The sequence below is a fragment of the Camellia sinensis genome, chromosome 10 (genome assembly GCF_055761805.1).
Source record: "Camellia sinensis isolate YWXY chromosome 10, ASM5576180v1, whole genome shotgun sequence".
Lineage (NCBI taxonomy): Eukaryota > Viridiplantae > Streptophyta > Magnoliopsida > Ericales > Theaceae > Camellia > Camellia sinensis.
In genome coordinates this window covers 160,639,630-160,711,718 of record NC_138970.1, presented here as the reverse complement: position 1 = coordinate 160,711,718, position 72,089 = coordinate 160,639,630, and the positions used below count along the sequence as shown (strand labels likewise).

Sequence of the window (72,089 nt, the reverse complement as noted above, 5' to 3'; positions counted from 1 at the left end):
AAAACCATTCGTATTTTAACCAAACCCTCAGAAGGTATATTTGTAATTTATCGTTATTAAAATTAGAATTAATTAGCTAGTTGCGAATCAGCCCTAAACACCGGGGTTGGGTGGTGACAGCTTCAGTCATCATAGATTCCTCCTGAATCACATTATCGCTAGGATATCTCCCAGAAGCGGTATGATCTTAACATCAATGAGTCCAAGCGAAATACGAAATAAATTTTTAAAGTGTTTTTCATAAAAGAAAGCAATGTGCTGCAGTGGCACACAGTCATGCTGAACAATAGGAAAGGCTTTCTCATGTTGTGTTTCTTATTGCTTGGATCCTAACAGATGAGTGAATTATTTATGCCTTCAGGTTGGGTTTCCTTTTCTGAGGGTGAATTGTTACCCACAAAGTCAAGTAAAAATTACAATTTTATGGGATTAGGTGTTTGTGCACTCCATTCCAGTTATTTTCTTAGATTGTATGAATGCAATAGTTTTACATATATACATATATATTTTGAGTCTTCTATTCTATTTCTTTTTCTCTTGCTATTTTTCCTTGACTGGTACTTGCCGATGTCAATCAAAATGCTAATGGCTGGCCTTGAGAACTGCACCAATCAGTGAGAAAATTTCCTCTTCAAAGTCTATATATTTTGGCACATCTATTTGGGGGCTACCAGTACATTGGCTATTTTAGCAGCACAGGTAAAACATAAAAAAACACCTGACTGAGCGATTAAAATTGTTAGATAGAGTGAAAGAATGTAGCACAACTGTGCATAACTGACAAAATAGGCAGTTGGATGGGTGAGGTGAAGGAGATATAGGAAGACACTGCTCTAGATCGAGTGGATTGGCAAAGTATAATTCATGCAGCTAGTCCCCATATAGTTGATAATGGGCTCTGCCAGTAAACAAATTTCAATTAAGACAGATTTCATCTGTCAAGATTGCAGACTCTAAATTGAGTCATTTGATCACCTTTTGAACATCGGTTTTGAGTATTTAAAGAGTAGATTATGTCTCTATTATTTTATTTTTTTCATTAAATTATTTTGTTGTAGTATATTTATCAGTATCCTCTGTTGTGATCTGTGATTCTGTGAATGAAAAAGGTTTTTAATTGTTCCCCAAGGTCTCTTTCTTTTTGGTAGAACTGAGATCATCATAAAAACCACAACTAAAATCAGAATCACTATACTGCCCTTTACCTCTATACTCTATTCTCTATCTTTTAAGTTATAATAATACCAATAAGAAGCAAGTTATGTGATAAATGTTGCCACACTGTACACATACATTTACAGGCGTCTACACAATAGAATACGTAAACTATGCATGTGTTACATAAAAATACATGAAAACACAGTTGTACATCCCACATATGCATGTGCTATCTAACTGTCAATCACATTTCTTGATTCAACCTTCCAACTAAACTTTTAGGCATGGATTGTGCTCTTCTTTCTGAAACCTGCCAAAGATCATGCGATGAAGAACACTATGAAACCAATCTAGGAGCATATCTTTAACAAAATTTGAAATTTTTTATTTTTTCTCCGTCTTGTTGGTTCTTCTTACCTTTGCATTATTGCCGGGAACTTCCTTCTCTGCTTTTGTCGTCCTCTTTTCAAATATTTTCTTCCCCTTTTTGTAAGGTTTCTTGCCTGTGGAACCCCTACTCTGATCTTCAAGCTTAAAATGACCCAATACACGACTTCCCTTTGTACTTCCATATGGAAGTTCTGGATGGCTTGGTCCAGAAGAGGCGTCTGAAGCCATAGAATCATCACTTTCATCATCATCACCATCATCATCATCATCATCATCACCATCATTGTTGTCATCTCCTTTTTTATCAGTGCCAAGATCATCATAATCATCATACTCATAATTGCTATCTCCATGAATTGGGGAGGCAATATACATAGTCCAACCAGACTCACTGCTGCCACATTCTTCTGAACCTCCAAGGGCTGACTCCATTACTGGTACTAGAGAAACAAACTAAAAGAACAGTAAATAAACCCAAACAAAAGGTAGAAACCTCGAGTAGGAGCAGAACCTCAGTTTCTGTTTGTAGACAACTGACAATCCTCTTCTCTTCACCCTGAAAACCCAATGATATCTCTTGCTCTATATGATCCTTCCATGAAAAGAACAAAGAAACCCATCTCTTAATTGCGCATAGAATCAAAACCCACTTGGCAATCCTTGCACCTTCAAGTCTCTGGCCTTCAATATATCATGAGACAAAGTGTTTGTGCAAAGCACAGGTTAATCTGTCTCACCAACTATACAAACCAAGTTCTTAAATAATGAATCAACCAGAGCTGCTCAGCTGTTCATCAGACCTCACATCTGATAATATCTTCTCATTTATTTTGTCTGTTTCCCTCATAAATATAAAGCAGCTTTTGAATTGGAATACATATGAGGCCCACCATGCAAACAGGGAAGAATATAAGACCCTCGATCTCAAATGGTTAGAGGAAAGGCCACTGCACTTCTCCATTATTATGAGAGCACCTTTAATTCTCTGTCTTGTCATCAACAAAGGGCAGCCTTTCCCTGTGAAATTTACAGTAAAACCCAACTGTGTTTTGGCCTTTTATATTATAAGGTCAGTGAGATGGGATGTGAGGGTGGCAAGAGGCCATCTGCTCATGTCCTACTTTTTGTTTGCGGTTGTTTGTCTCTCTCCATAAAGGATGCTCATGTCTTTTGTGTTACTGAGGGTAAGAGCAGATAAGATTCACAGTGAATATTTCACGATCAGAAAAATACCTACAAAAAGTTCCGAGAAAATTAAATGTCTTTTGGACACTTTTCTGGGTGCAAAGTATTACTGTTTTGCAATATTGCTATAGCTACATAATTATAAAACAAACTAGTACAAATAGTAATACTCATAGTTCTTGTAATTTCAGTGACTATATGTGTTCTGGACTTATGAGTTAATTACTCCAAGTGTTGGATATCATCCCATGTGAGGGTGATTCCTTTCTCCATGTGAAGGCAGCTAAATGGAGTCAAGGAAGATGGCACCGAATTCGGCGGAGTATGGCGCATGCGGGTGGCTGTCAGAGGCGCTGGATTTGGTACAGAATGTGTCTGCCAACCTCCTTCCCTCCTTGGTGTATAAATAGAGAGGGCGAGGAGTGAGCTAAGTGTGAGCAACCAAGGGAAGGAAGATGTGAGAGTGAGATAGAGAGTCCTTCTATTTGAGAGAGGAGAGCTCCCTCTGTGAGAGAGGGGGAGCTCAGTGGGAGTTGAATGAGAGAGATCTTCTCCTCCATTTAAATCTCTTTGTAATCTCTATTATATAGTGAATACAGTTACTCTCTCGTGAATGTAAGCATTGAAGCCGAACCACATTAAATATTGTCTCATTCATGTGTGTGGTTGTTTTTCTGTTTTGCATGATTTCTGGAAGGTCTTGGGCGAGATCCCATATCCTAACACCAAGACCCCTAAACTATTACCGAATATTATCTTATGCCCCTCATCTATGAACTCGTACAGTTTGGCCTCTCAACTTTAAAAATGTATCACTTTCTCCCTCCAGAAGGAGGGTCTTGATGTAATTAACTCTACAATTATTTCATCTTTCTGTTTATCTTTCATTCAAATTAGTTTAGTCCCTCTTTGCTCTTATGATGATGTAGTGCTTGTTTGGGGAGTGAATTTTCTCCTTTGAAAAGGGCTTGAGCATGCCTTGTCTATCATTTTGTAGGGACTTTGGTTGTTCCCATTTTTATTCCATCCCTTGGCTTATTATCTGTTTATACTAGACAAGGGAGGCCCTTTTGCATCATTCTTGCTCTCTTGGTGCTTTTCCTTTTGATGATTGCATCTAGACTTGCTCATATGGTTTTTGGGCTCCATGTGAAACATAATACTTTGCAAGTTTGTTGATAATGAGACAAGATTCCCTAAGCTGGAGTCTTGATTATTTGCAATTATGTGTATCCACAACGCAATTTAAGACAAGCCATTATGAGGTAATGCGGATTGAGTTCGATTATTCACATGTATTTTAATGTACATCTTGTTTTCTCACATCCATGTTTTGTGGTGCTGTATTGTCCACCAATGTCTCTAGCAAGAGAGCCCTCTTCTTTACCCATCATCTATCTTTTCTTCTCACAACCATTATGACACAGCATATGGAGTGGGACAGGTTGATTGGGGAAGTGAAAAAAAGATCACCCTTTGTCCTTAAATGTGAAAACAAAGTTGTGGACAGTAAATTTCTGGTTTTAGTATTGTCTTTATTGTTGTGTGTGGATTGAATCTAGAGGAACATTTGGGTTCAATTGGCTTTATGGCAAATGAAAAGTAATTTGAAGGGTATGGGCTATAAAGGTGGTTCACAGGAAGATGTAAAATAAACTTTGGGCAAATTGCATATTATTAGAACAATCTAAAAATGTTACTACACATGAAAACCTTTTTAGTGCGAGTCTGATCCAGAATAAAGACTAAAACTAAACGCAGGAAAAGACTTGCACAAAATACAAGAGAGACTTGCACCCCATAAAAATAAAAATAAAAATTTTCTAATTGTGCGACTACTTTGAGATTTTCCCATAAAATTCCTTTAGATTGTGTTTGGTTGGAGGATTTGATGAGAGAACCGGAAAGGGAAAGGGAAATAGAAAGAAAAGAAGAAAGAATTGGTAGGATTCAAATTCCAAACTATGTTTGGTTGAGTTGGGAGATGGAGAAAGAAAAGAGCCTAAGTGAACCCAAAAGATAAAAAGTGAGATTGCATTTTCCTCTCACTTTCTTTTCACTGTGTGATTTCTATTTTAACCAAACAAAAAGTGGGATTGCATTTCTTTTTTCATTTTCCATTTCTCTTCTCAATCCTCCAACCAAACACAGCCTTAGTCAAGGCCAAAAATTAGCCTAATGGATGAGATGCTCTCTTACAAAGTGATGTTGTCTTGCTTGATTGCTACTAAAATCAATTCATATCTGAAGTAGTTTTCTCCTAACCCCTTCAGACATATATGGAAAACAAAGAATACCAAAGTTAAGAAATTTGAACATTTTGAGTCCAAAGTCGTGGTGGAGCATGTGTTATGATACGATCATTTTTTAAAAGAAGAAGAAAAGTAAATAAGATATAGAGAGAAGACCCACTTTGAGAGGAAGACCTCTTGGTTAACTTTGATGAGAATAATACCTCTATTAACATCATAAGAAGTCAATATACAATATTCAAACATGTTTTATTTATTAATAAACATTGTTTATATTCAAAAGACTTATAACTAACTCTATCCACATCTCTGAAAAGTAAGAAAACTACGCAACTCACACTACTCAGGTCTCTTTCACTAAATTCTAGTAATCAATTAAATAAATATAATAATTTAAGAAAAATTATAATTAAAAAAAAATTAAAAGTTTGACCTTTATGACAAAATAAATTATGAGTTTTTAATTTTGTCAATTTAAATCTTAAATTTTTTATTTGTTTTCAGTCTAAACTATCAGTTTATTTTCATTAATTAAAAATGATGGGAAAATGGTATTTTAGTTTTCCTATTAATTTTACTTAACGAAAATAGACAAATAATTTAGATTGAAAATAAATTAAAATATTATAGTTTAAATTGATAAAAATTAAAAATTCAGAAATTTTTTGTTAGTTATGACTAATTTTATTATTTAATTATAACATTATTTTGAGATTTTGGTTGTAACTTTTTTGTGTTTGATTATAACTTTTTAATTTCTATTTTTTTTAGTTATGACTCAAAAAATATGAAATTATATTATGTTCTTCTGTAATTATAAGGTAAGGATGTATACCATAGTCTTGTTCATATAATTATGGTAGGTATCAAAGGAAAAAAAAAAAAAAATGGGATTGATAAGGGTCCAAAAAAAAAAGAAAAATTATAAATAGATAGGACAGTCGTAAAATAATTATAGTATAAATGATTTTTTTTTTTTTTTTTTGGGGTATAACTATAACACACGTGAAGAGTTGAACCCAAGAACATAAATAAATTTGCATCATACGCAATTATAAAAATGTAAACTTTTTGCCACTATTCTACTGAAATACAATTTCCCACTCCCCTTCACACCACAAAAGACTGTCCTAGCTTCTAATTTTGGATTAAAAAAAAAGAACAATGCTACATACTCCCAGTTGGGTCCGACCCCAGTGACGTAGCACGACCTCATTGGCTGGAAAAAAAAAAAAAAAACAATTTTTTTTTTTACCCAATCAGGAACCTACACGCACGACCCCCCAGCACCCCACTGGGGTCGGAGGCATTTTCCAAAAAAAAAATATCATACCAGAGATGTAACACACCCACAGTACTGCAACCCTCCCTCTAACAAACATATGTGTAGGTTCCACATGTTACACATGTTTGTGAAAAGGAAAAGGGATCCAGAATGGAACACCTGTTACATGGAATATCTTCTTCCAATTTTGCATCTCTCATATAATTGCACAAATGAAGTTTCCTTGCTTAGAAAAGGAAACACTATTTGTTAGGTAGTTTCTGGTTATTAGTTTTTTTTTTGGAACAATTCTGGTTATTAGTTTGGTACAATAATAATGCATAATTTACTAATAGTAGAACTTGCCCTTTATACCCCTCCAAAAAGAAGGGAATACTTTTCTCTCATTTAACACTACTAGTGGCCGTGATATGCACGGACCTTGTAAATTAAAAAATTGACACTTATGATCGCATTATTATAGGTCAGATTATGAAAAGTTTTTTGAAATGTCAAACATTTTCTATTTATAAATATCATACCTACTAAAAAAAAATGAAAAAAAGAAATATGTAGTTTTTTAATATGTGTTTATTAGTTTTGTTCTATAAACATACAACTAATGTTTCAATTTAAAAAATTAAAAAGTAAAAACAAATAGATTGGATTTTTTAGGGATAAAAGAAGTCATGTAACTCCTCTATATACTATTTAAGATGGACTATTTTAATTACATAAAAAAAATAAAAATTATATTTAGAGATTATCTCTATATATTATGCTATCATATACAACTATAAAATTATACTAAGTTTTCATTTTCAACTAATTGAATTACAATTAACAAACTAACGAATAGCAGTAATGGTACAATGGGATAGAAAGAGAATAAAAATAAAGAACACAATGATATTTAAAAGTTTCAAATTTACCTAATTATACAAAAATCAACAGCAGAAACAGAGAATTACACAGGGAAAAAAAATAAAATTAAAAAACAAATAAATTTATGGAGTGATAAGATATTACCTCCAACAACTTAAACTTCGCTCAGCTCAATCCATCAGCTCCTCCGCTAGTGCCCGCAAAGTCTAGGAGTTGGGATGACTAATCAAATTATTTTTTAAATAAGACTTAAAAATTGATTAATTTGTCCCATTAAGTAATTTAAAATTTTGATAGATATATGTCAAAAAAATAAATAGTTATATTACTAAATCACAATTCAAATTTAGATATTGTCATATATCTTTTGAGATTCATATCTAAATTCGTATCTTCTTTATTTTTGTGTGGTTTCTATTTTATTTTTATTTTTCAATTTATTTAAGATGGAGTTGTGGGTTTCTATTTTTTTTAATTTAATTTATCCATAGTTTCTATTTATTTTTAAATATTATTATTTAAGTAAGTTATGATGTGAGTTAGGTCTGTCATCCCATCCTCATTTTTTCACTTCCCCCTTTGATCCTTGTCACCCTCTAAATTTTAAAACCCTTAATTTATTACCTCTCATCATTATCGTTATTTCCTTCGCCACTGAGTTATTCGCCATCTTTGCAGATGCGATGAAAGAAAGAAAAGAGATCCCTATGGTAATAAAAGAAAACAAGAAAATAGTAAGTATATATAAAGAGAAAACAATAAGCTAAATATGATAGCATGTTTGAAATTATGATATGCCAGAATGGAATCCAATTGAATCAACCACACAACGAATGCCTATGAATCATTCCCTAGACAATGATGATCGGTGTTTAAAGAAGAATTCACCGGTACTTGTTTTGAGTTTGATTCCAATGAATGATACTTGTTTTGGGCTTGATCCAAATGGTTGCCATTTTGGTAGATCATAAGATTAACATATCATCAATGTTCACAAAAGGATTCACAAGTACTTGTTTTGGGTGTGATTTCAAAGAATTCCATTCTGACAGATCATCAGTGTCCAGAGAAGGATTCACAAATCAACAGTGTCCAGAGAAAGATTCACAAGTACTTGTTTTGGGCATGATTTCAATATAATCCATTTTGGCAGATCATTAGTGTTTGAAGAAAGATCCACATATACTTGTTTTGCATTTTTGAAATTATGAAAGTGTAAAAGATATGAAAATATAAAATTTAAATTTATTAAATAAGTATGATGAAAATAAGAAATTGGTGTGAAAAAACATGAAAGTGAATGTCAATGAAACCTTTTAAATCACCGCCTTCCTATAAAACCCCCATATCTTCAACTCATTTCAATCTCTCTCTCTCTCTCTCTCCTAACCCTCCAAAACCTTTCTCCGTTTTTCACTTTCCTCTGTTCAAACTCGAAAATTTTAACAAAGAAAATATTTAAAAGGAGATGGTACATTTGTGATAACAATTTGCATATGGTACACATCTCATAATATGAATTTCATGAAAAATTATGTTCATGATATCACTTTAGATTGTCTTCAAAAAATATTAAAATTAATTAACACATTGTATGGGCCTATAATTTAGGGATAATTATTCAATAATCTTAAGTCATTATTTGACAATATTTCCTTCGTATTTCAAATTATTCACTTAGTAAATAAATTTATGAATAAGATATTGCAGGGACATATTTTGTGAATGACAGCACGTGGCCAAGGTGATGCCGAAGTATTAGCTGAGGTGCCACGTGGCCTGGTCTTGATGCCGAGGTGATCTCGGCTAGGCCGAGGTTATCTGCAATGATACCGGAGTCCGAGATAAGCGGATAAGGGACAAGAGTCCTAGAACTGGGGAAGATCTCAGTCTGGATAAAAGATAAAACTCTTAAGGAGTTTATCTTTATCTAGCTGAGAGTCCAGGATGAGTATTGAGCTTGAATCCATTGAAGTGAGACTTCTACAAGGATCAGGTTAGTTCTGGCTGTAAAAGCAGGACACCCCCGTGGGTCTCCGGTATGGGTGATAGACTATGGGCAGTAAGTTCTTTCTTGTGAGTTTAAGTACAATTTGCTATCTTTGAGAGATACTGATTACTAATTTGATCGTTGAAGTGCCCCCGGATGGACGAACTACCACCGGATTCTCATCTTCTTATTACAGGTTGTTAGGCTTAATCTATTCTGCCGGTGCTCTCTAGCTGAGTTCCCCGTTTGGTTGTGTGGTCAAAAATCAACACTCACAATTTGGCACCGTCTATGGGAATGTAAGGAGAATAGATGGCCAACGACGGGAAGAAAGAAAAGATTAGAGATGACATCCATACTGAGAGTGGTGAACATATAGACCCTAACGCAGGAGTGGAAAACCGTGATGAAGGAGTACAAAATCCGAATCTTGTGCAAAAGGACGTCGATAAGGAGGGTAACACCCCGAAGAAAGCAGTTCGAGATGAGTATTACAATGAGAGTGACCTTCAGGTATGGAAGGATAGATGCTTGAGGAGGGACGTCGGGATGAAAGGAATGGCCAACAAGTTGGCAGAACAACGTCATGCAACTACCGTTTCCATTGCAGGATACGTCGATGCAAGGGGCCAAGACTGATGAACAGAAAATGGGATAGAAAACAATCCCAACAGTCCCGCAACATGGCAAGGAAAAGGAGCCCTCACATCGGCCTTCACGGGATGTCGGGCAAGGAGAGTCGGTCAGAGGTGACTCTCATAGGACACCTCGTACTAGAGGAACATATGTTAAGAACCCCGGAATATCCAGGGGAAGGGCCTATGTTTTGACACGGTGAATGAAGAGAAATCTAAGAGGACACATAACGACACGGGGAGTAGTGCACCAAAAAGATTAAAATTTGTTGACAGCCGAGCTCCTGGTCGGACTAAGGAGGACTTAAGGGATTACCTCCAGATGAAGCGGCAAAATGCCGAGGTCATATCCCCAGTCAAACCAAGAACGCCGTTCTCAGGAGAGTTGGATAGGTTTAAGGCCTAAAAAAGGTTCCATATGCCGAGATTCTAGATTTATGACGATAAACCTGATCCGAATTTTCACGTCAGATTATACCTGAATTTAATGGCTTTGTATACGGGGAACAAACCGTTGTTGTGCATGGTGTTCCCCTCATCATTTGGGAAAATCATATCGGATTGGTTTCACAAGTTGCCGAAAGGAACTGTAAAGAGTTTGGAAGGCCTAACCGAGATGTTTGTGGCCAGGTTTGTTACAAACAAGTTGTAGCCAGTAAGCGTAGACTACTTGATGGCTCTAAAAATAAACAAGGGTGAAGGCCTTAGGGCTTATACCAAAAAGGTATTATGAGGTGTTCAACCGAATACCGAGACGCAACCAGGAATTGGCGGTCGTGTCTTTTAAGAACAGCCTGGAGGATGAATGCTCGTTTCGAAAGTCGCTGGCAAAAACTCTACCAAAGAGTATGGAGGAGCTCATGGCACGGATCGAGAAATATGTCAGAGCAGAAAAGGACACGTTGGGAACGAAAGCGCCAAAACAGGAGAAGAGAAACGGCTCACCGAAACGAGACCGAGGTAATACTGGTTTTAACAGGCAGGAAACAGGGCTGAAGGCTGCATAGGCAGTCACCACTGTGTTCCGAATCCCGGTTTACAAAGTTCTAGAAAATATCAAGAACTAGCCGTATTATAGAGCGCCGGAGAAGGTCCCTAGTGAGTTCATGGGAAGGAGCCTTGGGAAGTACTATGCCTACCACAATGAGAATGGACACCTGACTCAGGGGTGCAGAGCCCTGAAGACGCACTTGGAAGACCTGGTCAGATAGGGTCACTTGAGGGACCTAGTAGATGAGGCTAGGACGAGAGAAGAGCATGCAAGACTTCCCCCGGTACCAACGGCACCACCACCGCCATAACTACAGCAAACAGAACCTCAAGTGATCAATGTGATTCACTCAAAGGTTAATAAGAACGATGTGCAAGGAGAAACACAAAAGGTGAGACACTTACAACATGTATATCAGGTCCAGTAAAATAGGTCTAGGATAAACGAGTACCAGAGACCGATGGTGTCCTTTACTGAGGCAGACCTAGACATGGTGCAGCATCCACACAACGATGCTCTGGTAGTGACCCTCAAGGTTGGAGAATATCTGTTAAGGCAAATTCTGATCGACCAAGACAACTCTTGTAACATCATATATGTCAGATGTTACAAGGAGCTTGGCCTTCACCGAGATGATTTGAAGCAGTCCAACAGCCCAATGGTTGGGTTCGATGGAACGCCGACATAACCCTTGGAGGCAATAAATCTAAAGGTGTAGGCAGGCACCAGGAAGGTAAGCATAGAATTTATGGTAATTGATACTTCCTCCCCTTATAATGCTATATTGGGAAAACCGTGGCTGCACGCAATGAGGGTTGTTCCCTTAATGCTACAACAGTTGTTACGATTTCCAACTGAACATAGGATTGAGGAAGTTAGAAGGGATCAAATACATACAAAGAATTGCTCCATAGCAGCAATGAAATCCAACTACAATGTGCGAGAGGCAGAAAAAGTGGAAATTGAGGACGATGACATGGAAGTTCTAGATGATGTCGGCAAAGAACCAGCCGAGAAGAGGGAGGAAGCATTAAAGAAAATTCTGGTCCAAGAAGGGGATGAAGAGCGCTTCCTCCTTCTTGGCCCAGGCTTGGCCGAGGATGCGGAAAAGAAGTTAGAGGCTTTCTTACGGGCCAACATGGAAGTATTTGCCTGAACACCATCTGAGATGCCAAGCATTGATCCCGAGGTCACATGTCATATACTCAATATAGACAGGTCGGCTAAACCTGTCATTGAGTAGGCAAGGAGGCCGATGTTGATTCATGTGGAGGTAGTAGAAGAGGAAGTGGACAAGTTGTTGGAAGCTAAAGCTACTCGGGAGGTGAACTACCCAACCTGGCTGTCTAACAAAGTAGTTATGAAAAAGAAGAATGGGAAGTGGAGGGTCTGCGTGGAACTCTCCAGCCTGAATAAGGCTTGTCCTAAAGATAGCTTCCATCTGCCTAAAATTAATTAGCTGGTGGATGCTACTTCAGGGCATGGGAAGATGAGCTTCCTGGATGCTTACAGGGGATACCACTAGATAACAATGTATCCCATTGATGAGGAGAAAACTGCATTTATCACCCAAAAGGGCTGTACTATTACAGAGTGACGCCTTTTGGGTTAAAAAATGCAGGAACAACCTACCAGAGATTGGTGACCAAGATGTTTAGACATCTGATTGGCAAAACAGTAGAAGTGTATATTGATGACATGGTCATGTAGACCAAAGAACCTGGGAGTCATCTGGCCGACTTGAAGGCAGTTTTTGATATTCTGAGAACATATCAGCTCCGACTCAATGCTTCGAAGTGCGCATTTGGAGTTAGGTCTGGTAAGTTTTTGGGATACTTAGTCACCAGAAGAGGTATTGAGGCAAGTCCAGATCAAATCAAGGCCATTCTTAACTTAAAGAGCTCGATATCAGCCAAGCAAGTCCAAATTTTGATCGGTAAGGCGGCAGTCCTGAACAGGTTTATCAGCCGAAGTTCTGATAAGTGTAAATCATTTTTTAGTCTATCAAAGAAGGCCACAGATTTTGTGGATAGAAGAGTGCGAAGTCGCCTTGGCTAACTTGAAAAAGTACCTGACAACAACTCCAGTTCTATCAAATCCAGTACCTAGAGAAGAATTGTTCCTATACTTGGCAGTTTCAGGACACGTAATGAGCGTAGTAGTAATCCGAGAAGATGATAGAGAACAAAAGACCGTATACTACGTAAGTAAAACCCTAGCCGGAGTAGAAACCAGGTACCTATCCTTGGAAAAATTGACACTAGCCTTAGTGATGGCTTCCAAAAAGTTGAATCATTATTTCCAAGCCCATAAGATTGTGGTGTTGACTGAGTATCCCTTGAAGTCCCTGTTGCAGCATGGAGATCTGATAGGGAGAATAGCTAGATAGGCAGTAGTGTTGGGCCAATACAACTTAGAGTTCAGGCCTAGAACAATAATTAAGGGCCAGGTTCTGGCCAACTTTGTGGCCGAGTTCACTTCTGGTGCCATCCCGCGTCGGACTCCGATTAGTCACGGCTTGGGATACCCAGAGGAACAGAAAGAAACCCAACTAGGGCCCAAGAACCCAACTGTAACAAAATAGAAGAAAGAAGAAAAACCAAAGCCCTACAATATCTACATCGGCGACTCATTTCGCCTGTTTATTGATAAAAGTTCAAACTGTCAAGGAGCAAGGGCAGGAGTAGTGTTAGTGTCGCCAGATGGGCGAATGTTAGAACAGTCTATTCGTTTAGGATTTAAGGCCTCAAACAATGAAGTAGAGTATGAAGCACTGATTGCAGAGTTGAAGTTGGCAGCAACAATAGAGGCCGATGAGGTGGTAATCTTCTGTGACTCCCAACTTATTGTGAATTAGGCAACATGCGAGTATGCAGCTCGAGATGAACGAATGATAACCTATGTTAAAGAGGTTGTCAGATTGCTTTCCTTGTTCCAAGATTGCCGGCTACAGCAAGTTAGCCGAGATGACAACAGTCATGTTGAAGCCTTGGAAAACCTGGCTAGTGCAATGAAATCAGGTGAGGCAAGGACCATAATGGTTGATTATTTGTCAGACCCAAGTATGGAGCCCTAGATCACAGAGTGCAAAACAATGTGTATGGAGATGGAACCAAGCTGATTGGATGCAATAGTGATGTTCCTCAAGAATGGCAAGCTGCCAGATGACCAAAAAAAGACGCACAAGACAAGATTGAGGTCGGCCAGGTTTAGCTTAACAGCAGAAGGACATCTTTACAGAAGGTCCTTTACCGGTCCCCTTTTGAGATGTGTGTATCCCTCCCAAGTTGAGGACTTCTTGTATGAAATTCATGAAGGTGTATGTGGAAGCCATGCTAGGGGCAGGTCACTTGCTCATAGGGCCATCACTCAAGAGTACTGGTGGCCCTACATGCAGAAGGATATTGAAGCGTACGTCAGAAAGTGTAAGAAGTATCAAAAGTTTGCACCTTTGATACATCAACCAGCAGCAGATTTAAACCTAGTATCTAGCCCTTGGCCATTTGCCTAATGGGGCATGAATCTTGTTGGACAATCGCCCCGAGCAACTGGGTAAAGGAAATTTATGCTGGTAACAACTGATTAATTCACGAAGTGGGTAGAAGCTGAACCTCTTGCAAATATTCGAGATATTGATGTGAAGAACTTCATATGAAAGAACATCATCACCAGGTTTGGGATCCCAAGGGCAATAATAGCAGATAATGGTATACAGTTTGATAGTAAGCTAATCAAAAGCTTCTATGCAAAGTATAAAATTAAGAACTACTACTTCACTCCAAGTTTCCCTTGGAGCAATGATCAGGCAGAAGCATTCAATAAGACTATCTTGGATGGGATCAAGAAGAGGCTGGAAGCAGCAAAAGGGAACTGGGTGGAAGAGTTGCCTAATGTGCTCTAGGCATATTGGACTACGCTGAGAAAATCAACTAGGGAATCTCCTTTTGCCATAGCTTATGGCACTGAAGCAGTTATCTCACTAGAAGTCAGCATCCCTGGAATTAGAATCCAGGGAGTGGAAAATAGGACCGATGAGGCATTCTTAGCCTGAGATCTGGATCTGTTGGAAGAAAGAAGGAAGAAAACAACAATTCAGCTGGGAGCATACCAGCTTGTTAGGGCTTACAATAAGAAGGTCAACCCAAGAGAGTTCAAGGTTGGGGACCTCGTCCTGAGGAAAGTTGTCGGCAACAAGAAAAATCCCAGGGAGGGAAAACTTGGCCCAAACTGGGAGGAGCCTTATAAAATCATCTCGGTTGCGGGCAAAGGGGCATGTCGGCTTGAAGACACTAATGGCAAGGAGTTGCCAAAACCCTGGAACACTTGCAAGTTGAAATTTTTTTTATCATTAATCTTTTGTTTTTTGAAGATTATGTCATGATTTTATTAGCCAAAGTAATAATAAAGTACTAGTTTGATTTTTATGAATTTGAAATTTGTGCGATAGGGCTGACTAGTCCTATGACAATGTTTCCGAATGAAACATGACAAATAACTTAGACTTATTATATGGCAGAGTTGAATTATATTTGCATATAATAGAGTTGAATTAAGTTGGCGATGTTTCTTATTGAAACATGACGAGTAACTTAACTTATTATATTGTAGAGTTGAATTATATTTGCATATAATAAAGTAGAACTAAGTTGGCGATGTTTCTGATTGAAACATGACGAGTAACTTAACTTATTATATTGTAGAGGTGAATTATATTTGCATATAATAGAGTTGAACTAAGTTGGCGATGTTTCTGATTGAAACATGACAAGTAACTTAGACTTATTATATGGCAGAGTTGAATTATACTTGCATATAATAGAGTTGAACTAAGTTGGCGATGTTTCTGAATGAAACATGACGAATAACTTAGACTTATTATATGGCTGAGTTGAATTATACTTGTATATAATAGAGTTGAACTAAATTGAATTAACCGAGACTTGTCATGTCGGCAGAGTTAAACTCAGAATGGAACTAAGTCCGCTTTAGTTTGATTAATAGAGAAAATAAGGTCGAACACCTCGACTAGTCTTTGTTTGAATATGATTTCAGGGAAAGGCCATAAATGCATAATGTGAACTTAAGTGGAACTTAGGTTCACATTAGAAGGGCAGGGCCCATGGATGATAAATAGGCTTGAGAGCTTGGCATTTGTTGAAATTTTTTACTAGTTAGACTGGGCTTCACACTTGTTGGAAACTCAAAATAATTTACAAGTTGAAGTTAGCCGAGGTAATAAGGAAAGAAGTACCCGAGATGACCAACCAGGTTGTCAAGCTTGGAAAGGTTGGAAGGGTGAAGTCTTGATAGAAGACAACAAGTGAAAGTAAAGAAACAATACTTGACTGAATAAGTTTTAAGAAATAGCACTTGTAAAAATATTTACAATTGTTGGCAGAGACAAACAGTCAAGGTTTATATTTGAGGTGTTCTAAACCCGAAGTGATTATACAGTTAAGGTATACTTTGAAGAATTGTAATTCTAAGTATGGAAACATACAAAGTTGTGAAGACAGATAAAGCATGCATTCAAAAAACTTAGTCAAAAAGAGAACTTGCATTTATAAGGAGAAACACATTCAAAAAAGGCACTTCGGCCTGGTACTGAAGGCTACTTGTTCAAATGTAAAAGACGGTGCGAACAACAAAAGGTTACAACTAAAAGAAGCAAAGTACAAATAAGGAAAAGATTCTAAGTAGACTGTTCTGCATCGGCAGTTGGCTGTGTTTCGATCTCAGCAGACAGCTGGGAAAGCTTCTCGGCAGTCTTCTCAGCCTCGATCTCGGCATCGATCTCGAGAAGAGTCTGGTCAAAGCTCTTATCGGCGGTCTATACCTCGGCTTCGGACATGGTCTTCTTGGGAAAGGCACTCTTGGATACCTCGTCCTCCTCATCTTGAGTGAAGTCAAGGACTTGGTGGTTCAGAGTGGGGGACTTGGTCCCCAATAGTAGCCTCCTCTTTATCAACATCATCAACCTCGGTGTCTTCATCCTCGGATTCCTTGGGAGATAGGGGAAAAGGCACTTGGAGTTGGCTGATGTCTCGAAGGGGGGAATCCATTGAGATAGAGAGTTTGTTGAGGGCGGCTGTCCAGCAGAGGTAAAAGCCTCTGTTACAGGCTTGATTAACTTGGGCTTTGTAAGCATCGCGCATGGCTGCCTGCCCCTCTAAGAATGCCTTCTCATCCGCCGCCTTGATCTCGGCCTCTTTGGTAGCCAAGGCTTCTTGGAGCTTCATTTTGGCCTTGACAGTTTTGGCCTCGGCGTCCTTAATCTCAGATTTAAGTACCTCAGCCACAGCCTCGGCCGCCTCAGCTTTTTCCTCGGCCTAGTCTTAAGCTCGTTTGGCTACCTTGGCCTGATCTAACAAAACTTTGATCTTGGCCTCGGCGTTGTTTAGAGAGGAGAGGAAGCCAGCAGCTTCCTAGGTCTTGTGCACCAACTATTGTTTGAAAGCCTTGGCTTTCGTGGCAAAAGAATAGGCGTGCTGGATGGCCTGCACGGAAACAAGCAAATTAGTAAAATTTCAAAGTGTTGAGCGTTTGCAGGAAAACAAGAACGATACAAATGTCAGGTACTTACAAGAACTGAATGCTGCATCATTAATACGAAATTTTGATATTCATTGATCTCGATCATGCGATTGAGATTGGTTAGAAGTAGCATGACTGTGGAAAAAGCGGCGCCAATCTCAATGTTGTCGATTGCACTATCACCAACCTTCATTGGCTTGTCACCAATCATGATAGCAGGGGCCCAGGGTTCGTCGGCTTTGAAAGCACTTGGGCTTACTGCGGCTTTGGACCTCGGCTTCTTCGACCAAGCGGTGTTGGATGGCTTGGCCTCAGCAGGCCTCTTCTCCGCGATGGAGACGTTCTTCTCAACCTCTGCCAATCTCAAGATCGGCACGGTGTCTTCAGTGTCAATTTGGGTAACAGAGGCTTTTGCCTTAGCCCTCTTCACCCTTTTTTGGTTTAGGTTGGGGTTAGGCTTAAGATGGAGAGGATTGAACAGTAACCACTCATGGCAGGTCGGCCAGGAGGTCTTCAACAATGGTTTTGCTACGGCCCATGTCGTCAGTTGTTGCAGCAACAGTGACTCTTGTGCCAAAGTGGATTACAGGAAGGGCAGTTGGGGGATTGGCTGGATCGTAAGCCGACGCCTCAGAATCTTGGCGTTTGTGGTTATGAGTTCTGCCGGCTGGGGCGTTTGCTGGGGCACGACGTCGGTATCGACGTTGGGATGTCGGGACAAGTTGGGGGGCAGAGGTAAATACAACCTCAACTAGATCTGAAGAAAAGGCCTAGTCTGGCCTTGGTGAGGAAGCAATTAGTGGAGTTGTTGCTGAATGTGGAGTCTTGTTTCGGCGGGGGACGTCGGGCAGGGCCGACTTGTAGGTCGAAATGTAGTCAAGCAATAATGGGGCCTTGCGTTTTTCAACTGGCAAATCCAGTAGCTTTTTCAGGTCTTTGCTGGGGAAGAAGGTTTGGCAAAAATCTTTTGATGGCTGTGGAAGAACTACAAAAGGCAAAAAAGGAAACATTAGTATAGATAGACGAATTTACAAGTCTTGAATGGAAGTACAGGATGACTAAGTTCTTACCCTCATCCTCTTTAAACACAACTTGGCGCAGTGGGAAGAGATGAAGATCGTCATCTGGTATAAACTCCTAGTTGTCTGAGACGATCAGATAATCATCTCCTGCACCCTTGTTTAAATCTGGGAGGTCAGCTATAAGTTTGAAGGCGGTGGATCGAGGTTTGAGGTAATATACGTAGCATTTGTCTGACTTAAGGCAACACATAGTATATGAATAAGCGATGTAGGTTTCATCACCTCAGGTTGCCGAGGTAATAGAACCTATGGAGCAGTTGTGGGGACATATTTTGTGAATGACAGCACGTAGCCAAGGTGACGCCGAAGTATCAACCGAAGTACCACGTGGCCTAGTCTTGATGCCGAGGTGATCTCAGCTAGGCCGAGGTTATCTACGGAGATGCCGGAGTCCGAGATAAGCGGATAAGGGGCAAAAGTCCTAAAATAGGGGAGGATCTCAGTTTGGATAAAGATAAAGCTCTTAAAGAGTTTCTCCCTATCTAACTGAGAGTCTAGGATAAGCATTGAGCTTGAGTTCACTGAAATGAGGCTTCTACAGGGATCAGGTCAGTGCTGGCTATAAAAGCAAGGCACCTCTGTGGGTCTCAGGTATGGGTGATAGACTATGAGCAGTAAGTTCTTTTTTGTGAGTTTAAACACAATTTGCTATCTTTGAGAGATACTGATTACTAACTTGATCGTCGGAGTGCCCCTAGGTGGACGATCCACCACCAGATTCTCATCTTCATGTTACAGGTTGTTTGGCTTAATCTATTCTGTCAGTGCTCTCTAACTGAGTTCTCCGTTTGATTGTGTGGTCATAAATCAACACTCACAGATATAATGACTCATCTTTGTCAAGTAATTGAGAGACAAAAGATGACTTATTAGTGTGAGTTTGGAATCAACCTAAAAATGTCACATTTTTAATTTTTTTTTTTTTACTTTTAGTATTTTTTTTTTTTTTGAAATTTGTGTAAAAAAATTTTACTCTTCAATTCCGCTTAGTACAGAAGGATCTAAAAAGTTTTTAAAAAAAAATTGACAAAAAAATCCCTCACTAAAGACAAAAAAAAAAAGAAAAAAAGAAAAAATAGTATTGCTATTAGTACCCCATTTATTATTTTAGATCTCCCATTTTTTTGAATTTTTTTATTACAATAATCTATACTATATATTAAGGAAAATGAGGCTTCTCATGAGAAGAGGCATGTGAAGCTCAAAACTCACATACTATTTTTCTAAAATTTTTATTTTTTAAATAATTAAAAAATCTTTTATTGGCTAACTTTTATTGAATCATAATTTATTTTTATTTTTTTATATTTATTATGCCTTGATTTAAACATTTCTAAAGGAAAGTTAAAATGGAAAGTATACTAATCCATTTCAAAATTCAAATTCAAAATGGATAAGAGATTTTTAAAATATTTTAGAGATAAAAGATCAGATTGACTCTAATTCAAATCTTTTCATCAAATTTATATCTTACCCAATGATATTTCACAAAAAAATAAATTTATAAATCTCAAACCCAACTTTCATGACAATATGAAATTGGGCAAAAAGATTGGAGAAGAGAAAAAATCATGCAAAGGAATTAAACAAGTGATTTGACCAATTATGCAAGATTTTTGGCATCTTTTATGAAAAGAAACACACCTTTAAATTTAGAAATTTGAATAGGAAAATTAACTAATTAGTTTTAAATTAAAAAAAAAATCTTCTAGATTTTTTTAAAATGAATTAATTAACTTTCTTTTTTAAATATTTAAATTAAGGCATAATAAGATCTTTTTTTTAATGATTCAATAAAAGTTAGAAGATTTTTTTAAAAAAATTAAAATTAATTAATTAACTTTCCTTTGGAATGTTTAAATCAAGGCATAATAATAATTTTTTTTTTTAATGATTCAATAAAAGTTAGCTAATAGAAATTTTTTTATTTATTTAAAAAATAAGAATTTTAGAAAAATAGAATGAGTGTTTTGAGTTTCATAGAACTCTTCTCATTAAAAATATATTTTTCTTAGGTAGCGTTTGGTAACGTTTACGTTTTTAGTTTATATTTACAAAAATTTTATAAACTGATTTTTGTATATTTAAAAAAAAACAAAAACTACAAACGCGTTTGGTTTAAACAAAATGTTTGAAAAATTTTAAAAACATAAACTAAAAAATATGTTTGTTCAAGACTAAAATACTTATATGTATTTTTTATTATTTATGACAATGGGATCATACACATTATAATTGAAAAAAAAAATTAATTGAAAAAAAATTATTTGAAAACTAAAATTAATTGAAAAAAAATTATTTGAAAACTAAAATTAATTGAAAAAAAAAATTATTAGTCAAATTTTTAAATTTCTATTTAAAAACCAACGTTTTTTCCTCAAATTTATAAATTAAGACAACCATTTATAAACTAAAAAAATTATCAAACAAGTTTTTATTACAATTTTTTAAATTTTTATAAATATAAACCAAAAATTAAAAACAAAATAGTTACAAAACAGAGCGCTTAATATATAGTATAGATATGCATATAAGAATATGATTATACGAATAACAAATTTATTTAAATTTCTCATAGAGAATGATGGGCTACTAATAGTTTTGTTCATGTTTAAGAAGAAAATGGCCTATAATTGATTTTTTTTTTTTTAAAAACATTAAATTAATTTTCAGGGATTTTTTTAAAACAAATCCATAACTCTTTTTCTGTGAGTAAAAATGCACATTATTATTATTATTACTATTACTAATTAATTATTAACTTAACACTATTATAAAAATGTGAAAAGTGTATCATATTTTTTTACTTTTTTTAAATACTAATTTTACCCTATCAAATCTACTATATTTTAATGTTTTCTGCTTTTTTTAAATACCAATTTTACCCTCTCAAATCTACTATATTTTTTAAAGTCATGAAGAGTCCTATATAAACTCACTATCTCTTTATTTTTGGAGTAGAACACTAAAAAATAATATATCTACTTCCAAGAGTCCTCTATAAATATAAACAAACTCTCTCCTTATAAAAAAAGAAAAGAAAAATTGTTTCCCTATTTTTTACACTGATAATGATTGAAGAACAAAAAAATAATTACTCTTTCTTATTTCCTATGTTTGCTTCTATATTGATATGTAATATTACAATTGTCCATAATGAATAAAATCACTGTGAATAATTTTGGTTGAATCTTAAAGTTATATACATTTGTTCAAATCTAGACAAAGGAAAACATATGCGTTTTTAAAACAGAGATTTGTACTGCATAACAAAAATTCGCAGGTTATCTTCATATACTTACTTTTTTTTTAAAATTATATTTTATGAACTGTAATATTTTACAAGTTACTATAATAACTAAGGTATGTTGTCAAAATTTTAAACAATAACCACTTTCGTTGGTTTTATTTTTTAATTAAGTTTTTGATTTTTCATATATTTTTTTTTAATTTTGGTGATTAAAGATTCTGGAATTTCTTCATATTTTATATTTAAACTATACTTTTATATGAAAATCTAACAATCTAAATAGAATTAAAAAGTAAAATATTGGTAATATAATTTATAAATTCAAACATGTATTGATTTTTTATTATTCTATTTATTATTATTATTATTATTATTATTATTATTATTATTATTATTTAATTTTAATAAATTTTTTTCTAAAAAGAATACACAATAAATTATTTTTTAAGTGTATTTAGATTAAGTAAATCTAAATCTAAAAGTAAAATTAAAAAATAAAAGTATTAAGTTAAGTGAATCTAAAAAGAAAATAAAAGAGTTATTAAAAAAACTGTGATGACCGGTACGTAATTCGCCTCATTCCTCTTTAAGTTATGTCGGGTACATTGTTGTTGAAAACTCCTTCTTAAAATTTTTGTATTGTATTTAGTTCAATCCCGAGTACTTCACTTATTCCGGAGGGTGTGAAGTCGGGTTCGGAGTGTCGGGAGTGGAGCTGGAAAATTTCTAGGCTGGAGGACCAGAGCCGCACGTACAGGGGCTTGGGCCACACGTGCGGGAGGTGAGGCTGCACATGTGGAAGCAGGGGGTTGACCTGGGTGCATACTGAAATAAATGCACGAGAAGCATCAAATGCAGGAGAGGGAGGACCGCACATGCAGGGATGAAGGCTGCACGTGCGGGAGGCATGCTCCGCACGTGCGGTGGTAGATGAGTCCGAAATTTTTGCTTTTTCTTCTCTTTGCGTTGATTGTATCTTACTTTTGTTGTATCTCTCTCTCTCTAAAAACTCTTTTCTCTCCCTTATCTCTACATTTCCTACACCAAACAAGATCAAATCCTTGATCTCTTTAAATCCAATAGAAATTTGCCCATAGTTTCTTCGTCAAAGCTAGATAACTTCTCGAGAGTTTCATTGTGTGCGGTGGAGATCAAGTCTCCACACCGTTGATTTGTGGGTTTCTTCTCTCTTCTTCTTCAAAGCTTGAGGTAGGGGATTTCATTGAGTTATGTATATGTTTTTACAAGATTATGTTGATTTGGAACTCTTTTGGGTAATATAGGAACTTGGTTTTGGTTTATAAATTGTGATGGTTTCAAAAAAATGGGTTTTATTCCTTGTTTTTCTTGCAATAAATAGAGAACTTGACTATATTATGGAAATGGGAGCTTTGGGGAAAACATTTCTTATGAGAGATGGAGAAATGTTTAGTTTTGGCAAAAACCTAGAAATTAGACACTTTGTGAAAGATGTTGGAAATTGTGGGTGTTTATCTATCACCGTGTTAAAATAAAATAATTATTGGAAAATTTCTTATTTTACATGGCAAAAGGTAAAATTTTCTTGTAATATGAGAATTGGGGGTTTTGGGAGGCTTTACCCAAGATGTAATGTAGCTATGAAATGGATAAATTAGTGAGGATTGTAAGAAGTATGAGATTGTTGGCTAGTCATTGAAAAACTTAGATGAATATATGGCTATGATGAGAAATAGTTTTAAAAAGGAGAATGAGTGTTGTGATTATCATGAGAACCTTGCATGGAATGATTGAAAAATGGATCATTTGTGTGGAAGTTTTGTGAATAGAAGGATGTTGCATCGCATGATTAATTCTTGCATTGCATGGATAATAGTTGCATCATCATTTCAAAATTTTGCTTGTTTTAAATATTGAATTTGGGATTTGAAACCTTATATTGAGAAAGAAATATTGTGAAATGAGATTTGTTGTAATATTTTTGGGGTAAATACGTTGGTAAATCTGGATAGGAGGTGTAGATGAAATTGATTAAGTTGGCCTGAGTGTCTGGGGTAAAAGACTGAAAACACGTGCGAAAGAGGTACCACTTTCCTTCCGGTTAGTAACCGGTAAAGTGGGGTTTTGGTAGTGCTAGTTATGCCTACTTGCAGACACCAACCTAGGGATTATCTGAGTCATATTTACCGCCACTTGAATTAATTGATAACTTTAAAATTGTTGAAGATATCATAATATCATTGAGCATGATGGTTTTCAAAAGATAAGAAGAATGTGAATTTCTTTCAAAAGAGCATAACATGGCATATGCATTACATTCCTTAAGACTTGTATAAAATGTATATACTTTGTTAAAAATTCTCTACTGGGTTTTATACTCACCCCTATGAGATTTTGGTGCAGGAAAAGACGTGGTGAACCTGCCAAACTAGGGCATGGATGTATGTATTGAGAGTACGAGACTCTATTTTGTTATGATTGTAATTTTTTGCAAGCCTAGGGCTAAAACTGTTTGGGTCCGAGAGACAATTTTTGTATAACCAGGCTTAAGCCTTGGAATATGTAAGCCCTTGAGGGCATTTTATTTATTTTTGGATTTGACATTCTATATGCTATAGATTCATGTATTTGCTATCATTGAATGTATATTTCGCATGTGGGACTTTTTTGTACAAACCTTAATGATCAATGATATGAAGGTTGGAAAATTGCTATTATTCCTTTAATGAATATTGGTTGATGTACCTAAATTATATTGGAAAATTTTGGGGCATTACAAAAACAATATCAAAGACAAAACATATGAAAACCAAAAAATTCAAAACAAAAGTTTGACAAAATAAATCAAACCAAACACTATAAATTTCTCTTTTTTTAAATCTTTTTTCATTGATCTCTAATTTTACACAAATTATTCACAAATTCCTTTCAATTTTTATGTGAATTTAATAATCTAATTAAAAAATAGTACATACACACAAAAATGTATCACTAAACATCTACAGTATGACCAATTATTTAATTATAAATAATTAATATTATATTATTGTAAAACATTTCACATATTACTTTTATGTTATCTTATATATGTCAATGTGTACATATATAAATATATGGAAAAAAAAAATATAAATGTAAATTTATATATGTTATTGGATTCATACATTGTCAATATGTAATGCTATATTATCATCGGATACTTTAATTTTTTAATATGTATCACTTTAGTAATATAGTTATATTTGCTAGGAAAATACTATGGAATTGTGTATTGTTCTCCTATCAACTTATGTTCAATACATATACACATACATGTCATACAAACAAGTGTGCACAATAAACATTTTCAATAATAAACCAATACATTGCAAAATACCTCTATTACGACAATAATTGTACTTTCGTTTTTCCCTCACAAAAAAAAAAAAAAAAAAATCACATTATTAAGGAAAAATGAATTTTGAACAATATGATATCGCCTCAAATTCTAACTCGTCAAAATATTTTTATTACAATGAGTTATAATGGTAAGCAAGAGAAAAAAAAAAAAAAAAGAAGATGATGAAATAAAAATTACAGAAAATCTATTGCAACATGCTCTCTATGTAAAGTTGAACAAGCCGAATCAAGAATTGTTCTATTTGTTGTGAAGTTCAAGAAAAATAATGTATCTCATGTACACAATTTAGTCAAATTATAAGGAAAAAATCAAATGATGGTCAAATATTATCGCAACAACTCAATAATGCAGAAAGTAAGTACGTCAAATAAAAAGTTTTGATCAATTTTTGTCATTTGCTGATTACTTACAGATGACATAATAAATTATGTAACTTGATAGTTTCATGAAAGTAATCCTGCAAACACTTATAAACATGTATCTATAAATATCGTGAAAACAATTATGAAATTTTTTTATTGATCGAAATATTAAGTTATAATATCATTCCATTTTCTTAAAAAAATTATTCCACATTTTCTACATAAATGAACATATACTAATGGCTAGTGTTATATTTTTCATCATACAAGATATTCTGGCACAGGAAACGAGACTCAATAACTCTTGATGTATAAAAATATATTATATATTAATATTAATGCATTCTTATACCAGTAGTATGCAAAAAATATGCAATAGACATAATAGATTCAATGAATTTGTATTATGAGATGAATTATTAAAAAAATTGTATAATTGTACAATTAATTTCTTACTTTTAAATATATTACAGGTACAAATTATGAAAAATTAAAATAAAAAGTTGATAGAAAAATAAATTTCTATCTTGGCCAATTGTATTTGTAATACTTGTATCTTGGTCAATTTTTAAATTTAGTTTTTTTTATGACCCAAACTTTTTTAAATACTTGCCTTGTTTCTTCTAATTGAGGGTTGTAATCAATTTCTTTTTTTCGCTCTTCATTTTAAAACATATGGTAGTTGATGTCAAAATAACAATATCAAATTTTGAAGAGTTGTCAAAATTTAACTTGAGCACTGTTAAATATCAAATGTTTTATAACATATTTATATCACTAAGTACGTGCTATAATATTATTTTCCTTCGTTATTAATTTTTTTTTTTTTTGAACATTTCTAAGGGTAGAAATAGGTGAAATATTTACATAAAAAATTTAGAAAAATTACATTGATCTCCTTGAGATTTGAAAAAAAAAAAAATAGTGTTACAATTTTGACATAATTACATTTTTTTTTAGTAAGGCTAAAGTGACCAAACTAATAAAAATAATGTGAAGAAATAAAAATAAATAAGAAAAAAAAAATATTTCAATATAAAATAAATAACAATATCATCTTTCTATCCCTATTACTAATAAGTTATTGACCAAGATAGAAGTATTATGTGAAACATAACTTCAAAGATTCCAATGTAATTTTTTGTAAAATTGTAAGATTTATTGTATTTTTTTCAAACTTATAATTTATCTTAAAAATCAGGCAAGGTTGGTCCTAAGCAAAGGCAATCAAGGCAGTAGGGATGGCAACGGGCTAGGGCGGGGCTGGGAATCACACTCCCTATCCCCGATTCCTGATGATGAAAATTTCCCCATCCCCGACCCCGATTCCCGACGGAAAACCTATCACCGTCCCCATCCCTGCCTCCTAACGGGGATCGGGTTTCCTCGACCTTAAAAATTCCCCGGACAAAAAAAAAAAAAAAAAAAAATTAAACAGCAACAACATTATCATCAAACATCAACAACAACATCATCAACATCACACACAAAAAGAGATCTGAGTAGAGAGAGAGATCGGAGCAACAACATCATCATCAAACATCATCGACATCACACACACAGAGAGATTTAAGCAGAGAGAGAGAAAGAGATCTGTCGTGGTAGAGAGAAGAGGAGGAGGAGGCGACGGCCGGTGCGGAGAGAAGAGACGGTCGTTACGGTGGCACGGAGAAAAAGCGACGGTCGCTAGGAGAGAAAAGAGAGAGCGATTCGGTGGTTCGGTACTCTCTCTCTGTGTGCTCTTTGCTCATCTTAGCTCTCTCTCTCTTTCCTCTCTTTCTCTCTCTCTATTTCGGTAGTGTCTCTCTCTCTCTCTCTCTACTCTTTTTGCTCACTGATTCAGAGGGTTAGGTGTATATATGAATAGATATAGGGGGTTTATATATGTAATTTCAGCTCGGGGAAAGCGGGGCCGGGGTTGAAAAACATATCACCGTCCCCAGCTTGAAAATTATCAGGGATTCATTTTTGAATACCATCCTCGGCCCGTCGGGGGAATTTTTGGGGGAAAAACCATTCTAATCGGGGTCGGGGGTCAGGTCCCCATCGGGCTGGGTTCAAATTGCCATCCCTACAAGGCAGTCACCTCATGCCTCCAAATTTGGACAAAATTTAGGACCCTAATTAGGAATAGGTATTATGCTATTTTATTTTAGATTTATGTCAAAATTATCTCAATATTAATTCAATTCATTTATTTTTATGTTATTGTATGATATCACTTTTGGTTTGTGTCCGATTAATGTTTCGTGTTAATACTTTTACTGTTAGTTAAAAATACCAAGTGTATGGTGAAATGAAATTTTTTTTCACAAGTTTAATTTTATGAAATTAATCTTTACTAAATAAAATTATTCATAAAATGTTTGATTTCAGTTCAATTATATTTCCTTATTAAAAAAATAATAAATTACAACCTATTATTATATTTTTTTTTTTATTAGAATGACTCTAGATAACAAACTATATATATCTTAAATAAATAAATAGCAGATTAGTCTAACGTGTTAATTTCGTATAAGATTTGTGTGGATATTAGAAACAAAATATATATATATATACTTATCATTTTATCCAATCAATTTATTTATTTATTTTTTGAAATTACGTGTAAAGGGCTCAATTTCAAAGGTTCGCATTTGGCCCTCTCACAGCTAGCCTTGAAATTAGGATAAAATTTATTTTACCCCCTTGTTGTTTGTAGTTGGAGCACTTCACCTATTTATGGCTTAAATATAGGCAGAAAACTTGCATATGATTTTGGACCAAAATTCAGTTGTTAATTTCAAACTATAAATGTGAAATAATTATAATAATCTCAAACTTTATACTTTTTTTGTTATTTTCTTTTTCTCTCATCTCACACACATACACATAATTTTTAATTTCTAATATTAATTCAATCAAATTACAATTAATCATAAATTCTTAATTTTTATTATAATTCGTAACTTTTTAATCTAATTTTAATTTAATTATATTTTAAATCACAATTAATCATAAATCCTTAATTATTTATTGTAATTCCTAACTTTTTAATTTAATTATATTTTAGATTATAATTAATCATATATCCGTAGTTATTTATTATAATTTTTGACATCTTAATCTAATTTAATTTAATCATATTTTAGTTCAATTCTTAATTATTATTTATTTTTTATTTTAAATCAACTTTAATTTTAGGGCAAATTACAAGCACCCCCTCGAGGTTTGGTAAAAATACAGATTTCCCCCTGAGATTTGAGAAATTATAAATTGCCTCCTGAGGGTCAAATTTTCATAACAAATTAGGAAAAATTAAGGAGAGAATCTGTATGAAAATAAAAACCTCATGGGGCAATTTGTTATGAAAATATAAACCTCAGGGGGCGGGATGTAATTTCTCAAACCTCAGGAGGGAATCTGTATTTTCACCAAATCTTGAGGGGATGTTTACAATTATTTCATATTTTAGATCAATCTCTAACTATATTTTTCTTTTATTTTAATTAACATCCTAATCTTAATTTCAGGTTTGGAAAATATGGGGATAAATATGTCTTTTTGTTATGTTAATTTAATTTAATTTTTTTTAGAAGACTAAACCCATTCTAAAAATTGGTGTGTATGTGGTATATCTTTTGTTAATTTAGATGGAAAAAAACTGCCGTAACCCTTGTGTCCAAAATCATATGAAAACTTTCTAATGATATTTGAATTACATCTCAAACCACACTAGAACAAATGGAAATTTGTCTTAAAAATTATTATAAAATAATGATAAAAAGTCGATCATACATACATACATTACTATTTTAAAACACCATTAAATGTTATGGAAAAATATCATAAAAATGAAAATTAAAAAAAAGATACAAATTTATAAAAGTATAACACTCATTTAATCAAATTAGTGCATAAATCATATGTACTCGCTTAAATTTACAATTACTTTCCTAACTTTTCGTCCAAATTTTGCCACATGTTACCCATCGAAGAAAAGTTTGGGAAACAGCTTCCATCCAGTTTGTAAATGAAAGCTCGACCCTCATTCTCAATTCAATAATTTAAATGGTTCAATGTATAAGATTCGTCTAATACATTAGTCTTGTAAAAATCACGTTGATCAGACATTAATAGTCACTTGATTAGATTAAATTTATATTTAATTTATTTTTAAAATTACAATTGTTAAAATAAATACAATCTGATCAAGTGACTATCATATTTAATCAAAATGATAATTTGTAAGAATAATATATTTAATAAATTTTATATATTAAACTATTTGAATTATTAATATTAGCCCAAAGTCCAACCCATCGTAACCCAATAATACGGTCCAGCCTGATTTTGAGAGTGGAGAGAAGCTATTGTCAAAAGTATTTGAAGGATGACATGAAATCCTTCTGTTTTCTTCCTAAGTTGAGAACACCAAATTCCATTCAACCAAGAAGTCAACCTCAATCATCAACCTCATAAGGGCAATTTCGTCAATCAACAAAAACAAGTGGCATTTCTGCAAAAAACACAATGAACAAGCCCAGTTTCAAAAAACCAATTACAGTAAAAAATTGGTGCCTCACATCTCGATTCGATCTGTCTTTCTGAGCCTCAAAAAAGCCTTTCCTCCTCAAGCATGGAGAGTCCTTGTGTTTAGTGAGAGAAAGTGTAGAGAAAGAGAGAGAGAGAGAGAGAGAGTGCACATGTCTCTGCTTCCATATTGGATCCACAAGCTCTGATTTTTTACACATCTCTGTTTGGTTACTGAGAAAAACTGTAATGGGTCTGGCTGAGTTGGTGCGTTTCATTGATTGGGAGCAAGAATCGTACCCAGAATACGAAGATTTCATAGTTCTTCCCTTCTTTGCTCTGTTATTCCCATCTGTTCGATTCTTTCTCGACAGATACGTGTTTGAGGTAATTTACATCTATACACAACACTCTTGATTCAAATGGGTCTTTGATTGTATCGTTATTATATATATGTTTCAGATATATATTATAGCTTTGAGTGTTTTGAATGAGTGGTTTAATGCTGTTTTTCTTTCTTTTTTTTAAACTTTATTGTAGCATTTACACTTGTTCTCTACGGTTTTGTGTGTGTTTATGGTAATACTTTTATGGGTTGTTTTGCATTGTTGTGCTGTACCCATTGCATGGTTGTAACGGTATAGAAATAGTTGGTGTAATTATGTTGAAGTTGAACATAGTCTTGAACTTTGGGAATTGGCTGTGTGGTTCATTTGTTTTGTTTTGTTTTGTTTTGTTTTGTTTTGGGTTTTTGTTTTTGCATAGTTTGATTGTGCTTGTGTTAAAACAGACTTCGTGTGTGTCATGACAGTTATTTGAATTCGACTTGATAACTATAGCAGTTATTTGATGCTTTGAAGCAATTAGATCTGAGAGAACTATGACAAATTAAAGCCGTTATCATGTTATGGTTATAGATATAGTATAGATAGTATGGATATGTTCATGTTATCATGTTATTAAGCTAATTTATCGTAGGAAAGCATCTGTGTAGTATAGATACATTATAGATAGAATAGATATGTTCATTGAGGTCATGTGTTTCTTTATACTGGATTACATGGGACTAATCCCCTGCTAATCTAGGGGCATTCTGAACATGAAATAACATAAGTAATCCTAAGTTATTGGTAATCATCACTAGACATGAACTGCATAGAGGAATGACCATACCTAGAAGATATTATGGTCTTATAGCTCTCTAATCGAGACTCCCCTAAATCCCACTGTTTTGTATCTCAGCCCCCTAATGGGACGCTAGTCCCCCACAATGATTTAAGAATATGTTCTTGAAAGTTATAATTGATTTGGGAACATGAATTCAACTTGGTTTTTTTGGTTAAGAATGTTTATCAAAAATGCTATATACCCAAAAAAATTTCCTAGAAAACTACCCTAAATTTGAAATGAGTGAATCAGATTTATCATGGATATGCCCTACACCACAAGTTGTTTTAATCTTTGACTACGACTACATTGAGATTTTGCTTTGGGTAAAAGTTATGGGCACAGCATTTCTCATTGCTTATATACATTCTACATGATTTGGAAGTTTTCACGAGTCTATATATTAGTTTCTATTGGACCAGTGGAGATCAGAATATGTGTTTTAATTATTTAGAATGGAATAGGGCTTCTTTGTTTACGATGTTTATATTCTTCTCCTTTGCACTTTTCTTCTAGGTAGACAATTAGTCAAAGGTTTGTTCTATAAATACTCTGCTACCCCTTTAATTCCTATTATTTTTGTATTCTTGTTATTAAATGGCTGTGTTCCTAAATGATGTTGGGAGTTCAACTCATGAAACTAGCATCCTAATAATCAAGAAGCTGCCGTCTCCTTAATCTGGCAATATTTCTTTTATCTATCATCTTCTGTTCTTTTCATGTGCTGCGCTCACTAAGGTTATCGTGATGGTTCACTAAGGTTATAATGGATTGGACATTGAATAGAGATTTGTGATGGTTCATTAAGGTTATCATGTTTGTTTGTTTGTTTGTTTGTTTGTTTTAAAATTTATTTTTTATGGAGAGTATTTGGTCTGCGAAGTACATCAAAAAAAGGAAGGGAAAAAAGAAGGAAAAGAGAAAAAGAGAAGGCGGATAGGTAAGATTATAAACTAAGAAGAAGGATCAGGGAAAAGAGAAGGTATAATTAACTAACATCAACTATGGAACTCCTAAGATCCTCACCTTAGACTTGTAAAAGCTTGATGGTTCAGACTGGGACCATTCTAGATAACTGAAGATTTCCACAATTATTTTGACGCATGAAGGACAAGTACTATTCATTCTTCAAAAGGTTGAATGATATGCTATTTGCCATAGAGTAGGAAGATTGTATTTTTAGCAAAGACTATAACTTAAATCAAATTCAATGGAGATTTTCATTTTCTTATCTAGAGTTCTAGATATCCCTTTGCAAATAATTTCAAAGATTAGATCCACCCTTTCTAGCACCCTAATTAAAGTGGCCAATGCTAGGTTGTGGCATTTAACTGTAAAGTTCAATAACTGACTACTGTTAATGGAAACTTTGAAGTCTAATTAAGAAACACTAGTTAATTGCACAAAGCCTTTTTACTTTTTTATGCTTTAAATTGGTCATAAAACTTATATTTCATTTTTCACTATATAGCATGTCTTACGTTAACTCTTAGTCTGCAATCTTTTCTCATGGCATCATACCTGTTATTTATGTCCTCTTCCTTGTTCTATATTACCTCAACTTGTTCTATAGCCCATCCCAGGCTAAAATAGCCAATAAAACAAAACACTCCATAACATCACTCTCTCTATTTTTTTGCACGTCTTTTCGTAAAAAGCCAAATAGCCAACTAAAATAGCCTATTCTCAAACGGGGCCTTAGGCCCCGTTTGGGGACTTACTTTTTTAGCCAATTAGCCAAAAAGTTACTAAATTAGCCAAAAAGCCAACAACTCATACCAAAAAGTCAAAGATTCTCTTTTCTCTCTACTTTTTGCATATCTTTTCGTAATTAGCCAAAAAGTCATCCCAAACATACAAGTTTTTTTTACCTACCTTTTTAGCCATATAGCCAAAAAGTTACTAAATTAGTCTGTTCCCGAACGAGGCCTTAGTGTGATTAATAGCACCATCTAACATTACTACCCTTGTGTTTGTGATTTGGAAATGGTACACTTTCGTAATGCCATTCCTAGGGATCCAGATAATTTTGTATTTCATTTATGTTCTCAAATCTCAAGCTCATATAAAAATGAAATAAATCTTATAAAATAAAACTTGAAGTGTAAGAAGAATGAGGTTTAGGGCCACTCCACATCCGGAGACCTTTGTGTTTATGATTTGGACGTTGTACACTTCTGTTCCTAAACATTGAGTCCAGGTAACTAATTATTTCATTGACATTCTCAAATCTCAAGTCCATATAAAAATGAAACAAACCTTATAAAACAAAAGTTGGAAGTGTGAGAAGAATTAGGGTGAGGGTCACACCATGTCCAGAGACAATGGCAAATAGGAAAGATGTATTGCATGCTTTATCATGGTCATTAACTTGCATGTTTCCACAACTGTAAACTTGGGTCATAGAAGACAATAATTTAATAAACCTCATCTGGTAATGAAAAGACATGGTCTTACATATCAAATAGCTAATCTCATTCTAACTTCTAAGCAAGGGATTCAGATAAACCTATATCTCTGCACCTTAAGGATGTGCTAGGATCATGGATTTGGGTGGGGATTTGGAAAGGGAAAGGAAAATGTGAGGGAAATGCAGAAAAAATTTAACTTATATTTCATTGACATTTCCCTTGCCTTTTTCTTTCCCTTTCCAAATCCCTACTCAAATTCACGATCCAAACACAGCCTAAAAGGCACATTGTATAACTGTTACCTGTTTATGTCTTTCATAATAATCAAATGTGAATAAGCCTGCTCTGAAGCCTTGGGAATCATGTTTCAAACCTCCCAGATTCTATCCCCCTTTTTCTTCTAGCTCTATAGCTTAGTTTTGAAATGGATTTTCATGTTACAGAAATTAGGCAGACGAATTATATTTGGGAAAGGACAGCAGACACTGGCTGTTGAGACAGCCGAGAGGAAAAAAAAGATACGGAAATTCAAAGAATCGGCATGGAAATGTATATATTTTCTTTCAGCGGAGATTCTGATGCTTTTCGTTACTTATGATGAGCCGTGGTTCACTAACACAAGATATTTTTGGGTGGGCCCAGGAAATCAGGCTTGGCCTGAGCAAAAGATTAAGTAAGATTCGAAATATTGTGCATTAATGATTGTTTATTCAAGCGTCCATATTTTCTATTCTCTGTCCAAGATTTTGTCCTTTTCTCAAATTAGGTCAGTGACTGTTTGTAAAATATTCAGGTTGAAACTGAAAGCAGTCTATATGTATACCGCTGGATTCTACACATACTCCATATTTGCTCTGATTTTCTGGGAAACAAGGCGCTCTGACTTTGGGGTGTCAATGAGTCATCATGTTGCAACTGTCATTCTAATTTTGCTTTCTTATATATTAAGGTATGCTTGAGATGAGAGAGCTTAACTTGTAGCTCATTAAATTTTTCGTATGCAATAATCGCAAGAAAGTGGGTTTAATACCGACTAAGCTGCGAAAAGTGGCCTGACCTAAACTCATTAATATAAAAGTCTTTCTCGAATACTATTTGAGTGCACTCTCATTTATCAGGCTTTTAGAAACTAAGGATTTATTATTATGTAAATTTATTTGCTTCCCGTGTCTTCTTGCAGGTTTGCTCGTGCTGGTTCAATTATTTTGGCTCTTCATGATGCTAGTGATGTATTTCTGGAAGTAGGGAAGATGTCTAAATATGGTGGCGCAGAAATGCTTGCTAGCTTTGCGTTTATTCTTTTTGTTTTGTCTTGGATCATACTTCGCCTCATTTACTTTCCATTTTGGGTCCTTTGGAGTACGAGGTTAGCATACATTGATTCACACATGTAATTGGTTGTCTAACACTTGTTATTTCTTTGGCCCAATAGTTTACATGGATTAGGTTAACATCAAAATGTGAACCCGAAATCTTGGTTTCCATTCAATTAAAAATCTTTATAACTAAAAAGGAATCCAAGGAATGAATTACTGAAGGAAGCAACCATGATTTCTGAAACTTAAATGAGTTTGGTTTTTTTGACAATGTTTTTGAGCTTCAGATTTATCATTCTTGAAATATGTAATAGCTTAGTGAAGCTTGTTGTGAATAGTAGTGCATTTAATTTGTTTATCAATTAATGTGTGTTTATGTACATCTTCTGGATGTTGCAAGGTTCTAATGGTAAACTCTTTTCTCTCGTAAAGAAATTAACTATTCTTACGTTCTTGAGAAACTCTACTGCCTAATTAGCTATGAGCAATTGGTTCATTAAAAGAAATATATTTATGGAGGGTATGCAAACCTTCAGATATGGTACTAGTTATTCAGATGTTGAGTACTGAATTTGTACAAATATCCATGATTGCTAGGTTGTAGTTGGCTGTTTAACTGAAATGAAACACTTAATCAGATTAAACATGTGCCTTTGAGAGATGCTATATGCAATCTAAGAGCATGGACACTCCAAGATGGGTGTTACACGTGCCGGACACTGAATATGGACACACCACGTGGTGTCAACATTTTTAACTATTATTAATTAATTTTTTTTTTTTTTGTAGAACACGTTGGGGGCATTCATGGACACATGTGTCTGTGTCTGGATACGGCTCAGTACACTTTTTGAGTTTTTTTTTTTTTTTCTTTTTATAATTTTAGAAAGTTGATTTGTGGTCAAAGTCAAATATACAGAAACAAAGAGGAAAAAGGTAGAAAAAAAAATAAAAATACGCCCCTATATACTTTGATGCCTCTCATATCTTCGTGTCCTAAATTTATATTCTCGTACAGCGTAAATCAAAATATATAAAAAAAAATATATATATATATATTTTTTGTTTCCATATCCCCGCTGTGTATCCTATTTTTAATAAAAATCCTTGTGTCCTGTGTCCAAACCTTTGTCTGTATCTGTGTCTGTGCCTGTGCCTGTGCTTGTGCCTCTGTTTGTATCTGTGTCCATACTTCTAACGTCTCAACCTTCTGCTCTGTGTAGGGTACCCTGGTTCAAATTTTTATCTTTCACTACTCAAAATCCTTCATTTTCTCAAGCTTGCTGGATCTACTCAAGCAGGCATAATTTAAGACCATGCTCGATTTTGACTGCCATTTGTTGCAATTGTTTTCTTTGTTCTGCCATTTATACTGGTTATGAAGAGTAACTGTCTAGATGATCTACGCAATTTTCTATCTGCTCTTTACTTTACTTTGGATATAGTTTCGCTATAGTCCTGGCCATTAAAGTTTCTTAGCAATAACACATTTATGTGTTAGTTCAGCAGTGACTTTTAAACTTAATGTTGCTCACATCTCGTTTTGTGGTTTCTTTCTTTTAATATTGTGGTCATATAAATTGCATTTTATGAGTATGTAAGCATTATGATTGAGGGGCTTATACTATTATAAATGTTATTTATTTTTACAAAATGTCATTTTCTCTATATGGCAGTTATGAAGTGCTCCAGACCTTGGACAAGGAGAAGCACAAGGTGGATGGACCACTCTGCTATTACGTGTTGAATTCTCTTCTTTATTGCTTGCTTGTTCTTCACATTTATTGGTGGGTATTGATATATCGGATGCTTGTCAAACAAATACAAGCAAGAGGCCAACTTAGTGAAGATGTTCGATCTGGTAAGTGAATGATAACTCAGACTTTCTTAACACTGTTAGTAACTTAGATGGTTTGTGATCTGAGTACTTTCGCATAAATGGGAGTGGAATGCAACTAGAAAAGAGAAGAACATTTTCTAACAATGAGTTCTGTGTTTGATAAAATTCATACATGATAGAACTGCTGCCTCTTTTATATTTGACAATGCATGAGATGGTAAATAGTCATTGTGAAGATATTATAAAAGAAACTTGCTCTAAAGGCACCTTCCACATGGGCATTACGTTAAACTAATGATTTCACCAGGGTGGTTGGACTGGCAAAAAGCAGGATTGGGTTCACAGCAATATGACTTTTGTGTTTGTCATATTTCATACTTGATACAAACTGTGAAGTCCTCTCAAACCTGCTTCGTACTATACATCAAACTCATAATTCAATTTGCTAAAGGACTAGGCAGATAACAGCTCATGTCAATACACTGCCTTCCCTAATTGGATAGTTTGGGGTGCGTTTTCGTTTTGTGCTCATTTGAATTTGTTAGTGAAATTGAAATTCAAAAAATAAAAAATTCCTCCGATCATGAACCTCTTTTGTGTGTGTGTGATCGTTTATTGAGATTTTCTCATCTTATGCAGATTCCGAAAGTGAAGACGAACATGAAGATTGATCATTATACAGATTTGTAGACTGCTTGATATGTGGAGGTGCTCTGAAATTTGTAAGAATGCATTTGAATGTTTCATTGAACAAATGGTATCATATCATTATCTCACCAATATTATAATTTGAAATGTAAAGTGAAGTTGTATTTCAGGATCCTAAAATCACGTAATCTTACTGGTCAGATTAAACACAGGACATGTTCACGTGCCACAAAAATTTCAAAGGGATTTAAAATCTAACATGAGGATGATCTAATTTCCATGGAATCTTCAAATGCCCCGAAATTGTGCATTTTGTACTTGTATCGTTCTATCTTCTTGCTTGGATTGAGAGAAGTACATTTTTCGTTATTCCTTTTGCAGGTAGAGAGCAGTCAAGGTTTACATGTTGTTAAACGCACATCCAATGTTAAGATCAGATGTGTATATTAATTCAGGTAAAGGAGGGTAGCAAGTAGAGAGAAGGCTCATTTGCGATTTGGAAATTTTGCTCATGTGATTCATCATGTAAGCTTCTGGGGAATTAGAGTAAAAATTGTTGTGAAGAATGTTCATAATTGTATTGCATTTGTATTACTTATCCTGTAAGGATTGAGTTTGGTGTCTTCATTGAAATTATGAGGCAATCATTTTTATTTTTTATTTTTTAAACTTTTAGGTTTGTTTGGGTCTCCCTTGTTACCAAAGGAACCTTGGTGTAACTGATTTTTTGAACCTCTTCATCCTCCTTGTAACTTTGGTGTCCATGACTGAACAGATTTACCCTGGTCAGATTCGTGTCACTTTAAGTGCTGCTAGTTTACTAACTTCCATTTTTATTGTGTTTTTGGAACTTAAGGCTGTGTTTGAATGTTGAATTTGTGGATGGATTTGCACGAGAAAAAGAAAAGGGAAGAGAAAAAGGAAATCTAAGTAGAATTCAAATCCACAAATCTAAATATGGATTTGTGTGTGGATCTTGGTTGTGCGGTCCATTATGCTGGTTTACTTCACTTCTCTTTTTCCCTTGCCCTTTACATTTTCCTCCATAAATCGAGGATCCAAACACAGCTCAAAGTGTCTACTGCTTTTTGTGAGTGGTTTCAATTTTTACTAGGGTTGGTGCATTTTGTTACTTTTTGTCGACTAGTTATAGTATGCACTCTGCAAATATCAGTCATGAAGCATGAAGCAGCAGACTGGATTCAGTTCGGAGTGACACTCCTCTCCAGTTTGTTGGAAAAACTGGATGGTGCACTCCAACTAAGAAGACATCATTTTGACTAATCAACGGCTCAAATCTCACCATTCGTCTGTGTAACGCTAGATGTAGCCATTTTTTGTTACAAAAATCATTGGAGCTGAGGCAGCTCTTTGAAAATCTCAAATGTATGTCGAATTGTGTGCCAAAATTGTCATCTTAGGTGGCTCACGAGTGCATTCTGTCAAACTAGTTCTTGCTATAAGAATGTGTTTTGCAGCAATGATAAAAGAGTTGCAGTCAAAAGGAGTATTGTCAATGGTGGCTTTTATGGGGGTTTATGATTGAAAATAAACTGAGTGACCCATAAGTGGAGTCTTCCAAAATTAAATCACAATAATGCTTCTCTCCTTTTTTTTTTTTTTTTTTTCCTTCATATTTTTTAGAAATTAGAAACGAAAATTTATTTGTCTTGAGGACAAAAAATTTATTTGCTATGTTATGTTTTTAAAAGGTGAAATTAATTTCAAATTTTTTTTTTAAAAAAAAGATAGAGTTTCACTCTCCCACGTCACTACTCATTGCCGGCGAGCTCCCGTGACATTCTGACAATCAGTCACCTATCCATTTGGTCACCTTCTCACGGCTCTCAGTTATCCCGTAACACTTGAACCACCAACCTTGTTTGATTACCTCCAACCACATTGTTGCCACCATCTTTGATAATTCATCAAACATACTTTTTTTTAATGAAATATTTTCTTAATAAATTTTTTTAATATTTTAAATAAATTTTTAACTTTTTAAATACACATAATTTAGAGATTGTTTAAGATGATCTATATAAATATATTTTTTAACTTTTTAAAAAAAGATATCCAGAAAAGTAAAGAGATAATGTGACCTAAAAGAGATAAAATGACAAAGGGTTAATTACATGAAAAATCCCAGGATTTCGTGCATTTTTCATTTTAAACCTTAGGTTTTTAATTTTGATAAATTAAACTCTATCCTTCCACCCGTGTTTCAATTTGATCCCTTGTCCATCTCTGTCATATTGAGCTAATAGATATTTAGACAAAATTTCATATTCAAACTACCATGTTCAAGCAGATTTGGTGACTAAAAATAAGATTTTTTTTTTTTTTCTTTTTTTTTTTCAACCTCCATGCTTCTTCCCTCATCTTTCTTTTTCTCTTTCTTCACGACGCTTTTACTGGTGGCCATCGAACCTCCAACGGTAGCTGTGTTGTCAAGTATGGAGGTATTAAAAAATTTCTGAAAGTATTAAAATTTTTTACTAAAAACAAAAAATTACAAAAAATAAAAAAAAATTAATTTTTTGAAACCAAACGAAGTTTTTTTTTTTAATAAAAATTTTAAAAAAAGAAACTAATCACCCATAAAATTTTGGAGAAATACCACCAGAGTGGTAAAAAAAAAAAAAAAAAATACACAATCATAAAAAGTATACAGTTTTAATTATTAAAGTGTATAAATTTTACCACTAATTTGTAATTTTATTTATTTATTTATTTGTTTATTTTTTAACACTGTTGTTATTCTTCCTATAATTTTTGCCCCAAATAAAAAATGGGAAAGTAGTCCCGGCTCTCCTCCAGAAACACGCCTATTTCAAGAAAATCGTTTAGGGGTTCAATTTCAGCCTCCTCTCTGAAATCTCATTTCTCGATGATCGTCTGATTCTCTCCCCGCTCGATCGCGACGGTTGCCGGTGGCCCTAATACACAGGTCAGTTTCTCTCTTTTCTCAGAAGCATGTGTCCAGTATAGTCATTTCGAGCTTGTTTCCTTCTTGCTACTGTGGTCTATTATGCAGCTAATTTTTACTCACTTGGGTTAGATTTTTTTAAACCCCCATGTTGAAAATTGGGTATTTGTTATTGTAAATAACTCTCTTTTTTTTGCTTCAAATGTTTGCTCTCAAGTCATAATAATACTCTGCAAAACCCTATTTAACATTACAACCTGAATCTTTATGCTGGTTTGGTTGGATATGTGGATTTGGATTTGAGAATGGATTTAATCCCAATGGGAATTTGAAAAATCATATTGTTTGGATACAAATATTTATGTGCTTTTCTTCCTCCTCAACTTCCAATGTCTTAACAAAATAGTAAATAAGAAAGATAAAATGAATCGAAGAAATAACACACACAAGAACACAAATATTTACGTGGTTCACCCCAGAATAGGGCTACGTCCACAGCTAGTGCGATTTTCACAAAGATCAGAATGCGATTACAACTCTCTACTATACAAGAGGCGCCCCCCTCATCTATTTTTAAGCATAGAATTTAGGGCAATGCGGAAGCAACATGAAATTACCAAAGTATTCAAAAAAGGTCTTCAAGATCCAACAACCAAGTCCCTCAATATGGGGCCAAAAATCCAGGACCATTTGTGTAACCCACGTCCACAAGATAATACTTATCTACATTGCAAATTATAGATATTAAAAATCTAAAATAAAACCAAAAGTCAAAAATGAAATCCTATACATGAAATAAACACCTAGTTGATGGTACTTTTAACCCTATTATTAGGCCTATGCAAAGCATTGCGAAACACCCAAGATTCTGATGTGGATCCGTCCCAACCAGGTAATAATCATTAACAAACTTCATATTAGCATTAGATACTGTAGTATGCTTCAAGAGTAGACAATAAGAAACTTGTACATGGAAGGTTACCGGTTTTAGGCTAAATATTGAGTACCCTTTATCTTTCTCAAGCTGAAAGTTTGTGAAATTCCCATTGATTTGTCTACCTAAACAGCCTTCAATATTGACTAGGTTGCATTTTGTGGCAAAGCTGACTAATTAAATTCAGAAATTCAGGAAAATTTAGAAAATCTTACAAATGAAGGGGAAAAACATATTCCAAGGCCGGTTTGAAAATTTCATGTTATAAACTGTAAAGGGGGTTGCCCAAATGGGCTTTTGTTTATGGGCTGTTTTACCATGTTTGGGTAAGATGTCTTGAGCATCAAGAATTACTTGGTCAGGGAACAAATTTGCTTTCTCTTCTAGTTGTTTTGACCAGCTAGCTGGCCTCGTATGTATAAATGTGATGTATTGGTTTGTTGGTAGCAGATGAATGAATGAAGAACTCTTTTGAGCCTGTTATTTAGCCTAAAACCAGTTGTTTAGGATGTGTGATGCATCTTCCGTGCAAGTGCTTAACCTTTGGGTTTCAGTGCCTATTTTGTTTCTTGTTTTTTCTTCCTCTTCTTCTTATTTTCCTTAATTCTTTTAGTTTTCTGCAATTTTAATTCTCTAGAAGCCACAACCAAACCAGGCCTTGTTAAACCCTGCACGTAACCAACTGATAATTTGACTAGTGACTACATAACGACTTATCTGGATATAAAGTTGGTTTGTGGTAAGTGTGTTATGAGTGATTTCCATAGTCCTCCTTAGTAAGACAGACTGAATGCTTATAATCTAAAATCTTGCTCTTGGTTAGTTCTTCTTCCAACTTCGTTGGTTATACCAATATTGTACTTAGCTTACTAGGATGCACCAAGGTATTTGAGATTGTGAATAAATACTGATGACATATATCTTCTTCCATAATTTTGCAGAATTTTGGTGAAGAGGATAAAGGAAAGAGATGGAAGATGTAATAACGGCCATTCCCCCACCTTCAAGGTTCTTTTTGGAAGATCTCAACAACTTCACTCCTCCATCACCACCTATTCCACCTCCTTTTCTATTGTTCTCCACCCCTAACCAAAGCAAGCCTATCTGCCCCTCGCTCCTCATCATCGCCTTGTCATCTCCATCTCTTCATTTTTGCCACCATATATCCACTAAAACATTAATAGGTTCCGTCATCCTCCCTGAGATCCCCTTCTCTGGCAACACTATCGAACCCTCACTCAGGGACAAATCGTGCAACATATATACCCTCACTGAAAATGATAATTTGATTGTCATTGTCTGTGTCCAGTACCAGGTCAGCGCAGAGAGATCTCATGCTGTTGCAAAGTTGCTGATTGGTGAACAGATCGTTCCAGAAAAGGTGTTGATTTTGGATTCAATTCAAAGCAGAAACTTTCGGGGTAAGCTCTCACCAGATGAAACGTTTGCCTTCAAACTTGAAACATCACAGCAAAGAAAGAGGCTGGGCAATGATGGTTGTGGAGATTCATCACTGTTAAAAGGCATAGATTATTTTCCCTCGGGAAGTATTGTAGATGGCTTGAGTGCTGCTCTTTTGGGTCAATGCCAGATGAAGAAGATTGAGGGAACTGTGTGTGTTTCTTGGCCTGAATTTGGTGGTTCTGTGGCATCGCTGGTTAAGTCTCTTCTGCTCAAGGATGTCTTACCTGGCTTTGAATATAGTATTGTTGATGGTGAGGGTGGGGATACATGTTTGAGGTTTGGTCAAATAAAGGATAATCGGCTTGATTCTGAGTTGTATACCTGATAAAATAGCTTTTGAAATGCTCATGGGGGCATGTTCTTTTGAAATTTATGATAACTTTAGTACTGGTGTTGTCTTTTTACCCCAATGGCACTTGATACGTTGACATTGTGTTACAAAGATATGAATTCTCCAAATTTTGAGACAAATGTTTATGATACTTCTTATTCTACTTAATGTATGATTATAACCATTGGTGTTGCAACTTGTATGTTATATCCAGTGGCATTCAACTAAATCCTCTTGGATGAGCATCTACAACTTGTGTTTTTCCTTACCGTGATAGAAGTCTGTCGCATCCAATCTCTCTATTGAGCTCTTGCTGGACACTTGGCCTGAACTTTTTTTACTTACCGTGACATAAGTCCATGTTGCATCCCTTATCGTATGAACTACAAATTGAGGTAATGCTCAAGAATCGTGATTACAACGTCTAGAACCCAGGTAGATGTTATATGAATAGTTGAATCAATGGGTGAACTTTGAGCAGAAGAATACGGTAGGGGAGGTACAATGCTGCAAATATGCCAGGTAGCACTGTTTCAAGTGGATGGAATTTGGCCATTGGAAGAAAATGGGGTGGTCGCAGGCAGCGGTGGTGGCTGGAAATTTTTTAGTGTACCTGTTGGGTTCAGATGACTCTTGAATGAGATGAAGAAGATTATTAGGGATCATGAAAAAAATATCATGAAATGCATCATGAAAATTTTTCATCCTTTGATTAATGTTGATTAGTATATGGTGTTTTATTGTGTGTATAATTCAAAGGTGGAGAATCTTTCATGATCATCTTCATGATATTTTTTTCATGATCTCTGGTATTACTATTTAAGTCAATAAATGCTAACCTCCATTAAATGAAGAGATGAGCATGGATTAATGCCTTTTTACCTGTGTTTTTGACTAGTCAGTAAATAAACTTTTAAACATGGACTTTAAAAGAATATTTTTCATTAACACAATCAACTGCAAAACTGAGGGATTGAGCATCTGAATTACAAAATCTTCTCAACCATAAGATCAAAACATTGAAAAAAAATTATATTAATTAAACATTGTATATAATGAACAATCTAGAAACATGGTTGAGCTTTGTCATGATCTGAACAATCGAAACAGAACTAAGTGGTTAATCTGTTTTCATTAAGCACACCATGCGAATATAATAAAAAAACCTAGGTTTTGGTTTGGTCGCTTGCCCAAATCTTTTTAAAGAAATATATATGGAAGAGGAAAAATATGTAGCTGAACAAGTGTTTTCAAAGAGTCCATGCTGTCTCTAGTCCATGGACTACAAACATAATTTAATAATATTTAAAAAATAAATAAATAATTTAATTAAATCAACCCTTAAGCCTTAGGATCGATCACTTGGGTTTAAGTACGAGGACTCATACCACTTAAGCTAAGTACACATTACAATATTAATTTCATTATTATTTTTTTTTTATTCCTACTTATTTAAATTGCACACACATCGTGTGTGCCACCCACTAGTGATTTATGTACAAGAGCCTAAAATATTAACAAATTAGATTATTAAAATAAGATTCGTGGTGGGCCCATGGGCTTAGATTAGACTGTTTAATCCTCTTAAACGACTATTCTTCTGAAAAATATCTAAAAATAAAGTGTATGGTGCAAATTTAAATTTGATATGATACAGGTTGTACTTAGAACAAATGTGTATAGATTATTTTATTGTGAGAGTTTGTGCTAAATTGCTCAGTAGAAATGGCTTATTAAGTAGAAATAGCTTACCAAGCTTTTGTTTTTTTTTTTTAAATGGATTATCTAGAAGTTAGGAAAGGGATACTTTTAACTTGTACTTTCTGATTATCAACTTTTATAACTTATAATAAATTACCCCAAACATTCGGTGTGGGAACACGGATTTTGTTTCTCTCTCTCCCCTCAGGTAACTTTGTTCAAGGAACACCCACCCACCTACCAAAACAACATTAGTTACATCCTCTTTTGACTACAAACATCCTTCTAAAATTAACAAAGTACTTATGTTCAACACAATGTTCAATATCCTACATTCTTCAATCTCACTTGTATTATATATATGTTACAGTGCCACCATGATAAGTACAACAGCCAAAAATGGTACTCTCTCTTTACTCTCTGCATTTCATGCTACTAACTTTCTCCATTTTTGGCTTCCTCAGCTTGTTGGATGCAGGTGCTCCCCCTCCTTTAACACTAGACTACTATGCATCTACTTGCCCAAATGCTCTTGATATTGTCAAGAAAGAAATGGAATGTGCAGTGATGTCCGATCCACGTAACGCCGCCTTCATCCTTCGTCTCCATTTCCATGACTGCTTTGTTCAGGTTTCTCTCTTCTTTCTCACATTCAACATTCCACTGCAAGTTTTACAGCAACTGACATGATTGAAACATTCCACTTCAATGATATCTGTGATGTAAGATAAATTGATAGAGAGATACAGAGAGAATGAATTATGTATATTGATTTATGTATTGAATGTATTTAGTACAATGGTTCAGGAGCTCCTTATAAAGGAGAAGTTTACAAATAATGCACCCAAAAGCAACCGAAAGCAAAGACATCATGATCAGCTAGGACACACTTTACAGCTAATAACAACATAGAATACACTAACAATATAATGCACTAACAGCCCCCCTCAAACTCAAGGAGGATAGGCACTAGCCAACTTGAGTTTGAAGAGAGTAACAAAATAGAAAAATAAACTGACAAATAAAATAGGATAGGAGACACTGTATGGTCGTGTCGGACCGTTGTAGCAGACAGTTTACGGGGTCATGTCGGACCGTTGTAGCAGACACTGTGTGGTCGTGTCAGACAATTGTAGAAGACAGTTTACGGGGTCATGGCGGACCGAGGTATCAGGACAGTTTACGGGGTCATGTCGGACCGTTGTAGAAGACAGTTTACGGGGTCATGTCGGACCGTTGTAGTAGAGGTTGTGGTGTGTATAACCCCCCCTCAAACTCAAATAGGTGTGAAGATAGAAACCTATTTGAGGTTGAAACAAAGGGATTGATAAAGCTGACCGGTGTAGAAGGCACTGTATGAGTGTGTATATAGGCTGCCCAAAAGATAGACATGGATGTAGATATCGAGCCCTCAAAAGTCGTGCCCTCAAAAGGTGTGCCCGCACCCTCAAAAGGCGTGTCATCAAAAGGCGTGCCCGAGGCATCAAAAGGCGTGCCATGAAAAGGCGTGCCAGGTTGTTGGCGTCAAAAGGCGCGCGATGCGCGTGGCTGCCTCTGTGTCATGGTCTTTATAAACCGAAGCGGAGGAGGCAGAAACTGAGACAGAAAAACTAAGAGAAACCTCTGAAAAATTCTTCGTTTTGCTGAGAAAGAGAGGTCGTTTTGCTGAGAGAGATAGTCTGTAACACTCAGTTGTGAGAGATATTCTGTAACACTCTGTTGCCTAGAAAATGGCCTCGTATTCCCGTGGGTTGCTCACTCTCTTTCCCGATCTCAACGAGTCCACAGGAGAGAGAACTGGTGCGGTGTCCCGTGAACCTCAACCAAACACCACTGGGTTTGCTCCGTTGAACTTTCCGATGCAGTCGGTGGAGCAAAAAATGGCAGTGCAAACGGATGTGGAGGCTAATCAGTATACTTTGAAGGCATGTGTGGAGTCCATGACGGCGGTCACAAACTTGTCGCACCGGCTGCAGAGTAGGACAAATGAGGTGCAACAATTAAACTCCCAGCTGGCTCTGCTCCAACGCATGTATAAGGATGCGCGAGCAGAGATAAGCGTACTAAGGGCAGAAAACAAGGAGCTGAAGCGGAAGGCCACCGTGATGTTCCGATTTGGAGGGCCGCCATATGCTGCAGTGGAGGAGCAGGGAGGAGGAAACGTGCTTGGTGGTCTAGGAAGCACGGAGGCAGCACCGTCAAGAACCGCCCAGGACGGAGGGAAGAAGAAAAGACCGGCGGAATAGGAGAGAAGAAAAAGCCCACTGTTCCGATTTGTGTTGGTGTGGTTTGGTTGTTGGTTTGTTGTTTTTTTTTTTTTTGGTGTAAAATGGACGATCGGGGTGAGCCCCGACATGAATAAAATAAGATGGTGTGCAGTTCGTCTTCTTCCTCTGTGTTTGTTTGTTTGTTTTTTTTTTTTTTTTTTTTTTTTTTTTTTTTTTTGTAGAAAGAATAGATATATATATATATATATATATATATATATAGATATATAAGATAAAGAATTGTTGGCGTGGGAAAAAGGTGATGAGGGTTGTGGGTGGAGAATAGGTTAGAATAAAAAAAGGGTATAGAATAATAAGAAGAAAAGTGAAGTGAGTTGCCCGAGGAGGGTCAAGTCAGGTCTCTAAATATAAAAAGGAATTGGGGTCCCGTGTGAGGATTTGTGTTGAATAAATAAATCATGGTGGGTGTGCGGGGAGTAATAGATGAGAATAAACATATACATATATATAATAAAAGAAAAGAAAGTTTAGTGGGGTGGGTGGGTGAAAAGGAAAAGCCAACTGGGTGGTGAGAGTGTGGGTGTGATCGGCCCCATCTGATCAAAGCCGAGTCAAGTGGGTTTGAAAAAAGTAAAGTGAGAGAGAGGGAGAGTGCCTCGTGTGTCTGCTGTGTGTGATCGGAGACCGAGAGAGGAGAGGGGCCAAAATCAAAGAGGAAAACAAAGATGCATGCTGCCAGGCTACTGGAGAAACTGTTGGTTATTATTATTATAACTGGAAGAGCGGAGCAAAGTGCCAAGGCGCACATCCTTTTCCAGCAGGTTGCACGTGGATTCGGGGTGCACTGTCGGTCGTGTGACTGACGAGACCGGAGTTGGGTCTTGGTCTGAGCCTCGGTGGTTGTGGTGGTGGTTCTGTGAAGACTAAAGCAGGGTCTCCATGGGGTGAGTATGGTAGAATCTTGACTGCCAATGATTTCCCAAATGGGTTCTCAACCAGAGCTTCTTCTGTTTCTGGAACTAAAAGAGCTGCTACTCACTATGTTGCTCCCCCAGAGGTTGGATCTGCTTCGACTACTGCTGTCAGCCAGGTTGTGGGATGGCCACCAATAAGGGCTTATAGGATGAACAGCTTGTTCAACCAAACAAAGGCTCCAAATGCTGAAGAAGATAAGGTGGTGTTGTTAAAGACTCTGTTTTGATTAGCTTGGTGGTGGTCGACAATGCCGATATTTGTGACTACTGCTGCCATTGATGGGTTTGATTGAGAGAGAGAGAAGAAGAGAGTCCGAACAAGAGGAAGTGCAGGACATGGGTGTTAGAAAGCGTGGAAGAAGACAAGTTGGTCCAGTGCGCCACTGTGGAGTCGTCGCCGACGCGCAGTGCGTGCATCCACGAGCCACCTCCGCCTGAGAACTTTCCGATGAAGACGAACTCGACGAGCTCTCTCTTTGCTTAGGAAACGCCTTTGATTCTGCGATCATCGGAGTTTCAGATTCAGGCGAGGAAGGCCACGGTTGTTGATTGAAGAGGCTCTGGATCGTTTGCTTACAGTTGCACAAATCTTTGTTGAGGTCCGGCGGGCGGCCAAGGCGAGGTTGCCGCCCGCCGGTGAGGCGAAAAATACTAAGTTCTTAACCAAGCTCTGATACCATGTAAGATAAATTGATAGAGAGATACAGAGAGAATGAATTATGTATATTGATTTATGTATTGAATGTATTTAGTACAATGGTTCAGGAGCTCCTTATAAAGGAGAAGTTTACAAATAATGCACCCAAAAGCAACCGAAAGCAAAGACATCATGATCAGCTAGGACACACTTTACAGCTAATAACAACATAGAATACACTAACAATATAATGCACTAACATGTGATATGGTTTTTGTATCAATTTAGTTGTTACTGGTCTGTGTTCATTTGGCTCTTCTCAGTTCTCACAGTAACCAGAGCCTCATGCACTGAGTTGTTTTTTCTTTCTTTTTTATTTTTGTTTTTGTTGTAATGAAGCAGCTGTTGAATCTGTGGGTTAAATGGGTTGTTGTAGGGATGCGATGGATCGGTTTTGTTAGACGACACATTCACTCTGCAAGGAGAAAAGAAAGCTGCCATTAATATAAATGCCCTGAAAGGTTTCAGGATCATTGACAGAATCAAGAACAAGCTGGAGTCGGAGTGCCCCGGCACAGTCTCATGTGCTGATATCCTCACCATTGCTGCAAGGGATGCTGTTATTCTGGTATTATTATGCGATCTATATGGATACTGCACATTAGTTTCCACTGCAAATATTAAATACTGAAATGCTATGTTACAAGAGAAGTTATCTGAAAAACAGTCCGAAAATTTTAATTTGTTGGAAAAATAGTACCAAATTATATAAAAAATATAATTTAAATATACCAAAACAGATTTTGGGAAAACCAACTAGAAACGCACGCAATATTTGTTTAACCAAAAAATAAACGCAAAACTTACATAAAACAATCAATTGTAAATATGGTGATCGAGGCCCGTGTTAGGCATAGTGTCTTTAAATAGATTCATCATCTCACACGTGTTTTGGATTCAATGGATGTCTATCTCCTAGGATAGAACGATCTGAATTTTACAGATGCAGCACTGCAACTGTAAACCTGACAAACCAACACAGTGCTTGTACTCTATATTTTATATTAGACATAATGTATGAATACAAAGTCTCTTTAAAATGAATGCTACCGGGATGGTATTTACAGAAGTGTTCATGATCATTCTAAAGGGTCACGACTCTTAAAAAATGAAGGGTTGGACCGTTCATCTAGAGAGACACCATGAAGGGTTGCATCTTTCTATTCGAATGGAGTCAATTCCCCTTCACTTCTAAATTTTCAAGAAAATTTATGGGTCTTGAATAATTCTTCTGAATACGTAGCATTACTAAAATATGCTGTAATGTTTGTAGGTTGGTGGACCTGATTGGGATGTGCCTCTGGGGAGAAATGACTCAAAAACAGCAGGGTATGCAATGGCAGATCAAAATCTTCCAACTTCAGATGAGGGACTTGTCTCTATTATCTCCAAGTTTGTTTACCAAGGCCTCTCAGTCACTGATATGGTTGCTCTTTCTGGTGAGCTTACCATTCAATCTTATAACAATATACATAAACAGAAATAAAATTGGACCTCAGTACAACAAATTACGATTTTTATTTATTTTTATTTTTTTTAATTTTTTATGTATGTTCATGGTCCTCATGTTCTCCATGGGGCCCATGAACATATCATTGTGGTGCCTTATTTCTGTCCTATACGTTTTGCTCTGTTTATCAGGTAGGCCCCTTTCCTTTTGCTTTTTTTGGATAGGTGTGCCATGGTGTTGCCCGTTTGTCTTTTGGTTTCTTTTTCGTTGTTGTATAGCGTTTGGTAGGGCCTGGGGTATGCCCTTTATGTTTGTATTCATTTCTCTTTAATTTATGACTTACTTACCAAAAAAAAAAAAAAATTTATGATTTTTGAGAGAAAATTACTTTTTAGGGACGAAATATCTTAGTTCGTAAAAGCGTCATTGTTGTGTTTTTTAGCAACAAAATTAGACATTAAATGATGAATTACTTCCCTTTAGACGAAAATTTTTCGTCTCAAAAAGTAAACATTTTTTGCACGAAATTGTTCTGTCCAGTACATTTAGTTGCAACATTTTCAAAATTTTGTCACTAAAGATCCTTTTCGGGACAACCTTTTATTGATGATATGAATTTGTCTCCTAATATTTTTGGAAACAAAATTTTCATTTTTAGAAACAAAAAAGTCTGATTTTTAAAACTTTTATATGTTGTAGTACTCATAAACCTGAAAAACATGTTCAAGTCAAGAAAAGGGCAGTGAAGATAGAGTTACAATATACTCTTTTGGCTAATTGTTATGAAAACTGTTTTCTTAAAAAAAATATATATATACATATATAAATAAATAAAAACAAAAATAAAAACCCACTTTTTAGGAGAAGTGAAAAGTTTTTGAATTTTTGAAACCTGTAATTGCATAAAAATGAGACAGTGCGTGAATTGGAATGGGACGGTGCTTGAATTTTCAGGGGCTCATACAATTGTGCTTATATTTGCAGGGGCTCATACAATTGGAATGGGACGGTGCGTGAATTTTCGGGAAAGAATTTATGGAGATTTTGATGCATCTTCACGGGGGAATCCAAGTTCTGAGACATATCTCAATAGCTTGAAAGCCATGTGCCCGGCTGCAGGAGGAGGAGACAATGATGAAACTGCTATGGACTATGTAACACCTAAACTTTTCGACAATTACTTTTATCAAACATTGTTGAAAGGGGAGGGATTACTAAACTCTGATCAAGAACTCTACTCCAGTGTTTTTGGAATTCAAACAAAGAAGCTTGTGCAAATGTATGCTGAAGACCAGATGGCGTTCTTCGAGCAATTCTCAGAGTCCATGGTGAAGTTGGGAAACATTACAAATCCAGACACCTCTGATAATGGGGAGGTTAGGAAGAACTGCAGGTTTGTGAACACGTAGAGAGAGTTATGATTTGTTGTTTGCAATATTTGTTTGTCTTGTCAAGAAGTGAAATTCACAAATTTTATGTACTTCAGATACTAAAATTTGAAATTTGTTTTTGATTCATTTTGGATTCATGAAAGTCACAATCGAGATATTGTTCAGTGCTCTTGAAATGTCACTTATACTACCTCTCACCAAAGTGACATTCAACTATTGTTAATAAAACACACTAAGGATCTTCTAGAGTGAAATTTTTCTAAAGTTTCCTAGAGTGCTACATTGTGTGGTTGAGATTTACTGGCAAGTCACATCAGAAAAATTGATGTGACTTGCCAGTAAATCTCAACCACACAATGTAGCACTCTAGGAAACTTTAGGAAAAAATCACTTTAGAGGATCCTTGCTCAATAAAACAAACAAATTGTTGTTTTGAGAACTAGTTATTTTGGTGTTTTTGACTTTGATATACAGAAAAGTAAAAAAATGAGATAATTTTTTAATTTTTTAACTAAAATAACCTATTGCCAAACTTGTCTATAAAAATAAAAATGTTACAAACACTCATAAGAGTTGGAAGGTATACTTAACAAAAGCTCAAAGAGGCCTAAGAGATTTATTTATTATTTATTTTAATTTTGGATAAATTACATTGACACTCTTCTGAGGTTTATATTTATTATAATTTCTCTTCTTACCTTTTGAAAATTACATCTCCCTTCCTGAGGTTTTAAATTTCATTACAGATTGCTTCCTCAGTTAGTTGACCGTTAAGTCAACTAACAGATTTTGCTGATGTCAATAATTTAATTTATTTAAATATCAATTTTGCTCGCATTGGGTAAATTACATTGACATGCCTCACATTTTAGAAATTACAATCCCCTTCCCAAGGTTTAAAGTAGCATTACCTATTAGTTGAAAAAAAAATTCATTGAAAAAAAAATTAATTGGAAAAAAAATTAATTGAAAAAAATTTTTGTTAGTCAAATTTTTAATTTTTGTTTAAAAGTCAACGTAAACTCATTTTTTGAATTTACGTTTTTTCCTCAATTTACAAACTAAGACAACCATTTATAAACTAAAAAAAATTATCAAACAAGTTTTTATGACAGTTTTTAAAATTTTTGTAAATATAAATTGAAAACTGAAAACGAAATGGTTACCAAACAAGTCTCAGATGATAAAATGTCGTAAAATTAACAAATAATCAAATAAGTTACCAACATAAGAAATGACTTATCAAAAGATTCTTAGGTTATGTATGGTTTGATTTTTAATTTTTTTTAAAAAAAAACTAAAAATTAATTTGGTTAAGAAATAAAAAATAAAAAATAATTATCATTTTTATATAATTTTTATCTTTTAAGTGGTTAGAAATATTTTTTTACAAATTAAATATATTTCTTCATATTTATTTTTATTAAATTAGTTTTTTTTTTTTTAAATGTCGGGGGGATCCCTATTAAATTGAAATCTCAGGTGGTATCAATGTAATTTATCCTTTAAAGTATATATAAAGGTTAAGGGTAAATATGTCATTTTAACTTAAAAGTTAATACCGTCAAATAATTACACTGATGAGGAGAGTCAGTATAATTTTTTAAATGTAAGGAGAGGAACTATAATAAATATAAATATCAGAAGGTGTCAATATAATTAACCCTTTAATTTTTTACAAGATAGAATGTTAGATATTAATAGAAAAATTAGATTATAACAAAAAGAGTTTGTCGTTTCTCCATCAATCAAACTCATATCTTATTGCACCTTAAGGCCGGCTACACGACCACTGTGACAAATGCCAGGATTCGGCCTAAGAGGGTTGCAATTGGTAAAGCCTGACATCATATAATTCATATTAGGCCCTTGCATGAGGGCCATTTGATTCATTGAGCTTGCAGGCGTTTGGAGCCCAAATTAACTTTAAAAGCCCACAAAAAAGTCCTTAATTCTCACAAGTGAAAGTGTGTAGGTCAGCTTGAGTTAATTTTGGGCCAAGTCTTCAAATTCTGGGCGAATTGATAATTTTTCAACTAACCATTAGTTCGAAATTTTGACGATTTTATATTAATGATTTGAAGGGATTTGAAGGGATTAATAATTTTGTACACAAGATACAATTTCTTGTGCATATGTTAATTAAAAGCCAAAGTAATTAAATGATTTTTGGCAAGAGCTTCTTAATACACTCAAACTTTTTGTCGCACCCATCTCTATCAAAGTATAATCTCTGGTACATGTGAGAAGGAAGTGATTGTGGTGAGAAATTTTAAGTGTGAATTTGGAATCACCATGCTTCTGGTCTTTTGCCACACTTATTTTTAGCCAAAAAATTAACTTAAGTCACTTAAAAAGCCATTAGAAAAATAAATAAAAAATAAAAAATATATGTAAACCAAACTGATGGGCATGGCCCATATGACCTAAGACAGCCTAACCCACAACTGTCTTGGATGATCCAAACAAGCATTTAGTTACAGTCTAGTAGGCGAAACACAACAACAAGTCCACTGAAGAACCCGCGTTGGTCTAGATTTCGTGACACTTAGACACTTGTTGGGCAGGGAGTTAGTCACATGGCAGACAAAGATCCTACAAAGTTATTGAACCTAAGCATCAAGCATTAAATGAGACTGTCATGACATTAAATGCAACAAAACCTCTCGCTCCTGAGTATGGTGAAACTTTCATGGCCGACGGCAAGTAGACCCTAGACTTTCGGCCAATAAGACAGTTTGAATGAACAAGAAAATGATTAAAAAAAGATATAAGAAAGCTTTTCAAGAAGGTTAACAACAACAAATAACTCTCCCTCTCTCTCTACTTTCTCTATCACCTCCAATCTGACTTGATCGTAAGCGTCTATGGGGAGAGACTACTCCAATCTCGGTGTCTCTCCATCGGACCTTTTGTAGGCACGCATTAAGGAGAAGAAGACTTGCAGATTCACGGAGTGCGTGGAGCGATCCGACTCATTCTCTATTGACCATATTGCATTATCACATACGAAGTAGTTTTTTTAAGTACTAATTTATTTATGAACTTAATAAGATGGATGGGAGACTTCCAAGATAAAACATATTATAGAATTTATTGTTTTATATAATATGTTTTTAGTATAAATTCCACATTTGCTTCACTGTTTCTTTGGTCTTTCATGGTAGACTCTTCTAAAGTAACCAATTGTCATCTTTCCCTATCAATTGATTAGAAAAGATATGACCCGATAACATTGTTTGACATCGTCAACTAAGATGGAGGGGGGCATCTTATGTGGTCATGTCGCGGTTGGCAAGAATTTTTTGGGCGAATATCAAAAAGAAAATGTTAGGAATTTATTTTTATGAATTTTGAATTTATTCTGAATGTGCTTGTGTAGTAGAGATTGAATTGATGAAATGTGAAATTCATATATGAAATTAATCTAAAGCCTTGTTTGAGAATATGCTATTTTAGTAATTTTTAAATTTTTTATCTAAAATATGAGGTGAAAAAAACTAGTATGCTTGGATTGAATTTTTAGTTTTTTATGAAAAGATGTGCAAAAAAGTAGAGAGAAAATAAAATCTTTAACTTTTTTGTATAGTTTATAAACTTTTTGATTTTTTTAATAATTTTTTGACTTTTAAGCTAAAGCAGGCACATGCCAAATGACGCCTAAGCAATTGATTTTTTTTATAGATAAATTTTGAATTGATAAGAGTAGATTTGTAATATTATTGTATAAAAAATTGAAAAGTAGTAAGGGAGAATTACAACACAGTTGGACAAAGAAAAAAATTTCAAAAATATGTGGGGTGCTAGTGAATTTATGATGGAGTGCAAATAAAAAGTTATGAGGGTATAAGTGTGACTTGTACTTTTCCATATTTCTATAATCAAATTTTTTCTGTCTCACTAGGATGTAATTCTTCTACGTAGAAAAGTAATTTCAAAATAATTCATGAGAGTAATATTTTATGAATTTGTAATTAGTTATTAATCACTTTTTGATATCTCTCCAATTTTCTTTATGAATCTTTAAAGGCAAATCACACATCCATAGTCTAACAACGCGTCCAAAATGTTGAATTGTTCTTTGTACCAACATCATCAAGTTGTAGAGGAAGTAAGCAATTGCTTTCATTGGCTAATTCAATAAAAGCTTCAAACAACACACAAAACCAGAAGCAACTTCTTGGAATCTTCCTATTTTCTCATCACAAACTACATTTTTTTTTTTTGGGTGCAACAAACAACATTTAAATTCACACACCCTTTTTATGGTTTTGAGACAAAAATTATGATTCGATTATATCTTTAGTTTGAAAGTTAATTTGTGAATTACTAGTTTTGATTTTGAAATTGATTTTCAAATAATGCAATTTTGTTTGAAACAAAAAATGATATGTGGAATAAGATAAAGGGCAAATTACAAAAGAGAAACTCAAAGGTTTCGTGTGTTTTTCCATTTAAACTCTAGGATTTCAATTTTAACAATTTAAACCTTGAATTTTTTTATTTCGTATCAATGTTAACCACCCATCCATCTCTGTTAACTAGTTTAATAGAAAAAAAAAAAATTAATAGATACGTGACACATTTTCGTTCGCTCATTTTACTTAATAATAATCTTATATTTAAACATGATCACACCATATCAATACCACCATATATTTTTCATCCATTACATTAGAGCCATTCATCATATACTTAACATGAACTTCAACACATTATATCAAAACCCATTGCAATTTCTCTCTTGCTCTTTTCCCTTTCCTCCATCAGTTTGTCGACGAAATCACTTTCTCAGTGAGGGGCGAAAGAAAGGAAAAGAAGAGAGTGGTGGTCGTTGGTGGGAGGAGAAGGGTGGTAGTTGATGATGGAAAGAGAAAGGTGGTGGTCGCCGATGGAATAGGAAAATGGAGGCAATGAATGGTTGAAGAGAACAGAAATGAGAGCATGAAAGTGATAAGCTAAAAAGAGAAAGCTTATTGAACAATAGAATTCTTTTTACCGAGACAAAACATACAGATTACAAAAACCCCCTTATTTTATACCCACCTCAACCTAATTAATTGACTCCCGAACATTCCCCACCAATCCCTGACTAACTGTAACAACTCCTAGCAACATAACTAACTGCAAAAACCCTGTAGCAGCATCCTAATCTCTTTCTCTCTTTCTCTCTCTCTCTCTCTACTAACCTCTCTTATCATTCCCTTCTTCATCAAAGAAAAAGAAAACCTTGACCTCAAGGTTGGTTTTTGCAGAAAGAAAGAAGCCACAGCTGAAGATCATGCCAAGTCTCCCAAGAAGCATCTTCTGGTAGCTGTTGGCTGCATATTTTGTATAGGCTAATCACTGCTTAACACGTAGCAAAATGAGGGCAATATGGGGAGTTAATTCAATTCTTCAATCGAAATCAGACACGTGGCAGTTAGTATTGGTAACCATGGATCTATAGAGTACAGGATCAGCAGAAAAATACAAGATGATGTGGCCTAACGGTTACTCACAAAGTTTAAATTCAAAATCAGAAGGGAAACCTAACTACAAGAGTGGCATAGAGAGACTGACTGTGAGAGAGCATATTCAACAATCATGGAAGGACATTTCGACGGTTGAAAGCCCACTTCGACGATTATTATTGGAATGTATAAATAGTAGAGAAGGCCCCAGAATGAAGGATCCAAATTCAAATAAAAAAACCAGTTTATTTACTTTGTTTTTTCCTTCCAGTTTTTATAGTTCTTTACATTTCTGCATTTCAATTCCGGTACTGCACTTCATTCTTAGAAGTAGTTTTCAAATAGTTAAACCTCTACGAGGCTGGGTCAGATCATTGTAAGTTTTCATTTACTTAATGAAATTCAAATTCTGAAATTGTTCTTCACTTGTTGTTATTTACTAAATTTTCCTAAACAAGCCACCAGTAAAAGTCCTCTTCATTGAGGCTGAGAGAACTAAAACAGAATCGTCGTATAATTGGTTGGCAATTAATATTCTGTAAGGACTAATTGATCTTTGCTGGCACGCTTAAAATTACATTATTAACCTTCGAAAGCCAAAAAAACCAACATATATTTTTTGGCACGCCCAATGGGACAAATTGAAATGGCTAGATGTAGGAGACAAGGAAAAAATGAACGCTTGGAAGAAAGTGTAGAAGGAGAGGTAGAAGTACCTGATCTAGAGGATAATGTGATAACACATCCTATGGAAGCACCTATCTCATCAGAACCTATGGTCGAACAAACCAAAAATTCAGAACATCTACCACATGTTCAAAATATTGGACGAGGCCATGGAATTAGGCCATCCACTATTCCATCCACCCAGCCAATGAATACATAGGGAGGCTTAGTAGATGCCATAGGACAACAGTTAATATACACAATAGAAAGATGGGCAACATCCTTTATGGATCGAATGAATTCCCATCAACCAACTAACACAAGGCATATGGAGAAGAATTCAAAATTCCTCAATAAAGATTGGCTAGAGATAAACAACCTATGCAAAGTAATGGACATACTAATGGTCAGACTAGTAATCAAAATTATGAAAGACCATCACCTATACCTCAGTCATGGTATGAGCGTCTTTTGAGGCCTGTGGTAAATGAAAATGTCTCATTACCTAACAGCGAAGCCATACAAATTGGTGAATTTGGGCCAACACAAGAAAATGGCATGAGAGTGTTTCCAAATCCCATATTCGAAGTCATAACTGGCACAAAGGGGTTCACTAATCCCTTGTTTGAATTCACACCCGGGGGGTTGGAAGGGTTTTCTGCTGCTGGGAGAGAAACAACACATGCTCCTCCTATTGCAGCACCTTCGCAAGTCCTTTCTCAGGACAGGCTCAAAGAGGTCAACCATACCCTCAATGGCAGCCAGTACCACAGGGGCAGCCAATCCCAAATATACCTCCCTATGGACCAAGAGGACCTCAAGCATAAGGGTTTCCACCAAATCCTGTGCTTGTTCCTCCAGTGGTAGTCAAATAAACACAAAATATGGTTCTTAGGGGTCAAATTACTGATATTGTCAGAGAAATGTGTGGACCTATGGCTCGGGGGGTTCAAACTCTTGTATACAGGAAGCTATACCTAGAATGGGTGGATAGGGTGCATAAATACCCAAGGGGGTTTAGAATACCAGACTTTGCTCTCTTTTATGGAAATGGAAACCAGTCAAGAGTAGAACACATTGCTAGGTTCGCAGCCCAATGTGGTGAATTTACCAATAATGATTACATGAAGTTAAGACTTTTTTCAAATTCTCTAATCGGGACAGCTTTTGTATAGTATATTAACCTTATACCTGGCTCTATCCAAACTTGGCAGCAAATGGAAGAGGCATTTCATGCCCAATTCTTCCAAACAGAACCAGAAGTTTCCATGGCAGACTTGGCAAGGTTGAGTCAAAGGCCTGATAAAAAGGCTGTTCAATTTATTGCCAGATTCAAAAGAGCACGAAAGAAGTATAGGGTCATTTTACCAGAGCCTAGATTTGTGAGATTGGCTCAAAATGGTTTAGAGTTTAGGTTTCGAAAGAAGTTCGACTCAACTGAGTTTCGAGACTTAGTGGAATTAACGTATAAGGTGTCTAGATATGAATCATTACTTGAGGAAGAACAAGATCGAAGTAATGCATCATACAAGACTTATTATAGAGACCCTAATTACGAGATTGATGTAACAGAGATCGTAGGAAAAGAGCCTATAACCTGTGAGGCATTAATTCATAAGGATACTACAATAGACCAGCAGTTTAAAAATAAAGACTTTCATAGGAAATACTCTTTTGATTTAGCAAAGGTAGATGGCATTTTTGATCATTTACTTGCAGTAAATTTTCTAAAGTTACCAAAGGGAGTTATAATTCCTTCCTTAGAAGAACTTAAAGGAAAATATATTGTAAATGGCACAATTCTTGGTCTCATTCAACTAAAAACTGTATTATTTTTCAGGATAGGATCCAAGAACAGATTCGAAAGGGAAGTTTAAAGTTCCCAGCTAAAGTAGAGAGCAATGGGGATTGACACTAACCCATTCTGAGAGATTGGGGAACCTACAGCTAATGTTGGTGTGCCTGACTTCTAAAACCTATCCTTAAACGAATTGGAGGAGGTTAATGTGCAGATGCATGTTGCTAGCCAGACTGCTCCCAAGAAAGATATCAGAAGTTCACCAGCAGATGGACAGAGCTTTGTGGACCAAAAGGAGGACTCTAGTGAGGAGACACTGGATGATAACTCTCTAAAGGCAGTTGTCATGCAAAGGATGTGTCCCAGATACAAGTTAAGTTACAAATGGTTAAAAGGTCTCCCAATTGATGGAAAACAGTATTACAAGGATGTGTAGAGACACCCTAAACCAACCAGTACCTACAACAAGAGGCCAAACCTAACTGGTCCCAGACAACAACCATTCTTTGTTGGACCACTAGCCACTAGAGTGCACCCCAAGGGTAAGAGACCTCTGCATGAATTCAGACCACCCAACTACTACAGGATAGAAGGAAATTATCTTGAGAAGAGGCCTGAAGTGGGCTCAAGTTATGGAATCAGAGCCAAAGATTGGTCTCCAAGATCAGCCTTAAACAAGATGCAAGGTAACCACCTTGACAGAAGGCCTGAATTAGGCTCAAGACAGGAGATCAATACCAAGCAGTGGCCTCCATAGGCAGCTTCGAAGTTAGCTTCGAAGGCAGAAATAGCTAGTTCAGCAATTGAACTAATAAGTTTATGGGCACCTGGGGTTCTAGATTGGTTTGTCATGTAGAACAAGCCTAAAGAAATGAATATCCAGAGAAGTGTTTTTGGAGACCATGGTAGAATGATTAAACCTCTATTGGTGGCTCCAAATAATTTGGTATTCCTAAAGCACCCAAAAACAAATGAACCAAATATGGTTCCAGTAATTTCTAGGTCTCAAAGAAGGAAGATCCAGCGAAAGTACACTCAATACTAAAAGGATCTGAAGGAAAGCGGAGAGAGTTCTTCATTGGCCTAGTCAAAAGGCCAGACAGAAGAAAGAGAAAGTCCAAAATTGGATCCTAGTCCAAAATTGGCTCCTCAAAACAAAAGAAATTTTAGCAAAGAGCAGTTGGGTAAAGTTCACACTGAATTGAAAGCCAAGGAAAGATCCAGCTTAGTAGGTCTTGAAAAGGTCTTGATGGAAAGCGATAGTGAGACAGAAGAAGAAGTTGAACTAGACCAGAGGAAAGAAATGGCTGAAGATGAGATGTTTGAAGCCTTCATGGTTGAACAGACATTCTTGGTCAAAAAACCAGCAGGAACAGACCATTCGAAGGAAGTAACTAGTACTGAAGCACCAGAGTGCAGCATGGAAGATGCTTCTGAAATAACTAAACAAGTTAGCCAGGAAAAGAAACAAGTGTAGCCAATAGTTCAGTTTGGCTCATTTTCTCCAGTGTCAGTAAATATGGTGCATATACTGCCACAAGAGTTCCAAGCTGAAGATGGAAACCAAGAAGGTCAGGAGACTGGCCCTATTCCAGTTTCTAGTGAAGATTCATAGGTTAGCATGGTTCAATATGAGTCTGAAGTGGCCACACCAATGGAAACTGAAGATGAGAGTGAGGAAGTGAGTATTAATCTCTCATATCTTTTTGAGTATCCTACAACATCCATGACACAGCATGTCAAGCCCTTGTATATCAAGGTTTTTTTCGATGGGATACAAATGAACGGGTTATTGGTGGATAATGGGGCAGCAGTGAACTTGCTTTCGAAGTCCTCTTTGAAGAAACTGGGAAAAAGAAACCCCAGGTTAATCCCAACCAGCATAACCATTGCTGGCTTTACTGGGGATAAGTAGATGGCTCAGGGTATTTTGCCCATCAACCTGAGTGTAGGAACCAGAGATTGCATGACGGCATTCTTTGTTATTGATAGTAATGCCAAGTATAATGCCTTACTTGGCAGGGATTGGATTCATACTAACAAATGTGTGCCTTCCTCTCTACATCAGAAGATAATGATGGCCTTATGCAATGGAGAGACAGAGGAGATCAATGCAGACCCTCAACCCTTTATTGCTTGTGTTGACTTTGCAAAGGCTAAATTGTATACTAAAGGAGTGAGACCCCTTAATATATTGAGAAAACCTGATGGTTCAGCCAAAGTGAGGGCTGATGAGGAAATAGCACACCTGAAGCACTTAGTGCAGGAGAGTACTAATGAAGAGTTTATCATCAAAGATAATAATGATGCCTAGTTGTAGGCAAGAAGATAAAACCCAAGAAGTCAGACCCTTGGCTTTAGTTAAGTTTTCAATGTTGGACATAAAATCAATAGTCCATAAGGTTCAAGAACAAGAGAAAGAAGCCATGGTAATTGGATGTAAGCAGGAGCAATAACAAGTCAAGTCTGTGACCTTTGATAAATATTGTACATTGGACATAGAAACAAAAGTCTAAGAAATACAAGAAGAAGAAGCCTTATGGACAGACTTTGTCTATGAGGAAGAAGGCAAAGATGTTGAACTAGAGAAAGTGGGAGTAGAACAAAACCAAGAAGTTGCTTCGAGGGCAGAAGAAATTAAAAGATAAGCATTAGTGAGTGCTCAAGTACAAGACCCTTGGAAGAAGTTAATTTAGGGGGAAGTTCTTCACAACAACCCATTTATATTAGTTCTTAGTTAAGTCCTTGTAATAGAAGCCAGTTATTGGTTGTCTTAAAACAATATAAGGATTACTTTACTTGGTCTTATAATGAGCTGCCTAGATTAGACAGATCATTAGTAGAACATAGGCTCCCTTTGAAGTCTAATTTCAAGCCATACAAGTAGAAGTCAAGAAGGATGAGTCCTGAAGTGGTTCAGAAGGTCAAGGAGGAAATTCTTAGGTTCCTTAAGGCAGGCTTTATCAGAATAGCCATATATGTTGAATGTCTGTCCAATATTGTGCCTGTGGTTAAGAAGAATGATAAAATGAGGGTATGTATCAATTTTAGAAACCTGAACTTAATAACTCCAAAAGATGAGTACCCCATGCCCATAGTAGACTTATTAATGGACAGTTCAGCAGGGCATAAGATTTTGTCTATGATGGATGGACATTCTGGTTACAACCAAATCTGCATTGCAGAGAAGGATATCCATAAGACAGCATTCAGATGTCCTGAGAACATTGGCACCTTCGAGTGGGTTAAAATGCCATTTGGTTTGAAGAATGCTGAGGCCACATATCAAAGGGTAATGAACACTATCTTTCATGATCTCATTGAAGGATATTTAGAGTGTTACATTGATGAAATTGTAGTAAAATCTCAGTCCATGGAGGAACACTTGGTTCACTTAGAAGCAGCTTTCGAAAGAATGAGAAAGTTCAAGTTGAAGCTTAATCCTCTCAAATATGCTTTTGGTGTATCAGCTGGAAACTTCTTGGGCCATGTAGTACACAAGAAGGGAATACAGATTGATTAGAATAAAGCCAAAGCCATCATTGAGGCCAAGTCTCCATCAAGTAAGAAAGAAGTACAAAAGTTCCTAGGTCAGATTAATTTTCTTCGAAGATTTATTTCTAACACTGCAGGAAAACCTGAAGTATTTTATTCTTTATTAAAGTTGAAAGATGAAGAGGAGTTTATGTGGATAGCAGAGCATCAAACTGTTTTCAAAGGAATTAAAGCCTACTTGGCCAAACCTCCAGTGCTGATGCCACCAAAGTGTGACAAGCCTTTGAAGTTATACATTGCTGCAGCAAAGGATTCATTAGGAGCTTTTCTAGCCCAGGACAATGAAGAAGGCAAGGGGCAAGAAGTTTATTACCTTAATAGGTTTTTAAATTCTTGTGAATGTAAATATTCAGTTGTAGAAAAATTATGCCTTACATTGTACTTTGCAGCAATGAAATTAAGATATTATCTTTTGCCTAATGTTGTCTCGGTAATTGTAACCACAGACTTGGTTAAGAATATGTTATCTAGACCAATGTTGAGAGGAAGAATTGACAAATGGATTTAGCCCTGTCTGAGTTTCATCTAGAATATATTTCCCAAAAGGTAATAAAAGGACAAGTTTTGGCTAACTTTTTGGCAAATCATCCATGTCAAACAGAAAGTCAAGAGATAGTGGATCTTTGTATGATCAATGTTGAATCATGACAGATGTGGTTCGAGGGGTCAAAGGCCAATGGCCTGATTAGAATTGGTGTTGTAATTAAGTCACCATAGGGGGTAGAAACCACACACGGTTTCAGAGTGGTTGAAACTACTTGTTCCAATAATCAAGTTGAATATGAAGCTTTAATAATGGGATTGGAAATGCTTATTAGATTACAAACTCATGTAGTTGATATATGTGAAGATTCTCAATTTGTGGTCAACCGAGTGAAAGGAATTTTCAAATGTCAAAGTGCAAGCATCTTGCCATACTATGTTGTTGCATTACATTTGCTTTCTTAGTTTCAGATAGCAAATGTGACTTATATCCCAAGGTTCATAAATAACAAAATGATGTAGCTCAGAAAGTTTCGAATTTCAGAAGAAAGGATGATACTCAACTGAACATAAGTCAAGCAACATATCAAAAATTAAAACCACATTTAGCTAAAAGGAATGTGGTGTTAGAAGTCAATCATAATTACTTACAAAATCAATATTGGAGGCATCCAATAATGCAGTACCTAACTAGCCTATCTTCGAAAGCCAACAGAAAGATCAAATTACAATCTATGCAATACATAGTGTATGGTAATGCTCTTTACAAAAGGGGAGCAGATGGATTGTTATTGGAATGTCTGGGGCCAAAAAAAGCATTGACAGCCATGGCTGAAGTTCATGAAGGCATTTGTGGTGCTTATCAGCCTGGTATTAAGATGAGATGGCTGTTTCGAATGCATTCCTACTATTGGCCAACCATCCTTAAAGATTGTATAGAGTATGCTAGAGGTTGCTAGGCATGCCAAAAACATGGCATGATAAGACATGTACCAATAACTGATTTACATGCAGTTGTGAAGCCTTGGCCATTTAGAGGTTGGGCTATGGATATGATAGAGAAAATACATCCTTCCTCTTCGAAGCACCATTGTTTCATCCTAGTGGCTACAAATTACTTCACTAAGTGAGTTAAAGCTAAACCATATAAAGCTGTGGATCAAACTGAGGTTATTGGATTTATTAAAGATTTGATCCACAGATTTGACATCCCACAGACCATAACTATAGATAATGGGACTGTTTTTGATGGAAAGATGGTAAAGTCTTTCACAGCAAAATTTGGGATTAGTCTTGTTAATTCCATCCCTTACTATGCACAAGCAAATGGTCAAGTAGAATCATCCAATAAGTCCTTGAAAAAGGGAATACAAAGAGTTGTGGAAGACAATCCTAGGGATTGACATAATTTGTTGTTGAATGTAATAGGGGCTTATAGAACTTCTCCAAGATCTAGTACATGAGTAACTCCTTTATGCTTTAGTATATGGACATGATACAATGCTGCATGTTGAAATTAACATTAAGTCTTTGAGGGTGAAATGCCAGGACCAGTTAACTTCTGAACAATACCATCAAAGCATGTTTTTGGAATTAGAGAGTATAAACGAAGCTCGAATTCTTGCATTAAATAATATTCTATTCCAAAAGAAAAAGGCAACCAAGAGTTACAATAAGAAGGTTAAGCACATTAGTTTTGATGAAGGTGATTTGGTATGGAAGACAATATTTCCAATAGGAATTAAAAGCCATAAGTTTGGCAAATGGTCACCTAATTGGGAAGGTTTATATCAAATTCATAAAGTCTTGCCTGGGAGAGAATACCATTTGAGAAATCTGAATGGATATGTGCATCCTAAGAAAATTAACGGCAGGTACTTGAAACCTTATTATCCAACTGTGTGGGAAACACAAAGAATGTTGAAAATGCTAAATAAGAGAAGCATAAAGGCACTCAAATAATGAATAAAGATTTCATTTCATATAGAGTTGAGTACATACAGCCAAAAATTGGCCCAAAATTAGTACAATGTTTCAGTTGTTCCCTTACAATTGATTCTCTACTCCTAAGGGATGGGATCAACTGAATGGCAGTAGCCATGTCCTACCTTTGATCAGCCAGCCCTTGATTAGTGATTTGTAGCTTTGTAACAGTTCGATCCAAAGATAGATTAACCACTAACAACTTTTTTTATAATTGAGCTTTCTTCTCCAAGAGTTAGGTTCAAAATTGAGAAGCAGAGGAATGTTGTCCTTTCAATTTAGGCACCTCAGCATGTATATGGGAAACAAATTCCCTGTCTTTTAATAGCTTCTCTTCTGCAGCATTGGCAATTTGGCAGATGTTAACATAAAAATCTATGGTTGCTGTTACTTGGGACAGGTGACTTGAAATAGCCATGTTGGATTGCTCAATGACCTTACAGCATTGGAGGAAACCATTCTTGATGATAGGTCTTTGTAAGGCTTCGAATGGGATCCTTGAGAATAATGCCAGCAATTCCAAACAAGTGCCCAAGTCCAGCGGAGGTAAGGAAGCCTTATTGATAGTTAAAGAGCTCTCAAAAATTTTCAAGAGAGAGTCAGCCAGAACTAATGGCTCAGCTTCATTATTGGTTGCTAGAATGGTAGGAGATATGTCAAAAAGGCTAGCCAGCCTAGCTTAAAAAATGTCCATCTCTTCCACTGATATTGGAGGTGCAGAAAGGTCTCTAGTGGAAGGAAGAGATGGCTGCATAGGGATAGGAGAGGAAGATGAAGTGTCCCTAGCAGTCTCTATGGTCCTGGCTTGTAATAACCCTCACCATTGTTTACCGCATAACCACTGATTACCGTTAAACTGAACTGATTATGACTGATAAGCGAACTGATTGAAATACTGAACTGACTGACTGAAATCTAGAACTGAATTGACTGAGTATATCTGTTTACTTGTGCATTTATCTATTTGATTGTTTGATTATCTGTTCACCTTTTTGTGCTTTTAACTGTTAATTGAAGGCCCTATCGGCGGCCGAATCTGGGAATTGATTGAGGTTTCTCGACCCTCATAATTAATATGATTTTATGGTGTATTTACCTGAAATTTGATTTAGTATGATTAAATTAGATTAAATATTGGGTTAATTGCAAAGTTTGACTTAATTACAATTAGACCACTTAGTGGCCATTATCTATGCACTTTTGAGCCTTATACATTGAATTAAAACACTTTTGCTCAGCTCATTTTGAGCATACCACCGACTTGAGAGAGGGAGTGAGAGTGTCTTCATCTCTTTTGCTTGATCTTGCTTGGATTGAGAGGATTGAAGTATAGATTTCATATTTGAGCTCCTAAACCTTGAATACAAGACTAAGGTAGGAAACTCATCTTCTTATTGTTGTCATTGAGCTAGTTCTTGCATGATTCATGCTTCATGGTAGAACTAAGTCATGTTTTGGTTCATTGTTGTTGAAATGAAGCTCATTCCTTGCATGCATGTTAGTATTGTTGGATTTTGAGTTGAGTTCTTGGCAAATCGTCACATGCATGTCCATGTTTTGAGTGTAGGCCATGTTTTCATCATGTTTGTGAATCAATTGGCTCATTAGAGCATGTTTTGAAGCTTGAAAGTTATTTGAAGATCATGTATGTCATGTTTGAGGATTGTTCTTGAAAAATTGGCTTGAAATTGGGTTTGATTAAACACCCTTGGGCTTTGATTTCTCAAATTGAGTTTTGAATCATGTTGAACTATGAGTTTATAAGAGTTTTCCAGAAAATGGGCCCAAGAGGATCGGTTTTGATGCATTTGAGCTTGAGTTTGAGCTTGGAGGTGCAATCTGGAATTTCCAGATTTTGCACTCCCGCTCGAGCGGGGGAAGGTGACGCTCGAGCGTGGAATCCGAGCATCCAGTATCTCTGCACTGTTTTACAATCTGCTCGAGCGGAGGACTGGGTGCTCGAGCGGAGTCTTGTGTCTCAAGCTCGAGCGAGCGTCGAGCGTCCATCGAGCGGAGATTTCACCCATCCAGTACTTTTGCAGTACGCTCGAGCGGGGGATTTACCGCTTGAGCGGGTACTGTTGTCTGCATGTCCGCTCGAGCGGAGTGACCTACGCTCGAGCGTGACCTCTGTTTTCTGAACAATCTGAAAATGCTTTTAAAAGTACATCTTTGCATCCTCATCCCATTCTAGGCATTCTTAGGCCTAGTTTAAGACATCTTATTGAGGATATAGATGTAGAACACACCAAGGCAAATTAGGGATTAAGTTATTATCTTTCCCAGCTGTGTCGCTTAATGTGTTCAATCTGTTAACTGTGTAGGGTTGGCGACTGGGGAGGCACGCTCTAGCATACTGTAGCCTAAACTCTGTGAGTAACAACTATGTAAAGATATGTTCGAAATGATTATCTTCTGAACAACTGAACTGTACTGCTTTCTGAACTGATACTGTTAATTGAATGAATGTATGTCCTATGTTCTGAATTGTATTGTGGCATCCTTAGCACCTACTGTTACTGTTACTGTTACAGAAATCTCTGTTGGTTCCCTTGTTGGAACCACTACTGTTTACTGACTGATGGCCATCATTTACTGCTCGGTCTTTTAAGACCTACTGTTTACTGTACTGTTATGCTAATGGATGTACCACATATGACTGTACTGACTGAACGACTGAAATACTGATTTAATGAACTGTCTTCATACTGTAAGGACATTCATTCTTAACCTCTTTATGCATTATGTTATTCACTGGGCTTTAGCTCACTGTTCATATATATATGTAGGTGTACAGGCACCAGACCGCGGCTAGGAGCGTCAGGGTTACTCCAGTTTTGTCAAGCCAACTACCGTGCCTCACTGCGAGGTTCCAAGCCTACTATGCTAAGGCTTAGGGGTGTTTTAGGACTCCCCCTTCTGTACTGTCTTGCTGTTTTGTAATAACCAAATGGATTGTATAGACTGAATGTTTACTGTACCATTACATAGGGATTGGGTCCCTATTCTGAATGATTGTATATATTGTGTATACCTTTTCACTGAATGTAAATATGTTTGGAAAGTCCTTTTGCATACAGACTGTCACAACTCATTGGGCATTGTTTAATTACTGTATTGGCTTCCGCCAGGCCCTGTACTCTGTTTTACTGTACTACTGTTAAGCAGGCCTTCGGTAATCTCGGATTACTGGCCGGTTACGGTGCTAAACCCATAGGGCCGAGTTTGGGTCGTAACATGGCTACTAGTAAGTCAAGAGAAGAAGGACTGGAGTTCGATAGTGATGGTGGGCAAAGAATTGGTGAGCTACATGTATCTTCTCTGGGAGTATCAGCTATCACTGAAGATAAAGTGATAACTGGGATCTTCTCAGGTAGGAAAGGAGCAGCCAGGATTATAGGGAGAGTAAATTGGGCCGAGGTAAAGGTTAGATGAGGAAGATATGGAGTTAAGCCAAAGGACAAAGATATACGAATACTTTGCCTAAAAAAAGGTACGAAAAGTGTAGAACTAGGAAGTCGAAGTATTGCCTGGATAGGCTTTACATTTAAAGGCACTTTAGTGTCGATTTTCTTTTTGTTTTTCGAAATTGTTTCTAATGGTCTTTCAACCTCAGAAGAGACTGAAGGAACCCTTGTCAAATGAGGAAGTAGAATGACTGTTGCTGCAAAATAAGAAATATGAAGCAATGTTAAGTTTCAGTATTTGGGAAAGGAAATTACTAGAGACACAAAAGGAGATTACCAGTTTTAGAAGTGGCAACAATGGTCAGAGAACTGCGAAGGTCATAATGTTTAGCAGTTTGTTGCCTCCTTGCAGCTTCTTTTTGGAGTGCATCAGCAGTAACAGCTTCATCATTTAGTATTTGTTGTTGTCTCCTCTTCTCAGACCTCTGAAATACAATAATTTCTTTGGAGTGCTCCTCTTCCACTGCTTTGGTAGCTACTTTATGAGTAGAGTCCCCAATAAGGTCAGAGGGAGAAACTATCCTTTTCTTCTTTCTTTTCAATGGTATCTATTTCTCTTTTTCTGTTTCTTCCTCTTCCAAGTGAGTTTCAGGTATCTCCTCCTCAAGATCAAGCAAACGTCTTCTTTTCCTCTGCTGTTGTTGCCTACCTTTGAGGACATTCAAAGCCTAAACTCTCTAAGGAGATTCTACTTGTGAAGCTCCTGCATTAAAAAAGAAAGCCATAAATGGATGAGTAAGGCCTTATAAACATTATAGAGAGAAGAGAAAGGAAAAAGTGGAAATGTATGCCTCTCTTCGAAGTAGCCCTGGTGATTTTAGGAGAAGGAGGGGCGGTAACAAGTGTATTCTCTGTAATAGTAGGAGTAAGAGCTGGGATAGCAGGAGCAGTAGAGACTGTAATAGTCGTCCTAGTCTTTTAGGGTTTGGCTTGAGTAGGTACATCTAGTCCCACTAGCAGATCTTTGGAAGGTATTTCCAAGAGCACCTCTATATTGGCTGTCGAGCAATTTCGAAATCTTTTCAAAGTTATGCCATGTAGGGTAAAGGGAGTGAATTGAAACTCACTCAACTCTTGTAGCAATTTGAATGTTGCTTCTTTCGATTTGTTTTTGGGTACTTTCAAGTCTCTGACTGTGAGGTTGGTATTGGAGAGGCTATAAAGAGGGACAGGGATTCCTTGAGTAAGCCCAAATTGCCTTGCAAATTGGGAAGGACAGTAAACTTCAAATAAACATTTGTAAGCTCGAGGAGTCAAAGTATCAATGAAGAGCTCCCTTGGCAACAAGATAGAGGCCCACATATCCTCGTGTAATGAATTGGAGCACTCCCTACCAGCCAAAAATGCCTTAAGCCTGGTTGGTCCTATATTAGTTTCGAAGGGGCAAAAGAAAGAAGGAAATGGAAGAATTGGGAGTTGATGAAAAAAAGAAAAATAGTAGGCAAAGCTGGAGAGATATAAAGAAATCTTGGCAAATTTCTCTACATAAGTAGTGCGTTCTTGCACCAAAAATCTCAAGCATTTGGAATGTAGACTAGTGAAATATGCAAAGAGCTAAAACTGTAATACCCATAGATGACCTCCTTTGTTGACATCCAGAGATTTCTCGTAAAATTGGGATCAGGCTCTATAAACATGGCCTAAAAAATAAGGAGCCGAGGCTATCATCTTCTTTGAGACAAGGGCCTTGGCAAGTGGGACAAACTCAGGCATAATCCGCTGAGATGAAGTGCAAAAGAGAAATTTGCACAACCAATACAAAATGAAGGAAAAGAATTCTCGATCACCTACAGGACCTACCTTTTTGTTCTCAATTTTTACAAAATCACTAAATGAAGAGTTCAAGGATAGGATAGTGAAGTTGACTGGAGTGTCTGGGTAACTAGGCGAATAAGGAGCACAAAGTGGTGAGAGCCCTAAGAGATGACAGATATCAAGAACGGTGTGGACCATCATACTCTGTCATGACCCAAACCCACCCCTATGGGTTTAGCACCGTAACCGGCCAGTAATCCGAGATTACCGAAGGCCTGCTTAACAATAGAACAGTAATACAGAGTACAGGGGCTGGCGAAGCCAATACAGTAATTAAAGTTGTCCAATGAGCTGTGACAGTCTGTATGCAAAAGACTTTTCATACATGTATACAGTCAGTACCAAACAGTATGCACAATATTTACAATCTTTCAGGACAGGGACTTAATTCTTATGTAAATAGTACAGTTCAAAAACATTCAGTCTATACAGTATTACAGAACAGTGACAGTTGGGTGAAACTAAGACACCCCAAAAGCAGCCTAAGCTTGATCACACTTGGAACCTCGCAGTGAGGCACAATGGTTGGCTGACAAAACAAGAGCCTGCCTAACGCCCTTAGCAACGGTCCAGTGCCTGAACACCTACATATATGTATGAGCAGTGAGCTAAAGCCCAGTGAATAACATATGCGTAAAGAGGTTAAGAATGAATGTCCTTTCAGTATTGAAAACAGTCAATTAAACAGTATATCAATCATTCAGTTTATGGCTCATATTTCATGCCAACAGTCATTCAGAAACTATAATAGTCATATGTGGTACATCCAATAGCAAAACAGCACAGTAGGTCTTATAGACTGAATAGTCAGTTGATGGCCGTCATATCAGTAAACAGTAGTGGTTCCAACATGGGAACCGACAGAGATCTCTATGATAGTAGCAGTACAGTATAGTAACAGTAGGTTGCTATGGATGCCACGAATGCAGTTCACAAATAGGACATCATTCATTCAGTAACAGTATCATTTCAGAAAACAGTACAGTTCAGTTGTTCAGAAGATAATCATTATTGAATATATCTTTACAACATTGTTACTCACAGAGTTCTGGGCTACAGATAAGCTAGAGCGTCTCCGGAATGCCAACCCTACACAGTTACAGATTGAACACACACTAAGCTACACAGTTTGGAAAAATAATAACTTAATCCCCAATTTGCCTCGGTGTGGTTCTACATCAATATCCTCATTAGGATGCCTTAAACTAGGCCTAGGAATGCCTAGAATGAAATGAGGATGCAAAGATGCGCTTAAAAACATTTTCAAAATTTTCAGAAAACAGAGGTCCCGCTCGAGCGTGAATATCTCTGCTCGAGCAGACATGCAACAAAAAGGGTTCCGCTCGAGAGTATAATTCCCCGCTCGAGCGGACTGTAAAACAGTCAAAAGTGCTGGATGTGTGAAAATTACGCTCTATAGGCGCTCTACACCCGCTCGAGCGTGAGACACAAGATCCCGCTCGAGCGTCCAATACCCCGCTCGAGCGGAATGCAAACACAACTAAAGTGCTGGATG

At 35.9% G+C, this 72,089-nt stretch overlaps 3 protein-coding genes and 1 long non-coding RNA gene across 6 annotated transcripts in view; 3 read left to right on the top strand and 1 right to left on the bottom strand.

Annotated features, from left to right (window-relative positions):
* The window catches only part of LOC114268188 (uncharacterized), a 4,545-nt gene extending 1,153 nt beyond the window's left edge, over positions 1-3,392 (top strand). The window contains exon 2 of the long non-coding RNA XR_014342825.1: positions 2,925-3,392. This is a non-coding gene — a long non-coding RNA (uncharacterized LOC114268188). The remainder of the gene's footprint in view (positions 1-2,924) is intronic.
* On the bottom strand, positions 1,243-2,929 carry LOC114268187 (uncharacterized). The gene is made up of 2 exons (XM_028209299.2): positions 1,576-2,929; positions 1,243-1,468 (listed from the first exon to the last, which is right to left on the bottom strand). The coding sequence occupies exons 1-2, from the start codon at positions 1,978-1,980 to the stop codon at positions 1,403-1,405; spliced, it is 471 nt and encodes a 156-aa protein (XP_028065100.2). The 5' UTR covers positions 1,981-2,929; the 3' UTR covers positions 1,243-1,402.
* A 26,477-nt stretch (positions 3,393-29,869) lies between the features above and the next one.
* On the top strand, positions 29,870-38,078 carry LOC114268189 (ASC1-like protein). 2 transcript variants are annotated; one of them, XR_003631169.2, is made up of 7 exons: positions 29,870-30,259; positions 33,894-34,123; positions 34,244-34,399; positions 34,631-34,816; positions 36,443-36,627; positions 37,246-37,328; positions 37,636-38,078. XR_003631169.2 is itself a non-coding variant. In XM_028209300.2 (7 exons), the coding sequence occupies exons 1-6, from the start codon at positions 30,122-30,124 to the stop codon at positions 37,275-37,277; spliced, it is 927 nt and encodes a 308-aa protein (XP_028065101.2). In that variant the 5' UTR covers positions 29,936-30,121; the 3' UTR covers positions 37,278-37,314; positions 37,636-38,078. The 2 variants fall into 2 exon arrangements, 1 of the variants encoding a protein (XP_028065101.2); XM_028209300.2 differs by having other exon boundaries at positions 29,936-30,259; positions 37,246-37,314.
* A 1,994-nt stretch (positions 38,079-40,072) lies between these two features.
* Positions 40,073-51,495, top strand: LOC114268190 (peroxidase 11). Of its 2 annotated transcripts, XM_028209301.2 has the most exons (5): positions 40,073-40,204; positions 42,059-45,243; positions 48,889-49,080; positions 49,786-49,951; positions 50,947-51,495. In XM_028209301.2, the coding sequence occupies exons 2-5, from the start codon at positions 45,013-45,015 to the stop codon at positions 51,369-51,371; spliced, it is 1,014 nt and encodes a 337-aa protein (XP_028065102.2). In that variant the 5' UTR covers positions 40,073-40,204; positions 42,059-45,012; the 3' UTR covers positions 51,372-51,495. The 2 variants fall into 2 exon arrangements, with proteins under 2 accessions (XP_028065102.2, XP_028065104.2); XM_028209303.2 differs by lacking the exons at positions 40,073-40,204; positions 48,889-49,080; positions 49,786-49,951; positions 50,947-51,495 and adding an exon at positions 40,941-41,075 and having other exon boundaries at positions 42,059-43,052.
* Positions 51,496-72,089: the final 20,594 nt, after the last annotated feature.

What these genes read in the sequence shown, in the direction of transcription:
- LOC114268187 (XM_028209299.2), bottom strand. Translation starts at nt 1,980, where the DNA reads ATGGAGTCAGCCCTTGGAGGTTCAGAAGAATGTGGCAGCAGTGAGTCT. An exon ending in TTCCCGGCAATAATGCAAAG is followed by an intron (nt 1,469 to 1,575) that starts GTAAGAAGAACC and finishes GATCTTTGGCAG; the next exon opens with GTTTCAGAAAGAAGAGCACA.
- LOC114268189 (XM_028209300.2), top strand. Translation starts at nt 30,122, where the DNA reads ATGGGTCTGGCTGAGTTGGTGCGTTTCATTGATTGGGAGCAAGAATCG. An exon ending in TTGCTTTCTTATATATTAAG is followed by an intron (nt 34,400 to 34,630) that starts GTATGCTTGAGA and finishes GTCTTCTTGCAG; the next exon opens with GTTTGCTCGTGCTGGTTCAA. An exon ending in TGGGTCCTTTGGAGTACGAG is followed by an intron (nt 34,817 to 36,442) that starts GTTAGCATACAT and finishes TCTATATGGCAG; the next exon opens with TTATGAAGTGCTCCAGACCT.
- LOC114268190 (XM_028209301.2), top strand. Translation starts at nt 45,013, where the DNA reads ATGGTACTCTCTCTTTACTCTCTGCATTTCATGCTACTAACTTTCTCC. An exon ending in TCCATGACTGCTTTGTTCAG is followed by an intron (nt 45,244 to 48,888) that starts GTTTCTCTCTTC and finishes GGGTTGTTGTAG; the next exon opens with GGATGCGATGGATCGGTTTT. An exon ending in TGATATGGTTGCTCTTTCTG is followed by an intron (nt 49,952 to 50,946) that starts GTGAGCTTACCA and finishes TTATATTTGCAG; the next exon opens with GGGCTCATACAATTGGAATG.